Source organism: Cheilinus undulatus, linkage group 8, assembly GCF_018320785.1.
Source record: "Cheilinus undulatus linkage group 8, ASM1832078v1, whole genome shotgun sequence".
Classification (NCBI taxonomy): Eukaryota; Metazoa; Chordata; class Actinopteri; order Labriformes; family Labridae; genus Cheilinus; species Cheilinus undulatus.
In genome coordinates, this window is record NC_054872.1 from 17,125,804 (window position 1) to 17,197,478 (window position 71,675).

The 71,675-nt window shown below is 38.5% G+C and overlaps 4 protein-coding genes across 6 annotated transcripts; 1 reads left to right on the plus strand and 3 right to left on the minus strand.

Moving 5' to 3' along the window:
• Positions 1-222: 222 nt before the first annotated feature.
• On the minus strand, positions 223-8,886 carry elovl4a (ELOVL fatty acid elongase 4a). Its single transcript, XM_041794014.1, has 7 exons — positions 8,669-8,886; positions 7,665-7,747; positions 6,423-6,610; positions 6,183-6,263; positions 5,007-5,178; positions 2,343-2,470; positions 223-2,213 (listed from the first exon to the last, which is right to left on the minus strand). Exons 2-7 carry the CDS (start codon positions 7,729-7,731, stop codon positions 1,884-1,886), a joined length of 966 nt encoding a protein of 321 aa, XP_041649948.1. The 5' UTR covers positions 7,732-7,747; positions 8,669-8,886; the 3' UTR covers positions 223-1,883.
• Positions 8,887-13,525: 4,639 nt separating this feature from the next.
• On the plus strand, positions 13,526-22,574 carry prelid3a (PRELI domain containing 3A). Of its 2 annotated transcripts, XM_041792582.1 has the most exons (7): positions 13,526-13,856; positions 14,674-14,842; positions 14,988-15,077; positions 16,549-16,619; positions 16,859-16,961; positions 17,178-17,251; positions 17,386-22,574. In XM_041792582.1, the coding sequence occupies exons 1-6, from the start codon at positions 13,825-13,827 to the stop codon at positions 17,244-17,246; spliced, it is 534 nt and encodes a 177-aa protein (XP_041648516.1). In that variant the 5' UTR covers positions 13,526-13,824; the 3' UTR covers positions 17,247-17,251; positions 17,386-22,574. The 2 variants fall into 2 exon arrangements, with proteins under 2 accessions (XP_041648516.1, XP_041648517.1); XM_041792583.1 differs by lacking the exon at positions 17,178-17,251.
• Positions 22,575-26,144: 3,570 nt separating this feature from the next.
• fbxo32 (F-box protein 32) lies at positions 26,145-36,894 on the minus strand. The gene is made up of 9 exons (XM_041793192.1): positions 36,663-36,894; positions 36,020-36,141; positions 35,663-35,712; positions 35,443-35,535; positions 31,229-31,322; positions 30,407-30,591; positions 29,702-29,884; positions 27,547-27,690; positions 26,145-27,431 (listed from the first exon to the last, which is right to left on the minus strand). Exons 1-9 carry the CDS (start codon positions 36,773-36,775, stop codon positions 27,342-27,344), a joined length of 1,074 nt encoding a protein of 357 aa, XP_041649126.1. The 5' UTR covers positions 36,776-36,894; the 3' UTR covers positions 26,145-27,341.
• A 14,659-nt stretch (positions 36,895-51,553) lies between these two features.
• Positions 51,554-57,326, minus strand: klhl38b (kelch-like family member 38b). Of its 2 annotated transcripts, none has more exons than XM_041792464.1 (5): positions 57,075-57,322; positions 53,733-54,978; positions 53,509-53,650; positions 52,612-52,717; positions 51,554-52,468 (listed from the first exon to the last, which is right to left on the minus strand). In XM_041792464.1, the coding sequence occupies exons 2-5, from the start codon at positions 54,968-54,970 to the stop codon at positions 52,179-52,181; spliced, it is 1,776 nt and encodes a 591-aa protein (XP_041648398.1). In that variant the 5' UTR covers positions 54,971-54,978; positions 57,075-57,322; the 3' UTR covers positions 51,554-52,178. The 2 variants fall into 2 exon arrangements, with proteins under 2 accessions (XP_041648398.1, XP_041648400.1); XM_041792466.1 differs by having other exon boundaries at positions 52,358-52,490; positions 57,075-57,326.
• Between the last annotated feature and the right edge of the window lie 14,349 nt (positions 57,327-71,675).

Consider the following 71,675-nt stretch of genomic DNA (forward strand, 5'->3'; position numbering starts at 1 on the left):
GGACTGGATAGATTTAGATGCCCTTTATCCCTTAACAGTTGACATTATCATTTAAAAAAACTGCATTTTTTAAAAAATTTATCCAGGTTATCTTCATCTAATATTAAAATGTGTTTGATGATCTGAAACATTTAAGTGTGACAAATATGCAAAAAAGTAATGCAATGTTTACTGCATTATAAAATAGACCGTAAAATGAAGCATCACACAATTTTAGAGGCATTCATTTTAATTTAATTTGAAGAGTTCAAAGTTATGATACTTTAAAAAAACACAGAAGCAATGTGGACGTATAACTGTCCAAGCTAACAAGCTGGGAACATTCCCAAATGCGCAGTGTACAAAATATCACAATGTAATATGTACAACACAAAAAGAAACACAAATACACAGACAAGCACTCTCAGTTGATGAAAATTAGTATTTACAGTGAAATAAGTAGAAAGAAAGAACCAATAAATAACATCAAAATGCTGCAAATGTTGTTAATGGACAACATAAAGCTGGGTTTATGCTGTTACAAAGCTGACAACGTGTGTATTCTCTTTATGTACGCCAGGCAGAGCAGTTATTTTCATTCTGCTTAGACATAAAGTCACTTTGGAGGTCCACCTGCTCCACTAGTATGTATGTCATAAACTTCCTCTGTTTAAATCCTGATAAATTTACATTCATGCCAGCTCAGGACTCAAGATTCTGATAGATATTTGACTAAAAATGGAAAGACAGAGGCGCCTGAAGTTTAGTCAACTTGATGAAACTGGCTCTACTAAATCCTCCTTCATACTCTGAGCTGTGTATTGGTGTTTCTTTCTTCGGCAGCAACATTTTCACCAGCATGTAAGACAAACAACGACATCAGAGAGGAGAGGATATAAAAAGGTAAACATCTGCAAAGACAAAACTCCACCAGCCTCTCTGCCAAAACGGGGAAACATTGACATAATCCATCATTTCTCTGCATACTCATGAAATAGCATTGCATTACATACAAGTAGAGACATAAAACTATCTGTAACAGCTGTACACAGAAATAGAAATGTTCAATTTTAACCTTCTCTCAGCTATTGTTGATTTTTCCATCATAAACCAGCAGTGAAACTACCCCATCCAAGCCTCAAAGCGTTATGAATTGATGTTTTTCTATTTCTATGCACATCTTACATCTGAATATTGATTTATTTCCATCTTTAGAGTGTAACTGTGCCCTTAAAATAAAACAGTGAGTCCACAGCTTGAAATAAATAAGAATAAATAAGACAACTCCAAGATCTGTAATTCTCTCTCACATAACATCAATAAGAGGACAAAATAAGATATGATACTGTACATTATCATCAGCTTTTTTATTTGTAAAGGTGAACAACTAAAAATATCACGCTCAAGTATAAATTGACACATTTTTGCGTGTGTTATGATGTGTATTCCTGTCTCAGCAGTGGTTGCTAATAATAATATTCTTTGTAAGCAGCTCAGACACATTTAATGTAACTTTTCCAGCATGCCAAATGAGCCTGGAAACCTCTGTATCATTTCAGGTTGTTTTTACAAGCTGAAAGTCACTTTGTGGACCAGATCTACAGTACTTGGCACCACAATAAAGACAAGGAATACTAAGATCTATCCTGCACCGTACACTCTTGTATTTTGGGTTATTTCTGTCTGACTTCTGACACTTCCTAACAGAATGATCATCTCTTAACACACACCTGTCTCATGTTTTATCTACAACAACTCAGATCATGGCTTAAATAAACACACCTCAACGCATCCATCCGTTTAAATCTTCCTCAAATTAAGTCTTTTATATTTCAACATTATAAACCTAGAACCCAAATAAAGGCCCTACCTCATCTCCACCTCCCTCTCTCACTCCTCTGACTCTAATCTCTTTTAGCTCTTCCTTTCCTCTTCCTCCTCCCAGAGTTCTCCTGGGGCTTCTCCTCTTTGCTCCCCGTCACAACGGCACCGTTGGCGGCCTTGCTGAGCCCATTGAGGGACCCGTTTGAGACAGCCTTGCCCGCTTTAGAGGAAGAGGAGGAGGAGGCGTCGCGTCTGGGCTGCTGGCGGCGGTAGGTCTGGTAGTAGAAGTTGCCAAAGAGGATGATGAAGGTGATGGCATAGCAGATGAGGGAGTAGTGCATCCAGTGGGGGAAGTCGCAGTTGACGTAGAGGGACAGGGCTGTGTGGCCGATGGTGACGTGGAACTGGATCTGAAACAAAAGAGAGACAAAAACACATTTTAAAATTCAATTTCAAACCTTTTCATGGAGTGTTTCAGCCTGAGATTCATTGGGATTTCTATTTTTTTTTTAAATAAAGGAAGATTGGTTTTATCTTACCATCTGGATGATGGTCAAGTACTTCTTCCACCACAGATACTTTTGGATTTTTGGTCCACAGGAGGCCAGGCCATAATACAAATACATCAAGACATGGATGGCTGCGTTCATGTGAGCGCCAAAAAATGCTGAAAATAACACAAAACATTAACATTATGCTATTTTCATTGTTGAAATACAAGTTTTTACAAGCCAAAACACAATATGATTTCTATGAAGCACTTTTTCTATATTAAAGGACGATGACACAAGCTCTTTTCTTGCAAGTAAAAGAAAAAATATATAGAATATCTTTAACTGCAAATTCCAATGGTCATGCTAACTTCAAGGCTCTAAACAGGATTCAAGCACAGTCTATATTCTGTATGGTACCTGCTGCCATTTAATCCTTTAAAGCCTGAAGCCTCTAATAAAAGCCAGAAAATTCACATTTTCTGGAACTGAGATGTTTATCTAATTTTCTACCAAAACCTGAAAAAAGAAAAACTGCCATAAAATTCCACATATTTTTTTGTATCACATTTAATGTATTAAATATTTCTGGCAATTGATAATCCACTGGAAGACATTTTTCCATTCATTGTGTATTTCCAATAGTAAATTTTGAATACCTTTAAGGAAATGACATCACTGACAGATTTTCCCATTTTATTAACAAAGTGCTTGTTATGTTTAACTAAATAAATATGTTCAGCACTTTAATACAAAAAAAACTTCTCTACAGGTACAGAGAGCAGAGAGTGTATCATCATAACGTTTTTCCTAACCTATTACATCATAACATAAATTATGGTATGGTATCACACCTTATGGTAATGTACCGTCTTATTCCATTCTGTATTATGACATTAACTGTTGTATCTTACTGTATGGTAGTGTCCCATATAATTTATCACATCACATCATATCATATGGTAACATAAGCTAACTAGAAAAGCACTCGGAGAGCTCAGACCTCCGCCATTAGCCCTATCTCCCAATAGTAAAGTATCCTTTAAAAAATTCCTGATCCAGATCACTCCCAAAATCTAATCAGTTCTTCCTTATGCCATTTCTGACATTTCCTGAAAATTTCATCAAAATCCGTCCACAACTTTTTGAGTTATGTTGCTAACTAACTAACAAACAAATTAACAAACTAACAAACAGACTAACTAACAAACCCTGCCGATTACATAACCTCCTTGGCGGAGGTAACAAATCATGACAAATGGTTTTGTAAAATGCCATAGGTTATGGAATTGTATCATACCATATTGTATTGTATCATATTGTACCATATCAAATTGTATTGTATCACATCATGTTGTATCGTATTTTATCACATTGAATTGCATCTTGTCGCATCATACTGGATCGTATCGCATCATACTAAAAATGGTATCAAATTGTTTTGTATCACATCGTATCATATTGGATCATATCAATTCATATTGTATTGCCAGTTTTAATAAACGTCATATTGTAATGAATCAAGTTGGTTTTTTTTGCATTTTGTCAGCTCATATTGTATAGTATTGTATCCAATTGTATCATATTTAAAATTGTATTGTATCATTGAATATTATATTACTGAGTCTGATCATATTTTATCCCATTGTAACATATTGGGTTGTATCATACCACATCATATTGTATCAAAATGTATTGCTTCACATTGTGTCATATGGTATTGTATCCCATTATAACATATCATATCATATCACACTTCATCTTATCATATTGGAAATTATAACACATTATATTGGATCTGATCGCACTCTATCGTGTGGTATCATATCTTTTTTATATGGTATTGTATCAAATCGTATGTATCACATTTGATTGTACTGGACTGTATTGCATTGTATCGTATTGGATTGTATCGTATTGTAGTGTTCGCATTGTGTTGTATCACATTGTATCGCATTTTATCATATTGTTTTGTATCTCACTGTATCGTAACATATTGTAGCGTAACATATCATGTCGCATCATATCGTCTTGTATCTTAGAGTATTATATGGTATTGAATTGGACTGTACCATATTGGAGGGTATCATGTTGCATCGTGTTATATTGTATCATATCTCAACATTGACCGACCAATCAGGATGTATGGTACTGTATCATATCATATGGTATTGTAACATGAAGCACCAACGTGGCATGATATAATGTAAAATATTATGACGTAGCGTTACATCATTTCACGTAACATAACTTCTGTTAATCTATGATATCATATGGTATTGTAGCATTCCACAATGTGTCAAAACACATCATATCACACCGTATCTTATCGTGCCTTATTGTGGTCTACCACCATATCAGCACTTGAATGTGCATAAGAGTGTTCTTGGGTGTTCTTAGAGTTTTTTACACACTTGTCCTAGATTAGAAAATCCTGGTGAATCATCTTAAAAAACAGCATGGCTGGATTTTAGGAACCATTTTCTTCTGATAAACGATCAGTGAATGGGTTACATTGTTACAAGTAACATAATACTTTTAAAGTTTGCCTATTAATGATAAATTGTACTCTGGGTAAAACAATTCAAAACTGGCACTTCATATGTAGACAACTAAAGTTATTTTATCCAAGGTCTAATAACGTGGCTTTATGAGTAGGACAATGCATGTGGAATAAAACAAAGAGCTGCTCTTGGAGCATGAAATACTCACACTGTCCTCCTGCCACCCATTTGATGCCGATCCACCAGAGCGTAAACATGGTGCAGTGGTGGTAGACGTGCAGGAAAGTAACCTGGTTGAATTTTTTCCTCAGGATGAAAAACACTGTGTCAAGATACTCAATGCCCTTTGAGACAAAATACCACCATAGAGCTCCTGCCACCTGTGTCAGACAGAACAAGAGAAGTGGAAGAAGCAGACAGGTGCAGGTGGAGGAGTGAAGAAGAAAAAAATCAGACAGTTAGAGGTACGGAAAAAAAGTTCCTCTAGTATTTAAACTTTTCATACAGCTGTCATCCATATTAGCACTTCATTTACAGTCAAAAATAACTATCTTTTCTGATCCTTTCTACAGAATTGTGTCCTCAAGGGACACCTGAGACCTGAGTGACTGAGTTAGATGTGTAACTACGTCATGGAGCAGGAGGAAGGAAGGGGAAACTGGACACCCTTCACTATGCCTCGTCCAACTTGCACTTTTTCTGATAACAATACAGGCTTCATATAATGGAGGACGATCATGTTACTGAAACACTCACGGTAAAGCTTCCAGTGCATACTGGCAAAGGTGTAAGGAGTCATTGTTAGTGAAGTCAAGCAAATAAGTCAGTTATCTGTCAAACTTGTGACTCTCTAGCAAACTGGAAAAATACTGCACACAGATGAATCATTCCAATGTCAGTTACATAATAAGGCATGGGATTTTTGCTCCACAGTGAAACACTTTATATTTTTATTTAATCAAAGTTTGTATAAGTATCTTTGTTAGAGACATCCTCATTGACAATCCATCGAGTTTCATTAAAAATAAATGATCAGTAGAACAGACTTAATGCTTCCAGTTACCGATCCTCAAAACCGACCAGCTGTGGTTAACACTCTGGTGTCTGTGGCTGAAAGAAGCACTGTGCATGGTGCAGTGTAATTCTTTAGACTTGCTGAACTCTAAGTATTCTGCACATCGACACTGGGAATCAAATTAAACTGAAACGCAGCTCCTTCAACTGACAGCTCCAAAAACAATCAAACCTGCCAACCTGAGTCACTTATCCTCCTCCTCCTCTACTTAAAGTAGCCATGGTAAAATCCCTCAAACTGTAGTTAGGACTCCAAGTTAGAAATATCCCACATTGAGTTATTTAGTTGTCCTCAACCTCAAACACTCACCCTGACTTCATTGGGGTCATCTGAATAGTCCACAGGCTGACAAATGTAACTGTAGCTCGCTGCCCGTGCTGCCATAAACAGCTAAAATACAAAAGAATATTTGGGTTAAATTACTGACAAGAAAGAGAAGAAAGGATAAATAGTCACATGAATGGCTGTGGTTGGGATAAGGCATTTACAGATTTACTATTATATCATGTGCAAGCCAACGAGAATAAATTATCTGTAAGTGTAACCTGCCTCCTTAAAAATGAAGAAGTTAAGGAAGACCATGCTGAAGTTGTAGACGATGAGTGTTTTGCGGAGCTGGAAGGGCTCTCTGTTCTTCATGTATTTGGGTCCCAGCCAGAGGAACAGCAGGTAGGAGGTGCTGATGGCCAGTGTGGGCAGGGGGTTGTCCATCAGGGGCCATTTCTCCACCCGTTTGTCTGCAGGAGGGACAGATGTTCTCAGAGCATTACATAACCAGTCTTAATGTTGCCCAGTGTCAGTGTATTTAAAGAAGAGTGCATGTGGAACAGATGCTCAAAGACTGCTGATTTCTGTTCTGTGGTGACCTGTGTGGAGGAAGGTTTTTATATAGAGCTGTGTTTAATGAGACACAGGGAATTTTGGTTCTCTTCACAGGACAAAAGATGCAGTACTCCGCTCTACTCATTCTCAATAACAGTGGTTTAGCAAGCTGAATCAGCATAGAGATCAATTATACGTACTGAATCCAGTTCAGTTTTTAAACAGATTAAACATAGGACTTGTTATCAACTGGCCTCTGCACAATAGTAAAGACACAGTACATAAAGTGTTTCCATCAAAGCTCCTTACATGGATTCAAAGTATGAGGTGCATAACAACTCTAAAATTACTAGATAAATAGATACATTTTCTATTAGCAGAGATCAGAAAAATGTACAACCTCAACACTCACAGAACAGTAAATAAGTGGGCCTTTAGCAGGGATGCATTACATTATTGGCACAATATCATTATCATCAGATTTTAGCTTTAAAGTTGATAATCACGATCAATAGTTATTAAAATTTTACAACTGATGTATCGACTGTAAATATTGGCTGTATGTACAAACAGTATTAACATAAAATGATCGATCGGGATTTTTTTTTTTATTTTGAAGCATCCTCTGTAGGATACGGGTGTGTGATGCAGGGGGGTACGTCCTCTCTCTAATAGTATGTGTCATCTGAAGAAATGCTGGGGCTTCTTGAACAACCACACTCTATTTTGATTCTATTTTATTCACTCCAAGCACATTATTTACATTCTAAAGACTCATTTTAAGAAATTAATTATTTTTGTTGATATATACTTCACATTTGATGCACACCCTTGCCTAACCATGGGCCCTTGGATGCACAAGGCCACTGCCTAACGATAAAGCTGCCTATTAGTTTAACACACTTTCTATAAAAAAAAGCTCTCTTACACTGACTATATGGCATGGCAGAAACCACATACTGTATTTACCTGCAATGGTTAAGGTCCACTTGTAGAACTCTATGGTGTCGTTAATTAAATGTGTGACAATCTCCATGGTTGCAGCTGATGACCTGAAAGTAAAGAGAAATGTTAGAATGTGAGTTACAACACTCAATTAATGCTAAAGCTTTAACAGTGCTGAGTTATAGTGAAGAGGTGATCAGCAATGCCTCCATAACTGTAAACATGACAGTCTTTCATCTTTATACATGATTTAAATCGTATAAATCCATAAAAATAAACGACCCCACGCAAACAGAAGGCTCATCTAAGCTTATATGAATTCGTAGCCCCATGAGGCCGTGATAGATGAGCTATAGGCTTCACTGCGCACAAAAGCAGGGAGCACCGGCCGGCACAGCGCATGTGTCAGCAGATTTTTGGCACGAGCACGATCACCAGGATCACCAACCTGGTGGCCGTCGCTAGAGAGGGGGGATGCCTAATGCCCCACTTTCACGTTGAAATGGGTCAAAAAGGGGCCAGACGGACGCATAGCCTGATAAGTAGCGCAGTGAGACCCCCAGTATGATTTAATGATCCTGTGAGGATGGATGACGCCCCCCTCCTCCCTCTCTCCAGCTCGGAGGATCAGGCTGCTGCAGCATCTGCCTCCTCTGCTGCTCCTGCAAAAACCACTCCAGCCATTGACTATAGAGTGTATTTGAATAAAAATTTAAGCCCAGTTGTCTCGTCTCAGAAATAATCACTCTAATATTAACGGCATGGGTGTTAAATTTTGAAAGCAAATTTGCATTCTGCGGCATACAGTCCGGCCTTCATCCAGGCTGCACGAGCTCTCCTGTCAATATGAATTTCCAAAAAACGCCACAGCCATTATCGCCTTACATTTTGAAACCAAAATACAACTGACATTAGACGACGGCCATGTTCTCAACATCTGTACAGAGCAAACGAGACGAACATGAGCCCAGCATATCTGCATTTATCTAGCCTGTGCTGCGTGCGGATGTAGATGCTTATTACCTTACCGTGTCGGTGCTTTAAAAAATCCGTCTATAATGACATTCAATGCAAGGTCAAGCGTTGTGCGTTATTCCGGCTCGTTTTGGCTGAGAGTGTAATTTCTTCATATATTTAATGTTCTGTATCCAGCGTGAAAAAACAAGGCCGCTGAATCAACGGTGATGGCATGAATTTGTCGTTAAGGGAGCTCACTAGCCTCCACCGCGCGTCTGCTTCTCCAAATTCCTCCTCTGATCCTCACAACACCAGCGGCACGGTACGGAGAAAACACACCGCACTTCCTGTCACACTTTCAAAATACACCTCGATCGATTTCATTTATGGAGCATCTGAAAAAAAATGTATACAATAGTGCAGCATTGGGGGTTGAAATTGGATATAAAACACAAAAATACGGAAAAGACTTATCCTGTAAAATTAAGTTAAACATATAAACAACAACAAACAATGCATATGCCATCCATTAAAAACATTAAAATACAATAAAATAAAAAAGCAAAATCTACATGTTAAAACACAGCACAGACATAAGTTATAGCTACTGGGTTCAAAGACAACAAATATAATTTATATATTAAACTATCACTGCGCAATGTCCTAAATTATTTCTATAGTGATAATGACTCCTCTATTTAGCATGGATTATCTTTCTCTACCAAATTCAGGAATATAAATGTAACATTTAAAGAATATCTGTATAAGATAAAGTTATATTTACATGTGTACTAACTGCTCGTGTTTCGCGTGGAGACGCAGCGCCCTCTTCTGGCTTTGAAGAGAAGAAGGAACCCCATTTTACAGCACCTGTTATTACCAGGCTGTCTCTAATCTCATTCAAAGTAGTAACCATTAAAACTAGCATTGCATTAGTTTATCACAAACATCTTAAGTTAAGAATTGGTGCATCATCAGTTAAAGATTAATCTACCACTAATTTACCATTAGTCAATCATTATTTTAAATTTAGTTGTTTAGATTATTTTGACTTTATCAGTTTATGCTAAAATGAGAGTATTTCACACAGGACAGCAATATTATAGGAATGTGCTGCTTTTTAAAGTCACACATAAGGATCACCATTTTTTATTTAACCTGTCCACTCAGTGCTACGGTCTACACACAGATATCACTTAGATTCAGCTTCCAACTTGGTATTAAGGGTTTTTTGTGCTGATTTGTTCTTTGTATTGTTCCGGTGGCAATGTTATTATTTTGGAGGTCATGGACTGAAAATTTTGGGAACCTTTACATTTGTGCTCCACCATTTTTCTATCACACCATCAGTTTCCCATCAAATTATTATCAGGTCAGGTGAAAAGCAACTATTTACATTTACTCAAATTACTGTAATTGAGCAGTTTTAACCAGGTTAAAAAAAAAAAAACTTTCACTTGAGTACAATGCTCTTGTACTTTGTCCACTTCTGTTTTCTACAGAGAAGCATATAGTGATAGAATGATTCAACATCACATCCCAAAACAGCTGCTGAACACAGCAAGAGCAAGTGTTGAAATCCCAGGGTTAAACATTTAAGAGTTTCTTTAAACTCAAATTGTAATTTTAACTCCATTCTGAGTTAAATGGTCTTCAATGTTGGAGACCATTGATCTAAGCTCCGCCCACTGAGCGTTCAAATCTAGGGGATGTGTGGGCGGAGTTTCCCATCATGCCCTTGGGCAGAGTGTTTAGGTGTGTTTTTTAATGTTTTTAGTTGTGTTTGGATGTTGCCTGTTGAACGGGGATCCCTGCTGGGGTTCTTATGGTTATGTTTATTGTGGTTCGATGTTTTTACCTCCGCCAAGGAGGTTATGTGATCGGCAGGGTTTGTTAGTTAGTTAGTTTGTTAGTTGTTAGCAACATAACTCAAAAAGTTATGGACGGATTTTGATGAAATTTTCAGGAAATGTCAGACATGGCATAAGGAAGAACTGATTAGATTTTGGGAGTGATCTGGATCACTGTCTGAATCCAGGAATTTTTTAAAGGATTCTTTAGGGCTAATGGCGGAGGGCTGCGCTCTCTGAGTGCTTTTCTAGTTTTTGATATGCAACACATTTGCAAGAGCGAAGTTGCTCTATTAAAGAAAGGTGAATTTACCTGAACAACCTGGTTGTCAGTTTGTTCTCTTGTTTTTTATTGTCAATAAGGAAAGACCACAACCTTACAAAGCAGATGGATGCACCCATTTCCGTGTTTCTCACTGACGAATCCATCTTGCAAAGCTCCCGTCTGAACTGTTTGGGCCCGGTTAGAAAGTGACAGGACCAATCAGCAGAGGGGCAGCGTGGCGGAGTAGTGACGTAAGCAAGCAGCAACAAGGGGCAGTTACCCTTATTGCGAAAGACATTAACGTGGATGCTGCTAAAGCGCCAGTTTTATCAGAACTTGACGACATTTCTTCTTTTAACGAAGAAAAAACTTTTGTTGTTTTTTTTTTTTTTTAAAAACGACAAAAGTCATGTACATGTCTACAGTCGCCATGGTTCGCTTTATGCAGTTATCGGTAGTTGTGCATGCACACCTCGGTAACGGCAACGACGTCACGTGTTTTGTTGTTTTGATTGGCCCGTAAAGATGTGACAGACAGAACGTTCATCTAATCACCCTCCAAGTTTTTTTTTTCAAAGGCTCTGCCCTTTCCCAAACACTGTATATCAAAGGTTTTTTTCAAATGTCATGTTAGAAACACCATAGTTCACTGTGCAACTCTTCAGTAGCTACTCAGGAATTTAAATTAGATACTTTATACTTTCACTTGAGTAAATTAAAAGGATACAGTACTTTTACTTAAGTAAATTGTAACCAGAATAACTGTACTTTTACTTCAGTACAATAGTTGTGTACTTTTTCCACCTCTGTTAGGTTATCAAAGTCATTAGTTTACCTCTGATTCACCAGTAGTTTAACCATTTAACCACTACAAGATTTCCATTAGCATATCATTATGTCATCACAAGTTTGACGTTAATACTTATAGCAGGGATGCCAAACTCAATCACCGCAGGGGCCGGATTCTGGATTCAGGTCTAACAGGGTCACCTTCTTAACCATAAACTGTCAACCTCATTTCACTAGTAATTAAATATGAAAAAAACTTAGCAACTTATGTAAACGATTTTGATATTTAAAAAGTTTAAAAGGTAAGTTTAAAGGCTCACAATTTAAGAAAAGTAAATTTATTGGTTCAAAAAGGTCAAATCATGAAATTGGAATGAAAAAATCATGTTTTTTTTAAAGGCAAATATATCAGAAAGAAAGTCAAAATCATGAGTTAAAAAGGTTCAAATAAGAGATAAAATTTGTAATCATGAAATTAAAAGTCAAAATATGATTCAAAATTTTAAGTTGTTAGTCTTAAAGGTCAAACTATGGGATTATGAAGTCAAAGTTTGGAGTTGAAAATATGAGGTATATACAAAATATTGGTTAAAAAGGTCAAAATATCACTTAAAAATTAGAATTATGAATCTTAAAACTCATATTATACGAGAAGTCAAAATTATGAGTTGAAATGCTCAAAGTATGGAATAAAAAGTCAGAATCCTAAGTTTGAGTCCTAACTGTGAGATGCTTAATTGAAAATTTGAAATTAAAACACAAACTGATTTCTTTCCCCACATTCCTGACTTCTTATCTAAATATTTTTACTCCTTACTTTTTCAGATTTTGTGACTTAACAATTATATCTTAAGTCATCAAGGATAAATTCACATTTTTATACTAGAGGAAATCTGCAGACCTCATACTGATGGGCCAGTTAAAATAGAAACATGAGATCATCTTGCGGGCCGGATTTGGCCCCCGGACACTGAGTTTGACACCTGTGACTTATAGTTTCATTTCTTTACGATGAGTATAACATCGGTTTACCGTTTGTTTACCATAATTTCGAAACTTGTTAACCACTGGTTAATAGGGTACATTAGCAGCACCCGGTAGTCACCCATTCAAGGTTCTGGCTGGATTTATCAGTGCCTTTTCATAATAAAACTCTAAAGATGAAATTTAAACCACCAGGGTTGGTTGAAAACGAGTTTGCAGTACTTTTTATAAAGTATTTCAGCACTTTAGTATCATTAACTTAGTTTGTATTGATTGTACTTTAGCTCTCCCAGCTTAAACCTTTATTTGATGAAAGCGTCACTGTACTTCCGCCTTCCTCCTCGCTCTTTGTGTCCAGCTGGATAAAGCTCGCGCTCCTCTGCTCACACTTGACAGGGTGATGGAAAGATGCTCCGCGCACGCGCAGAAATGGAGGCGGATGCAGCATCTGCGCTACCGCTGTTTCTTTGTCAAGTTACCCAGAAATAACAAGAGCGGGGCAGGAAACGCGGAGCACTGAATTTTAAAATAAAACTACAAGAATATATGATAAATAGAGCAAACTCTATCAACAACACAGAACAACTTCCTTGTGGGAGTGAGTTTCGTCTTTGAAAACCTACAGGATAAAAAACATAAGCTATTTGATGGTGATAGACTTCACTTAGACTAGTTTACTGAAAAAGTGGCACACGGATAAACTATCAAATATGTAGATAACGCACGCAGCGATGATTTAATGTTTGCTACTGTGGTCCTTAAGCCCGTGGTTACTTTAGTCTCTCGTTTTTAATTTCACAATAAACCAAATGGCTACAATGTCTGCTTGCAAATTAGAGAAACCTATTTCTCCACAATATAAAAAGCATACCTGCTACTGTAAAAAATCTCCAAAAGTTAGGGACCGGTGATATTTTCATATAGCCTATTTCAAAGACTATGGATGTTTGTGAAAGATAATGTAGGGCTTTTATTTTGAAGCTCCCGCTATAAACCACTGTCTCACTCTGTCTGACTTGATACTTTCGCTATTGGGCCGGCTTCTCTCTCGTCCTTTACTGTACGAGCTAAATGTTATAATCTATAAATTGTCTTCTAAGCCTGTTGGTTCCTGTTGTTATCAGCAGAGCACGTTCCGTTGTCTTTACGTAAGGCTGCGATGTGATCAAAATCGGAGATGCCCTCTGTGGACTCACTTCATTGATGGCTGTGAGCCTCCATCCTAAAGGCCTTACTTGTTACTGGAGCTTCTTCCTCATATGACAATGGTACGGTGAAATACAGTTTTGGCTCACGGAGGAGTTATTTCAGCGATTAGGTCGAGGCTGTGTTTGAAAAAATGAAGATTTGGAGCACGGAGCATGTTTTCAGGTTGGTCACAGTGGGGTTTATTGTTGTTAGTATTCACGGAGCAGAATAAGCTCGTCTGTCATTGTGGGGGAACTAGAGGACCTTCAGCCTCATTAAGAAAATTAAAACAAATCATTATGTGATGAAAGTCTGAGCTCATGGCTGTGGTCAGTAAATCCACCTGCGTTTTTATTATAGCCAGTGTAGTGATGGTGAGTCACCATGAGCAATAAGGGAGTCAGGCACTAAAACAGCCTGCATTGTCCCTGTTTGTCCCAGAGTATCATTTAAAAGAATGGCTTTTGTTGTGAAGCATTGTCTTAATTACTACTATGCTGCTAAAGTAATACAAACATCATGACACATAAGTATTTACACTGTTGTTTTGATAGTTTAAAACTCATATGAGGAGTTTTTCTCTGAATATGCAACCATGTGAAATTACTGATGGTCCTTTATTATCTACAGATGAAAAAGAAACTATCAGCAACAAAGACTGATTACTCCTATATAGTTTTTGAAATGCCAATAACTGCTAATGCCAGATAAGTGCCAGGCAAAATTATCAGCTGTTTACTACAGAAACAGCCTCTTTTTAGCATTTCTACTGCAGATATTTACAGTGACTTTCAAAAGAGAGTAATGTGAGATACAATATGTGTCACAGTTAAACATATACAGGACAAGATGAGCAGAGAGAGATATCACTTTGTCTGAAGGTGGTGCCAAAGTAAACACAAACCAGTACTTCCATATAGGAGCTTTAAAACAAGACTCCACGCATGTTTAAGCCAGCGTTTCTTCTGCGTCATGTTATTCTGTGCTCTTTTAATTGCAGTTACCCATGGGAGACGGTGATCAAAGCCGCCATGAGGAAGTACCCGAACCCTATGAACCCTAACGTGGTTGGCGTGGACGTGCTGGAGCGCAGTCTGGATGAAGAGGGACGCCTGCACAGCCACAGACTTCTTAGCACAGAGTGGGGCCTACCAGGAATCGTACGAGCGGTCAGTATCTCCTCAACCACTGTGCTGGAGATGGGAAAGTCTCCTAAAATCACTTTGCTGCACAACACTGCTTAACACTCTTCGTGTTTGGTGGCTCAAAAGAAATCAGAAATACCAACATTTAAATCTGTTGTTTTGTTTGTAGATTTTGGGAACCAGTCAGACGCAGACGTACGTAAAGGAGCACTCCATAGTGGACCCAGAGGAGAAAAAGATGGAGCTGTGCTCAACAAATGTAAGTTTACGCTGAGTAAATCTACTGCTAGTGTTCAATTAGTGCTCTGAAATCTACCACTGCTAAAGGAAAACTTTTTCTTTGCCTGTGGGAATGCTATCTAGAGAAAAGTCAATGTTATCATAGTTAAACAAAACTAAAGGTCTCCTTTTTTGCTGAGGTTATGCATTCTAAGCATTGGCTCAGACATTTTGGGACTCTAAAGATTAACTATGAGAGTTAAGAGTTGTGTATCTTACAAGCTAAATAATAAAAAGATACTAGATACACCAAAAAACCATGTTTACATAGACTATTTTTTGTCTTAATCTCTGCCTGTAAGCTTTTTTATGCTTTTCGGCTTATTTGAATTGATGTATGTGTAGTTTTTCTGCCATTCTAGACTCACCACTACAACAGTTACTCTGAGGGTAGCTGATAGTTAACTTTATTTTCATCTGACAACATGGATGTGGTCTGAAAATGTGTAAAGTGTGCTTGCATTCAGTATCTTTTTTCTTGATTGTGATATAATCAGACTTGGCGGTTTGTTTACTGCTAAAAATCAGATTATGCAAGCACTGAAATGAGGATTTATTGTGCATACATGCATAAACACATTTATGAATGTTAACTTTATTCAGTAGTCTATGTTGAATAAATATTATGTGCATACACAGGTCCATATATGTAAATATTCTCCAATAGGGCTATGTGCAAATCTACTACCACTGTACATAAACAGGCAATAAGGCAAACAAGTAGTTTTCAGCAGCCCTGCACAGTTGCACTAGTTTAACATCTGTATTGGTCAGTATCAGCTCTGTTTACGTCATCGGCTAAATTAAGTGTCATGAATAGATATCATAATCAGGGTTAATCTGTTGTCTTCACTCAGTTTCATGCTGGCATCTGGTGTATCTTGCTGCTGAATCAAATAAAAGATTTTTACAGGGCAGAAAAGGTCACCTGCTAGGCAAACTGATCTGTTTTCTAGGTCAAATGTGAGAGAAAGTCTTGAAATACTTGGAGTGTTACACCAAAGGAGGATTAAAATCATGGATATCAGCTAAATTGGTGATTTAAAATCAGTATCTGTATTGGCCCTAATTTTCACAACCAGTGCATCCTTTATTGACGTGTACTGCTGCTACTCTTTAGCACTTTACCTTCCACCTCCTTAGCACCTAATGCATTTTAACTCTGACACTAACTTTATTTCTGAATTCTTTTACTTAAAATTACACAGCCACTTTTTGTATGTGCGTCTTTTCTTGTTTGTTTATTTAGATATTTTTCTGTTTTGATATTGTTTTCTAAGACTTCATAATGATTAAAAACAAACATAATGTAAATAGCTTTTCTTTTGAAATCTGATATGATATTTTGAGTTAATTCATCTAAATCCAAAACAATAGCCTACACTGCTTTTTCACCATCATATTCCGTGTAAATATGCCATAATTTACTCCAAATGTATTTTATCTTCCAGATCACTCTCACAAACCTGATCTCAGTAGACGAGAGGCTTCTTTACAGACCACACCCGGACAACCCTGACGTGTAAGTACATTCTTCACTTATTAAGCTGTATATTTCATCTTCTCTGACAACATTTCAGGGAACACTGCATGTGTTGACCTGTTGACATAATATAACAGTGCACAGAAAGATAAGAACATGAATGAGAGGTAGTGTGTTTATACAGGCACACATTGTTTAATCCTCACTCTATATCATCATGCTCTCTCTCTCTCTCTCTCTCTCTCTCTCTCTCTCTCTCTCTCCCCCCCCCTCCTCAGCACTGTCCTGACCCAGGAGGCCATCATTACTGTAAAGGGAGTGAGTCTAAGCAGTTACCTCGAGGGAATGATGGCGAGGAGAATGTCAGCCAATGCCAGGAAGGTAAAAACAAACAAACAAAAAAAAAACACATTCCTTACATTTATATCAGTTTCTTTGCATGTCTTCATTTCCGGAGCTGGACTTTCTATGAGTTTATCTTCCCTTTAAGGTAGAGAATTGGACATAAAAATCAAAAGTTCCTACTTCCACTGATGTTTGCCTGTCTATCTCTGTGTTTTCCTCTTTAATCCTCTGTTTCTCCTCATGAATCTGTAGGGCTGGGATGCTATTGAGTGGATTATTCAGAACTCTGAAAGAGAAAATCCTCTCTGTGACATTTACTAACTCTGGTAACTCTCCTCTCTGCTTTACAACTTTTCCTGCAGTCTTACCAGATGATAAAAAGCATGGCAGGCCTCTTTTAATACTTCTTAATTTAGTCTTTTTTACATTTTAAATATTGTCAATATGTATCTGCACGCAGGACTGAAGATTTACAGGAGTGACCACTCTCCTGACTACACCTCATAAACCAGCGGGGGAGTTCTTGGCATTCCAGGATCCTCTGCTGTTGGTTGTTTTACCGTCTGAGAGGTTTTGGTTGGGCTCCACCCTGCTCCGCCTCTCTCACCTCTGGAGTCCATGCACTGCAAGCTCAGAGACAATGTGTGCTGCTGCCAAAGCTGAATGGATCTATTAGAGATGGATTTAAGGGCAGTAGGTGAGGCTGAATGCTAACTCAGTAGCCTAGAAATAACATTTGACCTTTAAATGAGTCATAAGTAAGGAGAGATTCTGTTTGTTGAAATGTGACTAATGCCGAAGGCTCTAAAGGACTTTCACACATTTGCGAGACTCTAGTGGTCTGATTCTAACATTACTGCCTCATGTTTCCTTTGCTCTCATTGCATATCTCAGCATACTTTTGAAGGGATAAATAGGAGGGATGAAGGACTTAAACGCACATTATTTTACGAAAAACAATGTTCTGTATAACAACAATATGCAACAGATTTTATAACTTTATGTGAGTCTTCTGACAGTGTCCTACACTGGCGGCTCCTGCAGCAGGAGCTCATTTAAAAAGTTGCTTCTGGTGCTTTTATGTTTCAAGAGGCACAAACTGTAGATGCTATGTTTGCATGATAGTAGTAAAAAAACCTCAGATGGGTAGGAGGGGATATTCAATTTTATGGATGTGTCCCACATCAATCACTGTTCACTATGTAGTCCACTTCATGTTGAGTTTGCCAATTTGTTGTGCAGCTGTTGATTAGGAGTTGCGATTAGAGAAGCACAGATGCATAGGTTTAGCACCAGCGGTATCTTGCTGTTTTCCACCCTTTTGATCAGATCATCAGAAAATAATTTGAGCAGTGGCAGGTGGATATCTGTTGCATCATATCAATTTTAACAGCTCATTCAGGGTAGAGATTTATTAATGAGAAGAGATGAGCTGTTGGACAAACTCTGATATGTTTCATGGTCAAACATGAGAGAAAGTGTTGGTATTGTGGGAGGGTTACACCAAAAGAAGTACTGAAAAATAATAGGGATGCACGATATTATCAGCATGATATCGATATCAGCAGATATAAAAGTTTCTGCAGATATTTATAATAGATATTTTGGCTGTAAAAATCTGCTTATAGGTTCTCTGCAGATGACACCATACAGCAGCAGAGAACTTTCATTGGGGAGCCAAGATTTCTACATAGAGAAGCTCTACTAAAAAGCCATTTTTTGAGCTGTTAACGACTATTCTAAGTGTTCAAAGTGTGAAAATATAAACATTCTTAATTCTTAAGCTACTGTTGTATCCTGAAAGTAGTGAAATATTCAGGCAAAAACAAACAAACAAATAAAGTCACAGAGAAACAGCAGCAGGCAGGAGTAAAAAAAATTAAACTCCATCTAAAGCCTGGACGTGTATGGTCCATTTCCACAAAGGCAGATGATGCTAGGAGGTCTTTAGGACTGTTTTTTTAGTGATATTGATCACCTCCACATCAGGTAAATCTGTTAAACTATGGCAAAAATCACTGTTTTGTTAAGTGTAGGAATCATACTTAATGTATATAAATGCTCTGTTGATAAAAGTAGTGTAGAAGACCATTAAGAGCTTTAAAGTTCTAACTTTCCTCTGTTCCCATTCTTTCCTGGGCTGCCCCCCACTTCCTGACCCCCAACAGACATTCCTGACCACGTGATTGCAAACAACCCATATCAGCTGTAAATATTGGTCGAACAACAAATAATGGTTCTCTGCCAGAAAACGGTGGATGCTCTCTCCAGGTGGGGAGTGGGTCTCTGCCTCAGGTGAAGGAGTTCAAGTATTCTGCGGTCTTGTTCATGAGAGAGGGTAAAAGGGAGCATGAGATTGACAGGTGGATTGGTGCGGCATGAGCGGTACTACGGGCGGTGTGCCCCATTGTTGTAGTGAGGAGAGAGCTGAGCCAAAAGGCAAAGCTCTCCATTTACCGTTCGATCTACCTCCCAACCCTCACCTATGGTCATGAACTCTGGGCAATGACAGACAGAATGAGATTGCGGATACAAGCGAGGAGAGGGATGTCTAGGTTGACTTGCCTGCTACCACCGCAGCCCAGCCCAGGATAAACAGGAGAAAAAGGATAGATGGACAAACAAATAAGTTTGTACATATTAGGCTGAACCAATAGACCTACCTCAGCTAAAGTTTTTGTCTTTATTCATTTCTTAGACTTTAAAGTGTGTTTAAAGTAGTGAAGTGTTAGGTCTGAGCTACATTTAAATATCTGTATCGGTATTGGTATCAGCTAAAAATAATTTGTAAATGTTGGCATATCAGATATCAGCAAAAATACTTTATCGTGCATCCCTAAAAAACATAATATTGGCAATGGAATAAACCATCATCTAAATTGTTATTTAAAACATTGATAATGGCATCAGCCCTGACTTTTACAATTAGTGTATCTGTAGTTATAATACTCTTTATAGTAGACTAATAGTGTCCCATAATGCACCATGACAAGTAGTGTACAACCAAAAATCTGCAGGTCTATGAGTGTCCACTTGAGGCTAGTTACAGAAGCCTCTGAAGTCACATACAAACCCATTCAAAAATACCTGTTTTTAACAGCAAAATAAACATGTTTACAGCCTCAAGACACAGATTTGGTGGACATAACTAGTCTTTATTTGCACACCCTCTTCAGGGGTTGATTATTTCATTTACAACTCATCTGTTTTGAATTTTCTAAAGGATAAGAATATTCTTATCAGGGCATGTGGCTGACCTGACCTCAGCGCCTGCTTTTTGCTTGTAGTTAGGTTAAGTCCACTTTTTCAGTATGGCCACTAGCATCATTAGGCTTCAAAAGTCCCCTTAAATAACTAAATACCACAAAGGGCACACTCACTACGACCAGTTTTTCTGCACCATGCTGAAGCACACCTGTCCTCCTTTTCCCCAGCTCCTCTGCTAGCCTTCATTCATATTTCTCTAAGCCCGACCAGGCCTGAGCACGGACACATCATCATGTTGTAATGTGGTACAGGCACTTTACAAGATGCATGCGCTCACAGAGTCAGCACAATATACAGACAACATGACGATACCTTCACTCACTTTGCAGCATATTTTGAGTAATTTTGGTCAGATACACTCTCAAACACTAAGTAAATACATTACTGTTGCATGCACTCGAAAAAGAAATTTGTTGAACTACTTTGAAAAATTGTTCCAATTTCTAACAAGTAAATGAATTAAGTTCATTCAACCCAATTTAACAAGTTGCAAGAAGGTAACTAGAGTTCCAACTTAAAGTTAAATAAACTTGATTTAATTGCTTGTTATACCAATTGAAGCAATTTTTAGTAGGTCAATAATTTTCTTTCTGTAGTGTGAGCAATTGTACCGTTTTTAAGCCCACGTCTTCCACCCAAGACTGCCCATAAGGGGGGAAAAAGGGAGAAGCTTTCTGAGGCCAAATTTGGGGCACAAATCATTGTCCATGATAAAGTTAAGCTGTGATAACCAAATTTTATTTTTAACCTGAATAATAACCACTCTTATCAAAGCAAGAAAAATGAATTTTATTTATGCTGTAGTACAAATAAAGCCCTTTTCAAAATATAAAAAACATTTTTTAACAGAATTACCTCTTTGTTGGTGATGAAATTTAAAAGTGCTATAACAGTGGCGAAACAGGATAAAAGTGGTGAAAATCTGTGTTAAGTGACAAAACAGTGGCAAATATGGGCATGAAGTTGCAAGAAAGGGTTAAAAGAGGCAAAAAAAATATGGCACTAAAGGGCTACATACAGCAAAAATAGGTAAAAAGTGCCAAAAAGAAGTAGCAAAAACTGTCAGAAAAAGGTTAAATCATTGCACAAATAAACATTTCCAACATCAGAACCCAGTCATAGTTTGACACACTTTTCACGTCCAAAATGAGGCAAGTGTTGTCAAGGATGCTAGCACCAATGCTAAAGATCCAAAACGCATGTATTGACATCATCAATGAATCATAAATGGGGAAAGCCCAATCTCTTGGTTTTTCAGGGGCCCAGCCAACTTGGTGGGCAGCCCTGCTTCCGACTGTGCAAAGGAAGTGTACCGTTCCTGAGCATGGTATGGACCACTCACAGTGGTCAAGAAAACTGGAATTTAGAGCTCAAGTGGTATAGATTACCTAAAATGAGTGTGCCCTAAAACTTTGTCTATTCACTATCTGATTACAACCCAAACACTATCTATTAGTCTTAGATACAGAAGATAGTAAACAGTCACAATCAAGTAGCCATCACAACATACTACTACAAGTATTGATATATAAACAGAAAGAAGTCAAAATAATAGAATGAGCTTCATGGTAAAATAAAGAATGTAAATGTACCAGAGAGAGCAAAATTACCTCTTTAAATCTCTAGTCTATTTATGCGTAGAGCATGAATAGACACATTACGGTGTCACATAGTGAGACAAAAACAAGGTAAAGGTATAGAAATAGGAAAAAAGCATTGCACTATATTAAAAAATACAGACATTTTTTGCTCTCTTAGCATCTGAGTAGGATGTAGTGAATAATGATTGATATCAGACATAGCCAATGAGTAGTGTGGTCGCTGGCCAGCAATGTGTTCAGCTTTAAAATTTCAAATCCAGCTCTAGGTAGATAAAAATTCAAAGAATTTATGTTTATATCAGACAAAAAAGATGGGAATGTACCTTTAACATTGCCTTCTTTTTCTGTTGTCAAGGCAACAATACATGGGGATCTTTTTGATGGAAATGAGAGTTAATACTCTCCCAGTCATAGCCACTTTGATAAGGAGGATGAGGATGGAAAAAGCCCCTTTTGAGAACAGATGGAAGAGATGCTTTGGTATTATTGCTTTGACAGCTGTATCATTCATGCCTATGCCAGTCACACTCACGCTTTCAAACGTTGAATTTTTCTGTAAAGCTACCTAAACACTGTTTGTACTGTATGTGCCAGGCTGAAGTGGGAGATGCACACAATTACCATGACATGTTTCTTTGTGACATTAATATTTACATACATTTGTATGAATTTATTTATTAATGAACATTGTGTAACCAGCAGTGAATTGTTTCATTGTTTATGTTGTCTTGAGTGTCATGCAGAAATTCATTGCCTTTCTAATTTATGTTTGTACTTCAACTATTGTCTGACTGCAACAATAAAATCGATTGTTGGAGAAAAGTTTAATTTGATACTTGAGTATACTGCGTTTGTGTTTGATCACACACAGAGCTCATTGTTTAACAGACATGGTGCTGTTACACAAGAAGCCTAACATTGTTGAGATCTCTTTGTTTGATACACTTGTATAACTAAAGTTAGTGATTCACATTAAAGTAAAATTAAAAATTCAATTCAAAAACAAATTAAACTGAAAAAAGTATAAAAAACAAGATTTAAATGTATACACATAATTTATTTATAGGTAAGTAGATTTGTTTAATCTAATATTTACTTCCTCATCTCTTTAAATGTTTGCCTTACAATCATGACTTTGATACTGAAATAACTTGAAACTTACAAAAGTAATAATGAATAACGATTTACTGTAAATTAACCAATGACAATCAGACATTGCTTTTGAATTGTGGTTCAACAGAATCATTAAAAACCCAAACTAATTAAACTGGCCTTTGCAAAATTGATGGTAAAAAAAGATGTAAAATAATTTGACCCTAGGGACATGTTAAGTAGAAAAGTAGTCACTGTGTTGTTTGATATCATGGTGTGTAACACACTGAACACAGACCACAGAAAGCTAAGGAGGCAGTTGTCCTAGTAGATTAGAAGGAAAATGATAGACAAGCATGTTAAAGGTAAAGGCTATAAGACCATCTCCAAGCAGTGTGATGTTCCTGTGACTACAGTTGCACATATTATTCAGACGTTTAAGGTCGTTTATAGGACTATTCTGAAATGGCCTTCTATGAGCCCTGATCTAAGTACCTGTGGACAGGTGCAGAAGTCTCATAGAAATTGCTCGATTGCAGTGATTGCCTCAGAATTTTGTGCAACAAAATATAAAGTTAAGGGTACCACCAATTTTGTCAAGGACAGTTTAGTTTGTTTCTCAAATCAATTATCTTGGACCACAATTCAAAAGCAATGTCTGATTTTCATCAGATAATTTTCAGTGAATCTTTATTTATTATTACTTTCGTCAGTTCCAAGTTATTTTAGTGACTGTTGTGGATTTTTTCCTTTAATGGAAGGGCGCCAACTATTTTGTCCATGTGTGTATCAGGAAGGTTGTGGGTTTGATTACAAGTTCCCGCAGCCACATGTCTATGTATCCTTGGTCAAGTACTTAATCCCAAATTTATCCCACTGCTCTGTCAGTGGTGTGTGATGCGGATTAGTTAATACTAGCAGACACTCTGCAGTGTGTGAATGGGTGTCACCTGTGGTGTAAAAATTTATTTTGTCACATATCTAAAAGTATGTCCACATAGAGAGCACTTAAGGGGGCATTGTTTTTTTTTGTGTGTGTTTTTTTTTTTTGTCTATTTAGAGGGTATCAGAGAAGGCTCTTTATCAATACGGGTAAAGAATTCTGATCTAAGATCAGGCACTTGCAAAAAGAAACTGTAGGAAGCAGAACAGAAGCATATGAAGAGAGCAGCGCTGCACACACTCAGATTTTCACTCACAGCAGAGTTTGTGTGAGAAAGTAAAGCCAATTTAACACATAAGCTAAAATTAACTGACAGAGGAGCACTATTTTTGACCTATACATGTCAAACTTTGATAACAATCTTCTGTGCTTCCTCTATTATTTTTTCGATCAGATAACTTTCAACTTTCAACTTTATTGTCCCCTAAGGGAAATTTGCTCTGCAGGCAGGTAAAAACATAGAACATAGGAAACACTGTCACATAAATTTAGAAACAACACTGAAATGGGTAATTACACAAATACCCTGAAGGACAACTGAGGACAGAATCATCATTACATTGTAGTGAGAATTGAGTGTATCAAAGCCACATGGACAGTAAAAAGACATAATTACCACCCTAAATTACAGAGATCCCAATCCTCATGGGATTAGAATTACTTGTGGACCTCTGTGTGTGCTCATATATGGTTGGTAATTTGCCCTGGAATTTTTCCTCTGCAAATTACAGACACGGTCGATTTGAATTAAAAACACAGATGTGTGATTATGACAAATTACCAGAGGTCTCTAGGTAATTCAGTCAAACGTCCACGTAAAGCAGAGGTGTCAAACTCAAGGCCTGGGGGCCAAATCCGGCCCGCGGTACTGTTGTACACAGCCCACAAGATCATATCATATTTCTATTTTAATTGGACCACTGGTATGAGGTCTACAGATTTACTACAGTATAAACATTTAAACTTAACCTTTGAAAGCTGAAAAAGTAAAGAGTGAAAATATTTAGATAGACTTTTAGAAAAGTCAGGAATGTGGAAAGGTAATCTATTTGTTTTCATTTGATATTTTTAATTTTGCATCTTACAATCAATTTATTGTTTGACTTTTAATTTCATATTTTGACCTTTTAAATTCACAATTTTGACTTTTCATATCAAAATTCAACCTTTTAAATTCACAGTTGTGAATTTAAAGTCATATTTGGACCTTTTCAAATCACTGCTTCAAATTTGATCTCACCTTTTGACCTCCTAACTTTGACTTTCAATCCCACATTTTGACCTTTCAGACACATTTCAAAATCTTAACTCATGTTTTTGTCTTTTAAACTCATAATTTTGAATTTTATGTAATATTTCCATTCTTAAAACTCCCAACTTTGACATTCTGTCTCATATATTTGCCCTTTTATATATATTTTGTGTTTTGACCTTTTGAACTATTAAGTTCGACTTTCATCTCAGATTTTGAGCCGTTAAACTTCAAATTTTGACTTTTTTAAATCTGAAAACCATTTATCATCAGTGCTCAGTTACTTTTCCTCATTTTTTACTGGTGCAAATGACAGTTTATGGTTAAATGTTCACCCTGTTAGGCTCTCAGAATAGACCCAAATTCAGTATCTAGCCCCTGCTGTGATTGAGTTTGACATCCCTGATGTAGAGGGCACCAAAGAGGGAACTTTGTCAAATTTTGTCCATTCAGAGGGCAAATGTAAAATTCTGTGTCCACAATAGGCATCAAAGAGGGCACTTGATTGTGTTTATCTACCATAGTGGCATACAAGATGGCAGTCTTGCAGTTTTTAGGGCTACAGAGGGGGCTGAGTCCACCAGTGCCACAGGTTCTGCAGAGGTCGCTGAGCTTAGGTATGACACTATACATTAATTTTTCCCATAAAAGACAGGATGATGACTTATTTAGGCCAGGCACTGATGTTAGGGAATAGCACATTATTCCAATAGGGAGCGATCAGATATTCGGTATTAATTAAGCAGAGGTCCATTACGTCCACTTAAACATCAATATTAAGGGTAAAAGCTCAAGATTCCATTTTAAATAACTTTTTGGGGGGTTCTGTAACTTTAGCAAAACTAGATAGCTGTTACCAACTATCACTTATGCAAAGTCTTGAACTATTCCTCTGTAGTTTATCAGTCATCCAGTAGAGGGCACAACTTTGTTGTCCAGGGCATTCAGAGCAGCTTCTGATCACAGAACCCAAACACATGCTGTTTTTTAAAGGGATTTTTTCGTTTCAGTCAGGCTTAGAAAAATAAAGTAAGATAGAATCATTGCATGGATCAGAGGCAGAGTTGAGTTAATTTTCTTTTATTTACTCAACAGAACATGAAACAGAACATATTGCATAGCATGTACATCAATCCTCAACATCTGAGCAGCGATAGAGGAAAGTCTGTGTCTAAATTGCACTGTTATTCATACATTCCCATTCCTTCAAGCTGAGACGCTCACAAAAATAGTCTCAATAAATAAATAAGTAATCCCAGCTGGGTGTTTAAAAAACCATGCAGGAGCTAGAGAAAATAATGCAAACAATTGATTTTGGTATCTAGTAAACACTCGTCTGTGAATGAGACATTTACTAATGATGTAGAAACAAAACAGCAACATAATCTGGAAAACAAAAACAAGGATTAAACTGTACCGGTTTCAAGTTTCATGAGAAGGCACACACACTGACATTATACTGACATGGATGTTTTTGGTAATACTGCACTCAGACGCTGCTGCTAAAGCAGCTACAGCTGAAAATTAACACACGATTTTAAAAAAGAACAAAACAGTCATATCAAATCTTTATTAAAGTGAAAAAAACAAGTAAAATAAAAAAACCCTGGTGCATCTACATATCAAAGAATCATCAGTCGGTCTAATGAGCAGTTTCTGACTCCCTCGCTTACATCCATTATCTCTTCAGGTGCTGCAGAAATTCAACATTTCCTTCTCTCCATCCCTGTCAAACTTCATCTGAGTATCAAACACATCACAATCCAGCCTTAGAAGAAATAAAACTATTTCAAACTTTAAAGAAAGTGTATTTTTCCTACTTTCTGTGGTGGAAAAAAAGAAGATCAAACAAAAAAATTACATAAAATTCGTAAAATTTGGGAAAAATAAGTGTCCACATCTAAAAAGGTGAAAAGTTGTGTTTTACTTTCAATGTGTCTGAAAAAAACTCCAGTAAACTAAGACTATTATCTGACAGCTGAGTATTCCCTTTGTACACTTTTCCTCCGTCCAGTCACCGACTGCTGCTACATCTCCTTTCCTCTCTGTCACACTTGCTCGCTCCTTCTGTGAACTCTCCCAGAAGCCTCTGTGCTCTATCAAAACAAACTCGATTGCATAATTGTCCCGCTGCCTCCAGTCATACCTCAACGAAACACACATCCAGCAATTCATTGTGCTACAAAAGAAAAACAACATTGTACATCTCTATGTACAGTATGTACATCAGTTCATCTGTATTTAAGAGCAGAGGAAGGGTGTCAGAAGTTGAAAAGGTTGATAAAGTCTTGTGGGGAGAGCGACGTGGTACAACTTTTTGGGTTGTTTGCTGTGCAGGGATGTTTTGTGTCCTGCAGAAACAAACAGAAGATCAATATTAGGTTATTTATTCTGTTTTATCTCCTGAGCCCAGCTTTGCATCAGCTTTGACGGAGAGGAAAGCGAGCTAAAAACAAAATACTCTACCTGCCAGAAAAGGATGTGGCAGTGTGTGCAGAAGTGCAGGGTGTCGCTGTATTGCTCTCTGTGAGGATAGCAGCGGCTCAGTTTGAAGTACATCTTCTTCCACTCCAGATGACCTTTATCTGACACCATGAGGCGCTTTCGGATCTAAAGGAGGAGGGAAAAACAGACTTTAGGACACGACTCAAGAAGACAAAAATACTTTGAAACATCTCCCTGAATGCCAGCTTTTGTGAGAATTTCTCTGACCTCAAATAACCTACATGAAAGCTTTAAAGTGGAAGTTTTACCTGCAAAGTTTTCAACTTACCTACGGAGCTGTGCAGAAGTCTGAGGCCATAACAAGATTTTATGTTTAAAATTTAAATACCCATCCATATCCTCACTTTTTCTCGTTTATCTACTACCAGAACACTCAAATCTTGGCAAGAGTATTTGACTGATTTATGGTAAAAAATATTTCAAAACACTAAATGTAAGTGACATTCAACTGACAAGCCCAGATATACATCCCCTTTAAAGATAAAAAAGCAAAAACAAGGCCTGCTTTGCATATAATATTTTTATAAATCTGTCAGTAGGCCAGGCTTTGATTGTCTTGAAATGAAACTGAGTAACTGATGTCTGGAGCACTGATGGTTAAAATATGAAAAAGTTTCATTGCCGTCTAAGGTTATAACAGTTCGGGATTTTTCATTAGTTTCTTTTTTTTTTGTTTTCACTTATTGTTCTCGATTTTATATAATTTTTTATTGTTTTTTTCTGCTGGTTTGTCAGTTTAGTTTTATTTTACAAAAATGCATCCTTTTGGTTTTCCAGTCATATGGGATATTTGTCAGTGATGAGTCCAAAAAGTGCCAGAAAAAGTAAATGTCATGCAATTTTAAAAAATGGTTTAGATAGGGGACTGTTCACTTTTCTATTTTTTTATTTACATTTGATGGTCAAAATTCAGGGCTTAAACTTACCATTGTTTGAAGTCTTGACCAATCAAATTAGGCCATTGTACACCCCCTAGTCTGGGTTGTGTGCTCATATCTAAGACTAAAACAAGAGGGCTTTTGCCCCCAATTTGTTTTAGTTAGTTTTGTAGGCCCACAATTAAGGTTTTGTCTATTTGTAAGGCTTCATTTTGATTTTGTTGCAGTTACCTAAAACAATTTTTATATTTCAGTGATTAAGTACATTTTAGTTAACTATAATAATGTTGGTGCCATCACCCATTGGTTTCTGAAGCAGAGTTTTGAAGCTCAGTGATGGTTAGTGGAAATGCTGTCAGAAATTTTTGGCCAACCAAGCAACAAGCAAAAACTGGGGAGCTGATTCAGGCCTTAACCTCAATGATAACAGATAGAACACACAAACCAGACAGCCAGTCTAACCAGATGGATAATAGCGCATAACTCCTGACCTTAATCAATCAAAACAGATGAGATTAGAAAAATGTCCCCCATAGATTGTGTGCTTATGAAGACATGAGCTCTTCAAACTGTTTGATGTACCAGGCTGTAAATATTTTCATGTCTATTGTAAAAAGTGCCATTCTAACATGGATATGTATGGGACTTTAGGGGCTTTTACAGCCAGCCTCCAGTGGACACTACAGGAACAGCAGTTTTTTCACAGCACTGGGGTTGTCGTTCGGATTCTGTGGAGGTCAGTCAATGATCATCTGTGTTTATCTACAGTTTTTCTCACTAAAAAAGATTTCAGTGCATTAGAACTGCACTTGTTATGCTGAGAGGAATATCGCTAAAATAGTAACTCTTATGGTGGCTTTAGACTTCTGCACAGATTTGTAACTAAGATATAAATAACTTCTAGAACTTGTGAAAAGTTTGAATTCAACCCATTTTAGCTTTAAACTAAACTCTACATAACACTCCTCTACGAAGTGCATGGTTCTGAGCCCTGTTCTAGGTTACTGTAGGGTCACTATTCACTCACTTCAGCCTTTTACTTTCCAGCAGCCAGGCTTATTATCAGAGGTGCTTGACCTCCTTGTCCAGTGACTTAAATGACGTTTGTCTGTTCTGTTATCTGGCTAAACTGTCACAAGCCTGTAACCTGCAGGTCAGCTGAGGCAGTGACACAGTTTAACGGACAATGAGGACGACAGCTAAGCCGTATGTATGGATGGAAACTTGTTTCTACGTGCCTGTCTGTCCGTGAAGTGGTACTGGCAGAGTTTCTTCCACAGCAGCCGGTCCTCAGTGAGGGCCCCCAGCTCAGGACACACCTGCCCCAGGCTGACCAGGTCTCTGCCATCAGACAGACGCTGCATGATGTTCAGCTGCAGACTGGCAGGCAGGTCGGTCAGGGCCATGCCTGTAGATGCAGGCTGGAGGAAAAAGGATGAAGAGTCATAAACGAAGAAGAAATGTGCACTGAAATAGTTTATGCACAAAACTAGCAAGAATTGTCAGGAAGAGCATGTGTGAATGCAAAGAGACTACATTTTCAACCCCACTCGAACCCAGACTTTTTCCTACCAGCTTCCTAGATCCTCATGAAGTTTGACTGAGTCAAGTTTGAGTGCAGCAGGTAGAAAATGTCATTATCCCTGCTCAATCATTGATGGGATGATGGTGTTTTAATCACTTTTGTTATGGATAGGTTCTCTTCTACTCTGTGGTGATTCTATGAATACTTTCAGCAACTAATGGCATTGTTACAATGCAACAACTGTCATCATAGTGTTAGACTATCGCTAGGTGTGACATCTTGGATATCTGCAGCATCTTTTTACACACATCTTGCCTCCAAAGATGCCATTAAGTCAAGAAAAACTCAAAAGTTCATGGGTGAGAAGCTCAGGACTGTGATCATCTGACATAGTCTTAATTTTTTGCACATATTATACCCTGTTGATCTGGATGTTGTCAAGCTGCTGCTGCCACTGCATGATGTTCTCCATACGATGCACCCAGATGTTGATGTTCCCCACCAGCACTGACTTGCCCATGTCCTGGACCAGGACGCATAGCGACACGTAGAGCGTCTGCAGCAGCTCCTTGATTGGACGAACATTCTGCTGGTCATCCAGAACTAGAGTAGAAACCATAAAGTAATCATTAAATTTAGTTTATTAATCTAATTACAACTTTACAGAGTGAAGTTTTACAGCCTGGAGGCTACAGAGAGATTAGTCTCCACTAGGCAGACATCCAAACAGTGAAATATTTATTGTGGTTCATCTAAAAACCTATTATTAAATCAAATGTTTTTGGGCAGTTGTACTCTCCTTCTGTGACGCTCATAATATTTGGCCTGCAGGTTTCATAACATGACCTAAACAACCTGAATGTGTGTTTAGCAGAGGGAACATTTGGTTTACACTGTGGGTTTACAGAGGAGCCTGGAGACTGTCAGTGTTTTCTAATGTGTCATTAAAGAATTAAATTCACTCCAAGGCCTTCTTTAGATCTGATCTAGGCTCGTTTCCTCATTTATGGGTGCAAAAAACAGACTTGCTTACAACTACATTCTTGTGTTTTTAATACTTTAGGTCACTTGTATAAAGAAATAGGCTCCCATCCTTTAAAAAAAGACTGAATAAACTACCTGCCTCTCTTTTTTTAACATATTTGTGTGTGAAAAACAATCATCTCACAGCAGAAAGATAAAGCCACATAAAGGAAAGAAACTGAGAGGAAAAGTAGCTTTAAAGAGCAGCGGGGTTCACCTTTCTGTACCACCCTTTCCAGAATATTCATGTAGTTTTTCTGCGCCACTCCGCTGAGCGAGGGGAGCTGGGACTTGGCGATAAGCTCCAGGAGCTAGTGGCAGAGAGAAAGAGACAGAAAAAAAGGAAACAACATAAATTTTATCCCGAGACTCTCTGCTCCATCACCTCTTTACTTCATGTTTGTTATGCTGCATTCTTACAAAAAGGACACGTCCAATCCTAAGAACAAATAACGTCTGGAACAAAGTCTGGAGCTCCACCATGTGGTCATTAACAACGGTATGACAGCTTTCTTGGCTCTTGATAGGAAGAAACTACTGGAAAGGTGTTGGACAGCAGCCTGGCCTGTCAACAGTGTCAGCCTCCACAAACAAGCTTTTAATCATTTGACTCCTGAGCCTCCCGTCATGTGAATTAGCTGAATCATTTGACAGACTGTGTGTGAGTGCACATGTAGGAGTCGGCGTTTGCGTCTGCTAGGTTGTTGGCATTGGCAAGCGGACAGCAGCAAGTTCTAGGGTGGCATGTCTGGCATGTAACAGATGCTGTGACATCATGGAGAAACTCAAGTCCCTTCTTGCTCAATTCTGACCCGAGCATGTGACGACTGTCATCATAACATGAACAGATTGTGGGGTACTTTCTGCTAAACTGGAGGGGCCATTAGCCCTGCAAGTAGGTCACTTATGAAGGCAGTAAATTAATATCTTAAAACCTATAAATCTAGCCAATTATCTTTGAAAAAATGGCAACCACATGAGTAAACATTTAGCTAAAAAGTAGACAAAATGTGTGTTTTGAGGTGTAACTTCTGCCTGCTTCCAGTGCAAGTTCTCTTTCTTTAACACCCCAAACCTTCTTGTTATTTTTAACAATTTTAAGCTCCTTTGCCCCTTCCTGGCTTCGTTTTTTCCATTCTTTCCATCTCCACTCCTGAAACATAATCCCCCTGCCCTTCTTTTAGCGGCCCATCAAGTGTTCCTCTCTTTGTAGAGCAGCCGGGCAGAACAATGTGCGTTTCCGTATCTACTTTTAGCTCCTGCTGTTAACTACACTGCACCTCTTAGCTTGGCATGCAGCATGAACTTTTCCACTGTTATGAGCAGCACTTCATCATGTTGTGTTTTTATGATTGCACTGTAAAACAAGTTCATTTTAAGGTTTCTGTCTCCTTGAGCTATTCTCTATTTGTCCTCTTTGAGCAGAGAGGACCACTTGTTGTGTCTTTGTGGGAGAGAACCTGATCTGTGTAACTGAGATGGAGTTAAATGAGCCCGCAAATGCCATCGAACACAAGCAGTGAAGAGCAGTGACCTGGGACACTGTGTGCAGACTGGACGCTTGTGTTACACAGCCGTATTGTTCTTTGGGCTTTCAACACTACATTGCACTTGTTAGCTGGAGCCTGCGCTAAAAAGGTCAAATCCAAAACTTCAGCAGAGTCAAAAACAAACAGCCAGAAATATCTGTAGAAAGTTGGACGCAAGAAACTTAGCTTAGAAACTTAAAACTTAGCTCACTGTTTTTTACATTTTTATTTATGTATACTGCGTGTATTTATGCAAATATATGGATGTAAAGATACTAAGGCTGACATTTAGCAGTTTTACATTGGTTGCACCACCTGACATGGAAAATGTCAGTTTGAGATAAAGGGATTATAAATTATGCTACAATCTGTTTTTATCAGTTAATCTTAAAATAAAAGTCCTATGATTATAGCTGCACCACTCTGACATTTAAGAACCTGCAGATTCAGGGAAAAAGGTTTTTGATGAGCTGACAAGTTTGAAAATGACAGATTTTAATAACATTTCTTTAACTGAAAGATTCCTACCATAAAATCCTAATGTGAATCGTAATTTGAATTTCTCACATTCAAAATGCTAATTTTAACAGTGTCAATAATCGGTTCAATTACTTAGACGGTTGCACCACCTGACCATTTTAGGGATTGAGATGCAAAACTATCAAATTAATTATCATTCATCTATTCGAAAAATAAATTCAAACTAGAGAAGCACTCAGAGAGCGCAGACCTCTGCCATTAGCCCTATCTCCCACTAGTAAAGAATCCTTTAAAAAATTCCTGGATCCAGATGGTGATCCAGATCACTCCCAAAATCTAATCAGTTCTTCCTTATGCCATTTCTGACATTTCCTGAAAATTTCATCAAAATCCATCTATAACTTTTTGAGTTATGTTGCTAACAAACTAACTAACTAACCTCGCCGATCACTTAACCACCTTGGCGGAGGTAACAAAGGGGGTTTAATATAACAAACTGATAAATGCCATGAACTGATTTTTTTTCCCCAAAAGGAAATAACAGACTAACAAACAGACATATGCATGTCATTTCAACGACACATAAACAGTTCTTCATTTGTTTTTTAATCTCAGTATAGAGGATGTCAAGATTCCAGAATTTTAAACTTTGATAAGATACTAGTAAAAAAGAAAAAATAGCAACGTCTATTGCAAAAAAGAAGTCCTATGCACCAAATAAAGGACCAGTTCTTGTTTTCAAGTTGCATACCATATTTTTGTGCAATTAAGACAATGTGCTTGTCTGCAACTATTGATTGCTTAGTTCTTCTCCTACTGACCTGTCTTTCTGAACTGATGTAGGCTCCTAAGTTTTAGTACTTAAATACAACTTTTTATTGACATAAGAGAAGCTGTATAATACGGAAGAGTATTAGGGCCACTGAAAAAAAAAAAAAATTTGAGACGAATTTTTTTTTTTTTACTTGTAAGAAAAAAGTCAGAATTCTGAGATTAAAGTCAGAATTCTGAGAAAAAAGTCAGAATTCTGAGTTTAATCTCAGAATTCTGAAAAAAAAATTCTAAACTTTTTTTTCATTTGAAGAATAAAGTCAGAGTTCTGACTTTTTTTCTCAGAATTCTGACTTTAATCTCAGAATTCTGACTTTTTTCTCAGAATTCTGACTTTTATCTCAGAATTCTGACTTTAATCTCAGAATTCTGACTTTAATCTCAGAATTCTGACTTTTTTCTCACAAGTGAAAAAAAAATTTTCGTCTCAAATTTTTTTTTTCAGTGGCCCCAATACTCTTCTGTAGTATAAATATAAAACACAAAGAAAAGAAAAAGCATCCATGTAATGAAAATTCTGGCATCAGTAACTCAGTAAACAAAGTATTAACAATTTCAGTATTCCCTTTTTTTCTAGTTATGTCGAACAGTAATAGCCTTGAGTAAAACAGATTGTTTTGCTACTTGAAGCCTCAGGATTTCAAGGATGCTGACGCCCTACACTTGTGTTTATGACTGTGGATTAAAGTGACAAAACAACCATAAAACATGATCACCCTGCTATCTCACTGTCCTGACAGAATTAGAAATTGGTTTGTCTGCTCTTGGATGAACCTGAATAGTTACGTTCCAAAACTTTTATCAGGATGGCATTTAAATAGCACAGAAATGTTCAAAAGTTGGATGAGAAAAGAGAGTAGGAGGCAGCACAATAGAAGGCAGTCTGAGGTGAGCAGAGATAAGTGTATGTCTGCGTGTGTCAGTGTGTTTTGAGGGTCTGAATCACCTGACAACCACAGGGTCTGGTTTCATCAACCCCTGTCGGGCTGTTGCACCTCACCGCACAGCTGTCACCCCCCTCATCCCTCCCTCACCCCCACTAGCTCAGGAGAACAGGACCACATGCAGTCCTCGGCTCACATGGGAGCACATGTGGGAGTGCTGGTGTTTGGTTCAGTGTGGTAAAGCTTTGATGTGGCCTGGGGAAAGCTATGTCAAGTGACTCCTGGTTGATACGCCATAATTACATTTCTGATAATGATATAATAATGTTGCTGGGGTCACAAACTTCTCATGAGGAGATTTCCCACAGCCATTTGGCATCTCAATGTGTATTTGATGGAAAATATGTTAAAGCTCATACTTACATTCATAAGTAGAGAGGTAGCATCAAATATGGGCCTTAAATGAGAGATGGCTTTGGTGCAGGGATGCCAAATGGCTCTGGCAATCGCTTTACAACAAAATGTCACACTCCTACCCAACCAGAACCACACAGATACCCTCCCTGGGAGTGCATCTGTACTCTGCAGAGTATTGATAAGAGCCAGACAGAAGTCTACACACCCTCCTAAAATTAACCCTTTCTCTCCCACAACAAAAACATCTACCAGGACAGAGAAACAAAAGTGTTAGGAAAAGTTGAACTCACTCTGACAACGTAATTAAATCTCCTGGTGTCCTTGATGGCGCTGCAGAAATCTAAGCGGTTGAAGGCCTCTCCAAGTGTACAATATCCGTGGCGCTGGGAGAATTTAATTATCAGGGTATTAGATTGCAATGCTCTCAAGGAGTATAGGCTTTTCTCTGCATGTTGACATTAGCAATGATGATATAAAAAGTTGATGAAATGTAATGAGTTTGTTTGTTACCTCTTTGGTGCTTCCTTTATGAACATAAATCCACTTTTCCCTGTGGAAATCTGGGAGAAAGCACAATGTTTATATGAGCAGCCCGCCCTCATTAAGCTCCTGGTAAGCATTGTGACAAATGCATGCACACACACCTCAAATATGATGTACATTCAGAGTAATTTAAGAAGTTTTGAAAGATGGAAATTAATCCTAAGCAGTGTTATTAGAAAAGAGCGCTTCTGGTGAAAGTTACATAACATCCTCATGAGTGCTTCCTTCTTCATTTTTGCCAAGAACTTTGTAAAAAAAAGTGGAAAGTTATCCTTCACATATTTTAGCACTAAGTCAGACTGTGTGGCTTTCGTGGAGACTCACATGGGACTTTGGTGTTGTTGTTCATTAGGTTTTTTTTCCTCTTCTTGGCAGCCATGTCATAGCTGAGAGAGAGCAGCAGGTTCTCCTTGTTGAAACACTCCTCCTCCTCGGTTTTGCAGAAGCTGGAAAAAAACACAAGGAGCCATGTTTCATTAAAGGCATCATTCACTATTTTATCCCAGTACACAGTACAGACTTATCAGCTGCAATTTTAGTCTCCTTAGAGAAATATACACTGTTCTGGACACTCTGGCATCACAATAGAACTATTTCTTATTCCAGCTCCCTTTGGTGCTCATGTACATGAACCTAAGGCCATGTTACTGTAAGTACTACTTCAGGGAAGTGGACTCATCTGACGTTTGTTAATCCACTCAGTTGTTTTGAGGTTATTAATAGCTTAGTGATTAGCCTGAAAAAGGAACATGGCCCCAGAAAAAGACGCAGAAGTTAATGAGATAGAAACAACACGAAGGTCCAGGCCTGCTCCTTTTAACCCTTCAAAAAACATGTTCGAGTTCAAAACTTAAAAATAAACACTTTTCCTCCTTCCATTCGTACTGACTAGCTTTAAAGTGATGGCGCATTAAGAAAAACAAGCATTGTCATGAAATAACACAATTTCTCGCGTTTTTTGACCAACCTCTCCACAGACACATTGTTGTTTTTGTCCTCTGTTGATGTCTTTTTCCATCCCTCTTCGGTTTTAACCCAACTCTGACCCGGGGACCTCCAGTCCTGTCCGAGGAAAGGCATCGCGTTTCACTCAACTAAAAGTAAAATTATGATGAAATAGTCCCTGCTTGTGTTAGGATGATCCACTCCTTCTTGAACTCGATCTCTCTCTCACGTTTTTCTGCTCTACTGTTGACATTGCGAAGCTGCTTTTATATCCTCAAGTCAGAACCCGGAAATACAGAAGCTCCACCCACTTTGGAAACTTCCCTGCAACACGTGGCTTTGTTTATCAACTTAAAGGGTTGCAAAATCTCTTGGAGAGGACAGCAGAGGTAACAAAACGCTTCAAGTCAGGGAAAGAACACCAAGGGCTCTAATTTTGGTGGTTTTTCACGTGATGAATCCCCGTCAGAAAACGCGTTTAATATGTTGAACGACTTTAGACACGATTATGTAACCGACTTCTCTGGGACCAGGGGAGGAGACAGCAGAAAGCTGTTGTGCTAAATTTTGAGATTTTTGCATGTTTAGGCTACTTAAGATGTTCAAATTAACACATCTTTATCCTCCAGCTTTCCAGAGGGGAATACTGTGCGTCTTTATCTGACTATATTTACTAGAGCTATTCTCATGGATGGATTATCAGACATGTAATCCCCCTTACACACATCTGTGAGAAAAGACCATCACATTCAGTCAGACACGAAATGATTACATAAGTGCTGCTGTGATTAGGCTATCTTTGTGGCCCTTTTGCACTGGTATTATTTTTAGTCTTTTTAAAATACCTTTAAATCTCCTTGTACCCAATTGGCCTAATTTTTTTCTAGTTTCCCTGTCCTTATGGGCAAGTGTAGTATTTTATCACTTATTTTTTGTCTCTTTGTAGTATTTTGGCCTTCTCTGTATTCAGATATCTTGTATCAATAGAAAACCTGGTGAAACAGCCCGTTGAAAACTTGAAAACTGCCCTCTAAATTGTCTGGATTGCATGGGTGCTAGTGTCCTGGCTAACTGTTACTTCATTTGGGAGCTGAAAAGTGCTATTTTTGGTTCTAATATTAAAATTACTTACTCATTCCACTTTTAACCCATTTTCATCACTACTTTTCCCTATTTTTTCCACATTTGACCCATTTTTGTCTCTTTTTTTAAAAATGAGGGGTCTTTTTGCATTTATTAGAGAGGGATAGGACAGTGGATAGAGTCGAAAGAGGGATGAGAGAGTGGGGAATGACATTCGCTGACCTTTTCACTACCTCAGCCACTACCTCACTTTCCCCATTTTTTTCTGCCAATTTGTGTCACTTCACACATTTTGCCAACTTTTTAGCCACGTTTCACAATCTTCTCACAGTTTTGACCCTCTTTGGCCTCTCTTAACCCATTTTGGCAACTTTTTATTGCCTTTTTGTTTCTTTAAACCCAATTTTGCCTCTTTTAATCAATTTTTGCCACTCTTTAACCCTTTTCACATTATTTTTTTCTGTTGATTTTTGTCATTTTTAACCATTTTTTTGCCCGTTTTCACTTTTTTTGTTTCTTTTTGCAATTATGTAAGTATTTTTTCCCTTAATGTTATTTCAGTCTCTTCTACTTTATTTTCTGACATTATGTTGCAATGAGTTTAGTTCAGTGTACTGACATTGTGAACATTACTAAAAAGGTACTTCTGTTTTAAGAAAGGTTTCCATTTTGAAAGAGACTATGTTGTTCTCTGTCATGAATAAATAAAATAAATGTTTTGACGCTTTGATAAGAGTGGTTATTACTCAGGTTAAAGATTAGTGTGGTTATCACAGATTGACTTTATAATGGACCATGATTTTCCTCACCTACATGGGCCCCTCTTTTGGCTGTGCCTCAGAAAGCTCTCCCCTTTTGTCCTCCCTTATTGGCAGCCTTGATTACAAGCACTGTATGTCACAGGTGTTTTGAGTCGTATAGCTTATTAAATGTGTGAGGAAGATGGGGCTTGGCAAAGGCTCAGTTTTTCATACAGACATAGGCTGTTATTGAAACCCTCTACTTGTTGTCTTTTTTTCATTTTTTTAAAAATTATTATTGATTTTTTTATGAGTATGCTAACTTCAGCTCTTGGAAAATGAGTAGAACCAATAGCATAATGAATGAATCATTTGCATTGTCCTAATTTTCATAGGAATCTATCCTGTTAGAAGTGTAATGGCTTTAAAACAACTTGGAGAAAGTAAATCCACCACCATTTGATTCACATCACTGCACTGTAAGTGTGGACAAGTTACCTAATGTACATGCTAATACGCTAATGCTGTTGCCACAGATACACGCTATTGCTGTCTTCCATTCTCACCTTTGACCTGTTGGCAATTTGCATTGTGGGAACACAAGGTAGACTAGTTCAATGCATACTGTAGGTTTTTGTGGATTCAGTGCAACATCCAGGTATTTTTGGCATGCTGTGCATCTAGCATATTTTTGCACACTGCATTTTGAATAAATCAGCACAAAAGGCTACTAAGAAAGCAGTCATAATCTGTACTTTTAAAATATATATTTCATAAGGAAATAGGATGTTGAGAAATTTAACTCCCGTGTTAAAAAAAAATGTCAAAAGTTTTAAAAATTACAGAAAAAAATATTGGGATTTTTCCTTAACATACTAAACTTAGTATATTGTCAATCATGCCTTAATAAATGTTTTTACTTGATAATGTATGTGCATGTTATGTTTATGTGGCAATATTATAACCTTACATGATAAACAGACTGCTTCATTTATCCATTTCACAAAACAACGTTTCAAAAAATTCTCAGAAGATGATTAGGCAAACGCTCTGTCTGTCACATTTATGACTGGTCAATCAGAGCAGCTAGACAAATTGAGGTAGTAGGCATGCGCAGCTCTAGTGCTAACATCAATACAGGTTAGCACTGCCGTAGTGTTTGCACTTGCTGAGCTTATCAGTGGGTAAAATTCATGGTGTGCAAAACACCTCTGATAAGAGGAGCTATCAGTGTGGCTCATTGCTCTTGTTTTAATCAAAAAAATATGCCCAGTTCAAATAAAACTGCCAATTTTCTGAGCTTACATCCAAGCTAATGGCTATCAACTTACACTACAACTCAACCCCCCATAACAGTTGTGAAATTGTGCTGAAGCAGGCTGGCAGAAGAGAAAAAAACAGATTTTTCCATCATAAAAATCTTTCGATGTGGCTCTTTGCTCTTGTTTTTATAAAGAAATGTAGTCTTGTTTGATTAAACTTCTGCTTTTCTACAGCTCCATCCAAGCTAATCGCTACACCAGCAGCAACTGTGCACCAGCTTACAGTACAATTTAACCCCACCCCAAATGATTGAAAATACTGTAGCAGGTCAGGAGAAGAGCCAAAAAATTGTTTCCGTCATGAAAAGCTTTCAATGCTGTTTTTCTCTTTATTAAATAAAGACATGTGGTCTAGTTAGCTATGCTAGCGAAAGCTATGTCCAAGTTCCAAGCTTGGTTTGGCACAAATTATATGGATTGGAGCTTTTGAGGTGGATTTGCCTGATGACAGACAAGTCTGGCCACTCCAACTGCTTTGCCAGGTTAGTGATATTACGTCCTCAAGTGGAATTAGGAATGAATATACATGTAAAAAAATTCTCATACTTCTAGCCATACATGGGATGAATTGATTCCAATAAGAGTACTGATCGTTCTTACAAAGATCAATGTATTATCAAAATGTAATAAAGTACAAATGTATTATTCTGACTTAGCCTCTGAAAGCATTCAGGGCTTAACATTTGGAAGCTGATAACTAAATTGTGACTCAGTGCACTTCTTAACAGTTAATTCTCTGTTTTGGGGAAAAGTAATTAGCCTTCAAGAAGTGTTTTCCCTGAGCTTAAACAAGTCTCACAGAATTGTTACCATAAAGCCTCCTGGTTCTTAGTCTCTCCTTGTATATTAATAGCTGAATCTGTCCTCTGGATTCCTCCTGAGTATTTGGTTGCATTGTGGGTTGTGTGGGAGTATCTGCAGGGGGGTTTCCATTGTATTTTTATATAATCCCAAAACAGAAACAGACCCATGAAGACTGGATGAGGAGGTTTTGTTTATTTTGGTCAGTGCCATTAAAGATGATGTGTATCTAAGTCTGCACGGGTCACTGGGTCAGCTCTTATCAGCTCATTGAAACCCATGATATATTTACTCATTCATCAGGGGGCTTTAGGAATCAAGGGCAAAGTTTATATCAGTTTGTTTAAAGCTACATGAGACATTTTCATGTGATTTGACTGTGCGCATACTAACAGACAGTTGTCAGATATGTCCATTGTTGTTTCGTAGGATCAGGTGAAGATGTGTATCAACTCAGTCATTAGCACACAGTAGGGATGATACCAACACATCAATGAGGAAGTGCCGTAAAATGTCTCACCTAAACCACTGTGATCATTGATGTCATGTGAAAGAGCTACAGTTCACTTCCTGAAAACCTTGAGAACGCTCTGTTTGTGTGCTCTTTCTCAGTAAAAAGCCTCTGCTGTGTCTGTGTGTATACATGTGAGGGAACCAGTATACGTTTGAAAGAGAAGGGGGTTATTTTCTGGCTCCTCATAACTCATGGCACACTGTACAATCAGCACAACATGTCAGCAGCAGCAGCACATGGTGCACAACCAGCGTACACGTCTTCTAAGAAGCAGCAGGGCTGTATTTCAGCTCATGTAGAGCTTGTGTTGTGACACATCCTGTCTATGCAGCATGGTTAGACTTGCTGATGTGGCTAACAAGTTTTATGCGCTGCAGACCAATCACTGAAGGCTACTAAATTTGTCAGAATGTTTGATTCTGTTTAACATTTGTTAAAACAGTACAGTCTCAATTACTTTAATGATTGATTGAATCAAAAGTGCTTTAAAAAACTACATCTGGTGCCAGCTTAGACAGAGGAATGAGTCCATCAAAAACTGAAATGAAACCCCTGCACACTATCTAAACTGCAAAAACACTGACACAGTTTGAAGATACATTGCCAAAGTTTTTGTGCAACTTAGCCACGGTGCAAAAGTTAAGCAGCATTTTGTTGCAATAAAAAGTTAGAAATCACCCAATATTTGCAATCAGTAACTTCTTTTTTGTTTCTGTGGTATCAATAAAAATATTATCATTTGATTTTTACTAGAATTGACGTTTAAACTCTGGTATTGTTCCAGCCTTAATGGCCACAAACTATTTTTTAGAGCTGAAAACTTAATTTTACCAGAGCTTTTTACAATTCTTATTTCTTTTACTGAAGTTATTGCCTTTTTTACACTCACAACAAAGAAACCAGTATGCAAAGTGGATATCACATCAGCAGAACTAGTCTCAGTCATAGTCTATTCACATAACTGAATGCATGCAAACGTCAATGCAGTGTTTATTACCTTGCTGCTGAAGCTTTAGAAACAGGTGCATCTGTGGCTTCATGTCTGCGGTTTTAATGCAACAACTTGATATACTCAAGAGGTCAGAGAGTTTTGCACTCACTGTGTGTTAAAATATATCAACAAGAGGTCATGTGACAGCATATCAAAGCACATTAGACAGCTGTATCCTGGCTAAGTGACAATATTCAGTTATAAAATGAGGCCAGTGTGCAAGTGCTAAAAAACTGCAGTTCCCTCAAGTGTCCACTTGAGGCTGGAATCAAAAGCCCAACAAGTCCTGTTAACATCCGGCAGGGGTCTGGCTGTAGACTGCAGATATCAGAACACAGACTTTCACAGACCACTACTGTGAGATGCCACCTCCGTCAGGAAGGAAGTAGGCTATCGTAATTTGCTGGTACAACATTGAGAAGTTTTTTCTTTTTTTTTTTTTATAATAAACAATGTCTTGCTGTTACATTCATAACTACATTGCAAACATTGAAGACTAAGCAACATTTCATTTACAAAACAGAAAAAAGGTCAGAGATCTAAACCGGGATTCAATTATGTATAGAAGGACACAAACTGTGGCTTGCTTTAGCTTCATTTGCTTTGGGTAAGGCTAATGTAGCCACATTAGCTTGAGCAATAAGAGCTTAAGTAAATGTAACTAATGCTAACATTGCTACTTAGCTACATAGGTAACCTTGCTTTTATGGTAACATAAGTTAAGCTAAAATGGCTATATTAGCTTTAGCAAAAAACTGTCTTAAAAAGTATACTTTTGTTAGTATACTGTAACACTACACTCAAATGCAGTAAAATGCACTTAATCACAGCGGGTTATTACTTTCTTAAATTATGCACTGCTGTTTTGCACTAACAGGAAGTGACAACAATTTAACTGCTTTATTTCCTTTTTTTATTCTCAAGTAGCGAGTTTTAAACAGACATTAGCCAATCATAATCTAAATTTGATGGCTCTTGCCTCACAATATTGAAATTTTTTTGCCTTCAATACCTTTTTCTTGATTGAAATCTTCTTCTGTTTCTAATAACACATTAGCTAGATGGATACTAACGATAGCTAGCTTGCTAACAGTACAAAATCCGCAACATCAACAATATAGCATTCATTAAGGGTGCGACATGTCCATCACTCCACTCTCAAATCTTTGACGTTTTTGAGTGTGCTAGCACTACTGCATTTAAGTGTAGCCTACTTCTCGTTTTGAATGCACTCAAAATGTTTAGTATTAAGAACAGACACCACTCTGGCTGGGCTACTAAGATTTTTTGCTTGTTGAGAAGAGTAAGATTAATGTGTGCTTTCATGCCCAAAAGTCTCCAATGACACCAAAAAAAAGATTTGTCACTAGAAGTGTCTGAATACTCACTAAATATAGCAACAAAGTGGCTAGGTTGGCAACCCTGGGCTAGTGGTCCTTTGCAGGTTCACCTCTTAAACTTGTTGCCAGGTTGAGAAAGATGTGAGATAGCATTGCCAACATAGTGACCTCCTTCAAAAGGCTTAATAGCTCTGCTTCAGAACCAGTGGCTGACATCACTGAGACTACATCATATTTTATACAGTCTATTGTGCTGACTCAGTGTACTGATCATTTCTTGCTGCTACAGAAATAATCTAAACAGAAATCACCAGTTCATCAAGAGAGTACAGTGGTTTATGTAAAAAGTATAACTTGAAGACTGGAGTGTTACTGTTGAAAGAACATGTGTAACCTGCATGGTGTTGTTGTGAGTCCATAGAGTCTAATTAAATCTATTTTCAGAATAGGCTAAACTACAGGATGACATGGAAAGCCCCAGCAAGTGCTCAGTAAGTTGATGACTAAGAAGAAAGCTATCAGGCTTCTAGAGGATCTGTTTAGTTTGTTCAGTGAATCACAAACAAAGATTAATTAGACCTCGACTCTGTTTAGTGTTAGCTTGCAGGAAGGTAGAGAAGACTTTGGGGGATAGACTGAAAGATTTAAAATCCAGAACCACAGCCTGATGTTTATATGTGTTTGTCAGTGTATATTTGTGGAACAGTCAAAGAACAGTGGTGGAACAAGAGAGAGGCTGAAGTCTTCTTTGTAGCAGTGTTATTAAGAGAAATTGTATTTTTTAAAATCTACAAGGTGGTGCAAGGTTAGTAAAATATCTCAGTATGTAAGGTTGCAGTGACCCTTGACCTCCAAAACCTAACTAGAGTTCATGCCCAAGTCCAAGGGTAAGTGTGTGCCAAATTTGACTGAAATCCCTCCATGCATTCTTGGCCCAGAGGATTTGGGCTCACAATGACCTTTAACCTTGTACAGCCAAAGTGCACTCACTTCATCCTTGAGTCAGAGTGGATGATATGCAGAGTTTGAAGAAAATCCCTTGAAAGATTCCTAAGATATGTTCATAAGTATGGGATTAACAAGAGGCCCAGTGAGCTTGATCTTTGAATAATGACCTCTTAAAGTTCATTCTTGGATAAAAGTGGACATTTATGCAAAGATGAAAGAAATCCCTCAAAGCGATCTTGAGATGTCGCGCTTACAAGCATGACCTAGTCCAGTGGTTCCATCCAGTGTTCCTTTGAACCCCCCATTTGTATCTGAAAAGAGCGAAGCCTCCCACAAGACCCACAGGAAAAATAGTGACACATCATCGATATTGATTTAACTGTTTCAATATTTTAAAAAAAAGACCTGAGCAGCATAGGCCAATGCTTTTCTTACCAAAGTCTCTTGATACATACAGTTTTTTAAGTGATTTATCATGATTCTAGACAGTTTGTGTGTATCTAATTTGGATACACACCCCATAGATCTTTGGTACTCCCCCTTGGGGGTTCCGGACCCCAGTTTGGGAACCAGTGATGTAGACAACATATGTATGGACTGACAACCTGAAAACAATGCTTGGCTTGGCTTTTACTGACATGGAGTTATAAAAAATAATTGGATGGATTTTCTTGATTTGGACAGATATTCATAATGACAGAGTAACCATTATAATTTTGCAATTAATTTACAGTGTTTATCAAAGCAGCTGACAGCACAATATCCACACTGCTTGCTTAATGTGAGCTCCAATATGTGTGGTAAAATGGATGAATGTTAAATATGAGAGTGTTCTGATGGTTCCATTTACACTTCCTTTGTATTATCAATCATTCATTTCCTATTTTCTGCTATAAACTTTTTCACTCTCTAGTGACATTGCACTTTCCCTTGTTTTGCTTGCTTTTGTCTTCTGAGCTGGGTCATGACAGTGGACATTATTCCTTAACTACCATAAGTAGGTAATGACTTCAAGATAATCTCCAGTTGCTTTTTTCCGCTGCCAGATTGCCACACCACTATTCTTCTGAAAGGCAGCAATCCAAGATTAAAGGTTGTGGTGAATGCTGCACTTTAGGTCCTGAAAAATCAACTTGATTTGTTCTCTAAAACAGTGTCTCTCACAGCTATGATACAAATTATAGCTGCCTCATGTAAGTTCACTTCTAACAGAGGAGAATGCACTGTTAGAAAACTGTGAAACCTTGATAGCAGTCATAGTAATGCTGGCTGGGGAAATAAGACGAGTCCATCAGCAGGCAGTAGTTTTAGGACCATAATTTCAGGAAAAGGACCCTTAAACCTGTCCAAATGTGTGCTTATTTTTTTCTTTCGACATGGGAGTGCCTTACACAGCACAAATATTATGGAAACTTGACTTTGTGTTTTCTTAGTCTTTATTATACATTCAAGCAAGGCACAGTTTCCATTCAAGAACATAGCTATATGTTTATGTGCAGAACTTTTGGTGTGTTTGGTCCAAAAACTGAGGCTGAAATAAAGCCTGTAGTGGCAAGTAAGCCTGCCTGAGGGCAGTATTAGGCAGAAAGGAGGATTGACACATGGCCGGCTGTGCTCTGGATGTCCTTGCATTTACAACCAGGAGCATGGGAAAATAATAAAGTCCACACCTTTGGGGCGCAGTAAGGGGTGGATGTGGGGAATAAGCACCGCCTATGGTAGTGACCAGGTGGGCTGTAGGATTGCCACATGTCCCTGGTTGTGCTGTGGATGTGTCCAGGGCCCAAAAACCACTTGCAGTCAGTGGCCTGTGACCAGGGGCGAAAAAGTCCAGACAAAAGAAATACCGTTGAGATGGGCCTTAACCGCTGAGCGACACATGTATCCCTCCCTGTCTAGGTTGTGGCACAAGGCTCTGTGATGAATCCTTAGCGCCTCACATAATTAAAACGTATGCACATGGTTTTATATATGTATATATACATGTATACAATATGTATTTACACATATGTCTTGCAGAACTATATACCAAGCACTTTGTCCATTGCAAACAATATACTCTGAATTTTCTTTTTAGCTCACAGAGAAGCTATTTTTGAGGTACAGTATTTCCTCACTATAAATCTACCTCGTGTTTATCAACATTTTTGAGGCACATGGCAGCCTGAGGCTTCAAATGACAACAATCTAAAACCTTAGCAGTGACTCTTCCCCCTTCCTCCCTCTCATCTTTCCATCATCCCTGTTTTTGTTGTGATGTCGGGACCAGACGGGACAGCTGTCCTGCCAGCTCGACCCTTCTGAAACCTTCATCACAAACACACACAAACACATGATCACAGTCACTCACACCTGTTGCTGCTCCTCCTGGTAGAGTTTCATCACTCGTTTGGATTCTGTTGTGAAACTCCACTCATCAGTTTCTCTCACATCCACCAGCTTGCATGGCAACCAGAAGGACCACATGCCTCACGTGGTGTAACATTTGCCCTCCTGTTTGTTTCTCAAAATAACATCAGATCACCTATAGTTTTTCCAGTCCCTCCCACTCCTCCCTCTGTCCCCTGGACTCCATTCGCTGACAGGGAGTGACCAAAACATTTGACCCAGTGACTCCTGGTTTCAAAGAAATGCACATCCAGTCCCGTGTAATACATCCCGGTCACCTTCTGTTTACTCCACATGACATTTGTGTCTGAAAGTCATTGATGAATGAAATTATGTAACTACTTCAGCTGTTACTTCTCTTCAATCCGAATGAATCATGCCAAAATAGACTGTCTTTTCGTAAGGACTCACGTGACTCACATTTCTCCATATGCTAGAGCAAGAAATGAAAACTCAACCTGATGTAGGGTTGTCAAAATATTCCATACGTTGATTCTTTTTGATTCCACATCTCAAAACAATACAATTTTACTTATTTGAATAATTGAAATTAGATAGAAGAAAAGTGATTAAAAGCACCTTAAAAAAATACATTTTTTTCATAAATGTTGGCACTGTCTTGGCACCCAAACACTGTAAATGCATTTGTGAAATATAGGGTGATAGGGTGTTTTTACATTAAACAGATGTATGTAGGTACCATATCTTGGCACAAGTGCACCCCTCCTTCCCCCTCCCTGCTGCCCTGCTAATTGTCCCGTGCCTGGGTACACTTTCATAGTACACAGTCCAATACAGTAGGTGGCGATATGCATATGATTTGTTTGAAACTCTTCCAAGAAGAAAAAGAAGAGGAGAAAACCATGGAAACATCCAGAGGTACCCCCTTCCTACTTCCACATCCACCGTGCTGCTGAAGGAAGATACAGGCCCGTACTGCATGGATACTATGGTTCCTAAAAAGACTGGAGACATTTGCATCGCCATAATAACTCCAAGTGCCGACAAGCGCTCAGTACTTGGTCATGATTGTGTTCACATGTCCTGTATACTATGCCCAAGAACTGTGCCTGATACCACAGGACCAGCATAGGCCCAGAATGGACTCGGGCCTTGTGCCCAAGTATGATTGTTTGCATTCAACAAATGGAATTAGACTTTGGGCTTAAGGTACTCAGATCTGGGCCCAGGCCCCTAATGTGAATGCAACCTTAAGCCCAGTTCTGACCAAAGATTCCCTTTAAGATGAGTTAAAACTTATAACTATTTGTGACAACAACATAAAAGCTTGTGAGTTCACACTGCTGGGACCAGAGGAGATGATGTATTGTTTACTCCCAGTCTCTCAATTTAGGGTGATTTATTTCTCAATTTAAAGGACAATAAATCTGTCTCTATTAGAAGGATAGAACTGCATATTCACTGTGTTTTTTTTACTGAAACTTTATCATTGTTATAATTATATGAACTTAAGTGACATCCCATTCTTAATCCATAGGGTTTAATATGAGGTCGGTCCACCTTTTGCAGCTATAACAGCTTCAACTCTTCTGGGAAGGCTTTCCACAAGGTTTAGGAGTGTGTTTTTTGGAATTTTTGACCATTTTTGAGGTCACACACTGATGTTGGACAAGAAGGCCTGGCTCTTAGTCTCAGCTCTAATTATTCCCAAAGGTGTTCTATCGGGTTGAGGTCAGGACTCTGTGCAGGCCAGTCAAGTTCATCCACACCAAACTCTCTCATCCATGTCTTTATGGACCTTGCTTTGTGCACTGGTGCACAGTCATGTTGAAACAGGAAGGGGCCATCCCCAAACTGTTCCCACAAAGTTGGGAGCATGGAATTGTCCAAAATCTTTTGGTATGCTGAAGCATTCAGAGTTCCTTTCACTGGATCGAAAGAGCCAAGCCCAGCTCCTGAAAAACAACCCCACACCATAATCCTGCCCCCACCAAACTTTACACTTGGCACAATGCAGTCAGACAAGTACTGTTCTCCTGGCAACCGCCAAACCCAGACTCATCCATCAGATTGCCAGAAGGAGAAGCGCGATACGTCCCTCCAGAGAACACGTCTCCACTGCTCTAGAGTCCAGTGGCGGCGTGCTTTACACCACTGCATCGAACACTTTGCATTGCATTGATGTATGGCTCAGATGCAGCTGCTCGGCCATGCAAAACCATTCCATGAAGCTCTCTACGCACTGTTCTTGAGCTAATCTGAAGGCCACATGAAGTTTCGAGGTCTACAGCGATTGACTCTGATCAGAAAGTTGATGACCTCTGCGCCCTACGCGCCTAAGCATCTGCCGACCCCGCTTTGTCATTTTACATGGCCCACCACTTTGTGGCTCCCAGTCACTTCCACTTTGTTATAATACCACTGACAGTTGACTATTTAGGAGCGAGGAAATTTCACGACTGGACTTGTTGCACAGGTGGCATCCTATCACAATACCAAGCTGGAATTTACTGAGCTCCTGAGAGTGATCCAGGTGTTTTTATACACCTGTGGCCATGGAAGTGATTGGAACACCTGATTTCAATTATTTGGATGGGTGAGTGAATACTTTTGGCAATATAGTGTAAGCTGTGATTAATCATGATTAATCATACATTTAAAATACTACCATTTACTTGCATTTTGGTTTGAGATAAACAAAGTACAATTATGATATAATATAGTTTTTTAAAACATTAACATCTCAGCTTAGTTGTTAGGATTTGTAAGTCATAATATCTTAATTCACTGAGAAATAAAATCCACAAAGTGAAAACTTAATGAGCAGACAAACACAAAACTGCAAAGTGAATGTAAACTGCTTGCCCCTGGTCTTCAACAATATTGATGGTCTGCTGTCTTTGGTGACCCATTTAGTGATTGCATCAGCTAGCTTGGTTGTTGATAAGTCCAGATCTGGTGCACTCCACCAGTGTAGTTTGACGGCCAGCATGATCCCATGATGATGGTAGTGTTTTTGCTAACACACAACTTTGGTTTTATCTAAACTTCCATTCTGCAGATTCTTAAATTGAGATTTGCAATTGAGCAGAGGGTCTGTCTCACTCATCACTTTCACCTCTTCAGCCCTGGGCGTGTAAATATCCATGCTGAAGGACTATGGGAGGAAATGTAGTACAAACTTGGTGATTAGATTAATTTGAGTTAACTTTTAATTTAACACATTAATGTTTACAGATTAATTAGTGAGTGCTAACATGTTAACGTTGACGGTTAGCTACAAAGCTAATGTAGCTTCGTTCACTTAGGCCTTTGCTGCATTAGGGGCATTAGAGTGTTTTCATTGAGGCTTTTCCTGTAAGCAGACTGTTTAGTCAGCTTTATTAAATGTTTTGAAATCAGGATTTACTGGTCAGCTTAACCCTTAACCTTACCTTAACCCCTTAACCCCTGGATGTTTAGTGGTCTGCAAGAGAGAGCTGCAGTCTGCACCCAAACTGTATTGAAATTTCACATCACATATTGACTCAAAATGCTTTGCTAGCTATAACTAAGATATCTGCTGGAAAAAAAAAATCCACAAAGAAATTTAGCTACTACAGATTTGAATTTGTCATGTATAGTGTACGGTGCAGTATGTTCAGTGTGCACAACTGAGGGAGGGGGGGAAAGAAAAAAAAGAACAATATCCAAAATTCACAACATCAAAATACGTTGAAACATTCTAAAAATAAAAATTTAGATACTGGTTGGTGTTTATTGCCCATCAAAATTACATTTCCACTCCCATTTCACATTTATCTAATCAACACAATGATGGGATTGTGTGTGATTGTGGCAACATGATCAGACCCAACAACAATCTAAAATGGGTATGTTGCATTGTGAATTTTTGGTCTGAACTTGGCTACATATGCAGGAGTTTGCCTGTTTGATCACTCTGATCTATATTAATATTACTTGTTGCTGACTAAACCTGAATTCAAACCTATTGATGCATTTGACCTCTATTTCCACGTGTTTTCTACACAAGCAGAAACATGAACATTTATGTCTGTCAGCTGAGACTTCATTTCAAACCCCTGGCTTTAATTTTACCTGCAACAGGTGGCGCAGTTTCAACATGCTCACACTGGATGAAATATAAGGCTGCTATTTGTAAAAGGACACCTCTGTACCATCCTCTTGGCCCCTGTGACTGTGTGTATGTGTGTGGGGGGGTGTGTGGGTGGGTGTGTGGGTGTGTGTGTGGGGGTGTGTGTGTGTGTGGGGTTTGCAGGGATCTGTCTGGGCATGTTACAGCCATGTGTGGACAGGGGGAGCATGAGCTGGGGCAAATAGACACATGATGAGCCGTACAGGATGCATGCACGGCTTGGATTGTAAACAATGTAAAGTAACCACGACTGGAAAGTCATGCACTGATAGTAATATGAAGTGTATGCATTTACTTTTTATTGTAAAAATCAATGGTGAAAACCAAAGAACAAGTACGAAAAGCATTAGAAAAACATTTTTACAAGGTTAAAGTGATTCTTGCAGCAACAAAATTTGACGTTCTATCAATATGGTATTGGGTAATTTTCTTGTTCAAAATAAACAAAAAATCCAAAAGTCCAAAAAATCAAATTCATGGATAACAATAATAATTATATTTTAGCATTAAAAATATCATTTGGGCTAAAGAGCTTCTTCATATTGGTGTATTAACCATTGCAGAAACATAAAAAATGATTTTGGTAATTACCAATGCTGTAAATTTAGGGCAGCTAACCACCCTAACCCTTACTTTGGTTAGGGTTAGGGTGGTCTAATACATTTGTTAAGCACTGTATGTATATATATATATATATATATATATATATATATATATATATAAATTGCATTTTATCAAAGAGGAATATGTCAAAAGTATAGAAAAATTGTGCAAAATCTCAAAACAGCATTGTTGCATTATGTCAAAATGCAGTCTAAAGTGTTTGTTTGCTTAAAAGCCAGTAAATACCCATATTTTCACATTGATATCACCACTGCAAATAAAAATGGTAACAATGATACCGTCACAAACACTGACACAATAAACAGGTTCAACAAACACAACAGCAGAGTCAGACCAACAGCTGAGACCTGGCATACAGCCTCGGGATCTCATCGTGACAAGTGAAATCTCATGATTTAGAGCGGGCTCAAAATAGCAGCTTCAGCTTTTGTGAAGTCAAACAGGTTCAGAAGTGGTGGTGCAGCTGGATACTTTGTTTTTATAGGTGTTGTCCATGAAAAACAGAAAATACATGGCATATATAAGGCATTTAAAGTATCAAAACCCTTATTTCTATGAATATTTGATATCTAAATGCATTTTTGATTGTCTTTGAGTCCATTTTGATGGAGACTTTTCTGTCTGAGATAAATTAATAAGTACTAACATCCAGACATGAAAAAGATAGTAGCTATGATTTTGCCCATGTCTGTGACACGTGAGTGAGAGTCAGAGAGCCGTGGTCAAACAGTTTATACGGCAGAGTCCCCTTTGACGTCCAAGTGTCCGTCTTCGGGTCATAGCTCTCAAAACTATCTGAGTCCTCGATGACGTCATGGCTGTTGATGTGGCGTCCACCTGTGACGTAGAGTTTGTTGTTGAGGACGGCGGCTGAGTGATGCATCCTCCTCTCTTTCAGGTTGGCACACTTGATGAACCGGTTGGCCTTGGTGTCGTATGCGATCATTCTCCTCGTGTATCCTGTGGCAGAGGAGACATTAATCTGAGACAGACAGCACGTGTGACTAAGGACTCTTAGATCTGATTTATTAGCAATAATATTGATGTATAAATGGCATTTTTTCTTCTTTTATCTTTGATAGTTTTATTTATCTGTCCTGTACCTCCAATGATGTAGATTTTTTCATCCAAGACAGCAGCAGGAGCGGACACATTCTTCACTGTTCTGTTCTCCATTTTGGACCACATGTTCCTGGCAATGTGATATACCTGAAGAAGTGAAGGAAACAGGGTTAATCATAGAACAAAGGTAAATGTTTATAAAGGATAACCAAAAATAATTCAAAGACAACATGCACCCCATTTACACTTGGTATTTCAGCGTGATGTATTCAGACTTGCTCTCTGGAAACACGGTGATCATGCCTTTACATTTAGACTTGTATTCTTAATGCATTCTTTACTCTTCATATTCTAGTATTGATATAATCAATAACTTAGGGATTAAAACCTGCAGAAACAGGTCAGATTACTAACACTAAAAAAAACACTAAGGATAGTTTGTCTTTGGTTTGATATATATATTTATATATATATATATATTTTTATCACACAATACAGTTATAGATCATCTTCATTGTTGTAAAGCCTCAGCTGAAAAGATGTTTTAAGATAAGTTAGTTAATTATTTTGTTTCAGTTAACCTTGGTATGGATTGTGTTGACGCCTATAGAACCAAACCCCGTGTGAGCCAGTCTACCTGCAGATGTGGTCGGGTAGATATCCTAACACTCTAAACTCATCTCTTACATAATTACACTATTTATTATCCTGTTTTTTCAGCAAATTTTGCTCTCTTCACTTTAGACCTCTTATCTTATTTAGGCTTCTATATATTGGTTTAATAGTTTAATATTAGATGGAGATATTAGTAAAATTCCTTGTATAATCACACTTTCCAGACCAACAACACTGATTCTGATCACAACATTTCCATATGCAAATCATTTTGCAATACAAGATGTAAATGTGATCTTAGTGACTGGAGAACAGTGTCCCACCTGTATCATTCTGACCGGGTTCTGCATTGCATCCTCTCCTCCAAACACATAGATCCTCTGATTTGTTGCAGCCACTGCAGGGTGCAGCACTGCCTCTGGCATGGGTGCCATGGTCTCCCACTGGTTGAACATGCTGTTAAACCTGATAACAGAATTTACAGACGCTTGTTATTTGGCATAATTTTTATGTCTGATGCTGTTTGTGTTGTTTCTTATGAACTCACCTCTCTACGCTGGCTGTCAGTCGTTTGTCAGGGCCGAGGCCACCCAGAATGAATATGAAGTGGAGGTAGGAGACACTCTGGTGGGCAAAGCGAGGCTCCAACATAGGCTCTGCCGTCCTCCACTGGTTGGTCTTTAGTGAGAGGGTGTAGACGGTTGTACTTACTTGGCAGTGTTTCGTGTTTGTGGTGAGTCCTCCAATGACATACAACACGCTGTGGAGGGCGACATAGGAGGCTTTATACAGACGAACAGGCAGCTTGGCGAGCCATTGCCATTTCTCACTATTCTCATCAAAGACAAGGGCCTCCCTGGAGGTCTGCTCATTGTTCTTTCTCCCTCCCACCACCACCAGCATGTCATGGCAGGAGTATCGCCTCGGTGTTATCCATAGAGGCTTGAGGTCCACTGCTGTGTCGCCGATGCATTTTGTGCTGACAGCAAACATGAGCCGTCTGACAGATTCGATGAGCTCGGTGCAGAGGGTGGACGACTGGATCAGAGGGTCGTTGGCTATGAACTGGAAGAGGTAGGTGGGATGAATGTAGCGAAGACGAACTTTCTTGAAAAGGTCACTGATGGCACCACGCCTGGATAAAGGATCATGGTGGATCCAAGCAACAAGAGTCTCAAAGACCTGCTCCTCCTCAGCACAAAGACTGTCATCCTCCAGGTATCCCATGAGCTCCGGTAAGGAGAGCTCGCACAGATCCTCCGACACTGACACATCAGAGAAGCTCCTCATGGCCATCTCTTTTGCTTTGTCTCTCAGACTGTTACAGTTCATGATCTCAGACAGTCTTATCATACTCAGACAGTTTTCAGGGTTCAGCTGATCTTGCAGGAAGCTCGAGCAGGCCTCAAAGAGTCGGCCATATTGCAACATGGACGCCGCCTGCATCAGAGGAAGCACAATCTCCATGCTGATACTAATGAGTCCTGTGTAAACATAGTCAATAACACTGCTCAGTATGTTTGATGTGACACCTTTTATGTTAATCTTTGTCTGCTGTTTTTCCAGGAAATTGTTGCAGAACATGGCTCTGAAGTAAGGGCTGCTGGAGACCAGGACATTACGATGACATGGGATCTCTGTGTGTTCTGAACACAGGGAGACATCAGTGAGGATGTTCTCCTGTCTCAGTCTGTTCAGCTGCAGCAGCAGGCTGGACGATTGCTCCTGGTCTTTGTAGTGGAAGATCTCCACAGCTGGTTGGTCCATGTTGAGGAAAGAGACCATCAGGTGACCTGCAAATCAAGGGTTATTAGTTTTCGCTTATTTAAGCCCAAATATCTCCAAATGGTTGCTCATTTTTAGCCCTTTAAGGGCTTGTTGTAAAACATCACTATCAAGCAAAATTATTCTAAACAGCAATTATAATCAAACATGGGAATTTTTTTTAACTAGGGCTGCCAAGATTAATCAAATTGATCAAGATTAATAAAAGCCCACAGTTGGCACAGAGTTTTTTTAAAATTGCAATTAATTGCATGATTTATTGTCCCTTTCAACATGCTTTGGTTAATCCATGTCAGGGTCTCTCTGCAGCCACAGTGATGTAAAATAAGTCCACCCCTGCACCTCAGTGTGTCATTTCACCATAAAATTTCCCAGACAGCTATGTGGACAAGTCAAAAGTCATCTGCATCTAGTTTTATCAAAAATTATTCTTTTTAATGTTTCCTTTTTTTCTTAATCCATACCAAGTTCTTTTTTTCTGCAGTTTGTAAATCTTCGATCTACCCATGAAAGCAGATCTGTATCTAAACATCAAGGCAACTACCTTAAAGTTAAAATGGTAGAAAAATCCAAAATTACTCAAAACAGCTTTGAATGCAAAATAGTGGAATTAAAATGCAACAAAATTATGCAATTAATCATGATAAAGAAATCTATGATTAATCATGAAAAAAATTGTAATCTTTTGACAGCCCTAATTCTTAAATATCTACCACATATCTTGTCTTGTTTTTATTTTTATTTTTTAATATTACTACAGAAATAAAAGTTTAATCCAGGTTTAATAACCACACTACAACTGTCATTGATCAGTAAGGAAGCACTAACTAGACATACATTCATGCCATTAGAAATTATCAGTTTTTTTGAGATGTTGACTTATTTATGTTATTATTATGTTATGACGATGCTGGATTTCCCCTGATAACTGATTCGTTTTAAGATCTTAAGAAACACATTAAAATTAAACAATTCCCATCTTATTCAAATCTTCGTCACCAGGGCAACTGGACTTGCTTGAGGTCCTTAAAGACGTTTCGCTTCTCCTCCAAAAGGCTTCTTCTGTTCTGAAGATGATTTTAACATGTATAGATAAAAGTCAGTATTTTTATTTGTTTGATTATGAATGAGCCCAAGAGATTTTTCCAACTTATCAACAATTAACACTGTTATAAAACTGACTCCATTTCTGATGCTGTGCAAAAGTGGAGAGAGCAAAATATATAATTATTAATCATTTAATGCTTCAATGGAATTACTATTTTCCAACATTTCTAATTCATTCATATAAATTATATTTTCCATTTAAAATAGTGCAAAAATAAAAATGTGCACCTCAAATAAATCACTTCGATCACATTTTCTCAAATTAAAATGCACTGATTTATGAAGTCAAACAGCCAGTATTATTTACGTTTTACAAACTTTCTCAACTTTTAAAGGGTCTTTTTTTTTAAACTGAGTTGTATTATTGGCATATCAGGCCAGTCTTGCACAGTTGCACTCAGATACAGTATGATATGATCAGGGCTGAGAGTTTTACCGTGTGATTACTGTGGGGACGAGCTGTACAAGTAGATTACCACACAAACACCTCTGCTGCTATTTCAGTTGTGGCATTGTCTTTTTTATTTTATTGTCATGAAACAGTTGCTGCCTCTGTTATGTGATGCTGTTTAAGTCCCTCAAGATGGTTTTGCTTCAACTTTGAGTAAATCAGACAGATGCAAGAGGATTATTTCTTTCATTGGATGAATTAGATATGAGAGAAAGGAGCAATGATCTCCAATAAATGTAATCATCTGTGTTAACAGCAGCATAACACAAGATATGAAGTTTGATAGATGATTTTGCACATTTAAATTTGAAATTATCTTGCACATTTAAAAAAAATCACCATGGAATTTTCAGTTCTTTCCCACTCATCTTTCGGTTTTTGACATTTTAAACACCGATTTCACCAAAAAAGCACAGTATATGAATTTCTTTTGTTTGATGAGTTCCCTCATAAAGTTCATTCAGAGTCATGCAAACATCACGTATACAGAACAGCAGGTTAAATTCACTATCAGCTCATGAAACTGAGGTGAAATCCATCCCTTACCCGTCCCTCTCTTCTCTCTTTATATGTGTCTTTTTTTTTTTGTCGGTCCCTCTTCCTATGAAGTCAGATCTCAGCAGAAAATCTGTCGCCTTGACATTTTCCTGATCCTTCTTCCTCGTTTCTCTCGTGTTGATGTTGTGTGACTGTATGTTCTGACCGCCTCCGTCTCTGTCTTTGTAGCAGCGTGTTGCGTACTGTTTGTTGATGTGGTCTCTTTCCACGAGGCCTCTGTGTACATTCCTCCTCCAAAAATAGAGCCGCACTTTGGCAACATGGCTGCAGACTCACTTGTGATTTATTAGGGTTCTTTCTCAGTCTATGTCTGTCTCCCTCACTTCTATTTTTCTCTCTATTTTTGTTTTTTCCCCTTTTCTCTCTCATATCACCACTTCCCTATTTCTTGTCTATTTTGCATTCCTGTTCAGTCCATCATCTGTATTTGTGTCTGGCTCATGACTGCAGCAGAAAGAGCAGCTCTGATACTTGATAAGAGTTTTGGCTGCTCGCTCTGCTGTCTGCACTGGCTGAAGGCAAAGTCAGACAAAAACAGGATCAGCTTGCTTTATTAGCTAAAAGAGGTACGATAAAGCCTATGATGTAAAGGAGCAACATTAAAAACTTGCTGGCCATGAAGATCGATGTCACAACAAAACACCACGACTCTGGTTTGACTCTTGGCTTAATCAGTAGTATTTTGTCCACCTGAATCTGATTTTTGTATCATTTTACTTCAATCCTTAAAGTGTGCAGAAATATCCTGATTTACTAATCTAGCTTCTTTTACTTTCTCAAAAATCTCCACACATATCTGCTTTGGCCTCTTACCTGTGTCTCTTAAGTGGAGCTAGAAACGAATCAAAGCCTGCCGGGTTTTCTCATTACAGTCTAAAAACAACAAACCTTGAATGCATTTCCAGTCTTCATGATGTGATATGTTTTTCTTGTACTCAGGCTTGTTTTCAGAGCTCAGCAAATGAGACATAAATAGCTGCTTGAGATACCACGACCAGGAGAGGTCAGTTCAATGAGGATTACACAACAAAATCACCAGCTTAGGTCGTAATAACTGCTGCTCAATGGACAGCCATGTGGTCAAAATCCATGCTCTTGAAAAAAATCCCTCAAAGTGTTCTTGGGACATTATGTTTACAAGAATGGCCTGGATGAACAGACAGACAATTGGACAGACAACCCTGGAAATAAAATGCCGCTAAGGATTTAGCTGCTGTTCACTGTAGTAGACTGATACTCAGATGCTGTTTTTAGCTAAGTGCATGGATTTTGATGGAATAGTTCACTTCAGTTAACATTAACAGGTCATCCTGTACATTGTTGCTAAATGGCAAGCAAAGCAAGTGCACCAGAAATGTTCCTCAAAGTCATGATGGTCCTCACAACAATGCTGTGGATGGAGAACAGAACAGAAGTCAAATGGATCAACACAGAACAAGAAAGACTTTGTATTCAAATACATTTACTTTAATTTGGATTTTGTCCCCCTTTTGAAGCTGTAAAGGTCTCCACTCTTCTTCGAAGGCTTTCCACAAGATTTGGAGTGTTTCTGTTGAGCATTTATGAGGTCAGGCACCGATGTTAGACGGGAAGGCCTACCTCACAATCTCTGTTCCAGTTCATCCCAAAAGTGGGGTTGAGGTCACGGCTCTGTGTGGGCCAGTAAAGTTTTTCCACACTGAACTCATGAAACCCTGTCTTTGTCATGCTTTGTGCACTGCAGCACATCCCCAAACTGTTGCCACAAAGTTGGGAGCATTGCGTTGTCCAAAATGTCTTGGTATGCAGAAGTATTAAGATTGACCTTCACTGGAGATAAGTGGACTAGTCCAAACCCTGAAAAACAGCCCCATTATCCCTCCTCCACCAATCTTCATTTTCAGCATATTGCAGTCAGGCAGGTAATTCGCTTGGCATCTGCCAAACCCAGACTGACCTATGTGACTACCAAACAATGAAATGGGATTGGTCACTCCACAGTACATGTTTCCACTGCTCCACAGTTACTTTACACCACCCCATATGATGCTTGGCATTGGACTTGGTGATGTGAGGCTTGCATGCAGCTGCTCAGCCATGGAAACACAATCCATGTAACTCCTGCCACACAGTTTTTGTGCTTATATTAATGCCAGTGGAAGTTCAGACCACTCGCTGTGTTTTAACATGGTCTTCTGCTTTTTGGCTGAGTTGCTGTTGTTCCTTAATGCTGCCACTTCCAAATAATATCATTTACAGTTGACTGTAAAATATGGGATGAAATTCCACAAACAGTGTTATTGCCAAGGTGGCATCTATCACTGTACCACACATGAGTCACTGAGCTCTTCAGAATGATCTATTTTGTATCACAAATATTTGCAAAAGGAGACTGTATGGCTAGGTGTTTGATTTATACACCTGTGGCAACAGGTCTGACTGATTCATGTGAACTCATTAATTGACAGGTGTGGCTGTCTAGTGCATCAATGGGACATTAACATTTATGGACAGAAAAGCTTGTTAAACAAGAACTGGAAATGCGCTTTAAAATACCTTTAAAACATCCAACAAACGAATTACAAGAGCATTTGATTCATTACAGAAATAAAGTGAAAGGAAACCTTTCAGATATTTGTTAGATCTTGCAAAAATTAAACATTTACTGGAAATAAGATAAGAGAAAATTTGGCAGAAAACTCATATTAACAAACAGAAGATTGCTTGGAAAGAGAGCATTAGGTACAACCCAAATTTCAAAAAAGTTCGGGCACTGTGTAAAATGTAAATAGCGTAATGTAATGATTTGCAAATCCTGTAAGCCCATATTTTATTTACAATAGAATACAAGCAACATATATGTAGTTGAAACTGAGACGTTTTACCATTTCAGGAAAACGATTACCTCATTTTGAATTCGATGGCAGCAGCACGTCTCAAAAAAATGTAGGGACAGGGCCATATTTGGCATCGTGAAGCATCCCCTCTTCTTTTAATAAGTCTGTAAATGTCGGGGAAGAGACCAGTTGCTAAAGTTTTGGGAGAGGAACGTTATGTCATTGTTGTCTGATGTAGGACTCTAGCTGCCCAACAGACCTGGACTTCTTTGCTGGGTTTCTCTTTTTATAATGCACCAAATATTTTCTTAGGTGAGAGGTCTGGACTGCAGGCAGGCCAGTTCAGCACTTGGACTCTTCTACTGTGAAGCAATGCTGTTGTGATGGATGCAGCATGTGGTATGTGGTCTTGCTGAAATAGTCAAGGCCTTCCCTGAAAGAGATGTTCTCTGGATTGGAGCATATGTTGCTCTAAAACCTCCATATCAGTGGTTCCCAATGTTTTTTCGAATGAGCCCCTTACTTGTATTGTAGAGGAGCTAAGGACCCCGGAAACCCACACAAAAAATGGGTGTCAAAAAATTAGCATCAAATTTTAAAGTATTCATTATTCAAATCTATATAAAATAACCCCACACAAAGGTTTTCTTATCAAGAGACCCTTGCATGAACTATTCATAAGGGTTTTATGAATAGAATTTAGTGAATTTTTTATATACTTTTCAGCATTGATAGTGCCTTTCCAGATATGTAAGCTGCCCACGTCGCAGGCACTAACATAGCCTCATACCACCAGAAACGCAGGCTTTTATAACTGATAACAAGCTGGATGGTCCCTCTCCTCTTAAGTCTGCAGGACACAGTGCCCGACATGCTTTAAGGAGCCACAGACTGGTGCATGACTAACCACTAGGTCATCTGTGCCCCAAACAAACTTAGCACTGCGGTTAAAATGGGCATTTTCATATGGGTATGCATTATATGTTGCTCCCACTGCTTCAAAAGGACACTTGAGTAACTGTAGTGTTTTACACTTCCACATTAGCTTTATATTTGATATTTCTTCAACTGATGCTTGGTTGTTACATCAATATTGTGTTTCTGTGGAAAGAGCTTAAGCCCAAATATAAGAAAAAGCTCTCACAAAATATTTGATCTCCTATTAAACTCCTGCTGCTAGGCTGTTCTGGCAGCTTCAAGGCAAATATTGATTCTGTCCCTCCCAGTGGACAAACAACAAACTGAAAATGCGTTCCTTGAAAGAAAATGAATAATACTTTTTTTTTTTTAAATGCATGAAATTTGTTTGCACCATATTAGATAATGGCAATCTACTGAACATGGATAGAACTGTCTCAAGACAATGAAGCCTAACATAAACAAATACAACACAATGTTTGTAATAAGTTAAAAAGGCCCACATGCTGCACCTTGACTCAAAGGTTGCTCTCTAGTAATGCAGTCTAAACTAAACAGCACCATCTAGTGTGTGGGTGTGTGTGCAAATTATCATTGTTCTTACTCCAGAATATGCTCCCTGTCAGATCAACTCCTTGGTACTTTTAACTTTCCTTCCTTTTAAACATCAACAGAAGGGTCAGCTACTGTACATTTTAAGGCCAAAAGTCTTAACTGCAGGACAATCTTGATCGCATCATATAAGTAAATGTCACATTGCAAGTCTGCCATTTTTGCATCACTGACATTAAAAAGATCTCATCAATCTGTAAGATGAAGGGCAAGAAACCAACTTGTTTCCCCTGTGGACTTCAGCGTCATTGTACAGCCCTCCCTCTCACATTCAGAGCTGTGATTACATCCTTTAAAGTTTAGCACATTGCCTGCTATCTGCTGTTCCTTCACCTTGACAAAACAGACTCATTAATGTCTGCCTGTAGGCCAAACAACTTATATTAAAAGTTAAAGCTTTGGCACACAGCAGAGCATTTTCATGCAGCAGCATCACTGTTACCACCCAGCCCCCACTGCTGCGTCTTCATATCGCTAAATGATTATCTTCTCATAAGCACATGGTCTAATAGAGCCCATACCCCGGGGATTTAGATCTCACTGATTATGTTTGTGTGTGTGAAGGGCAGACTGCTCTCCTTGGTCAAATAAAAGACTGTTTAAAGGCAGCATGGTCATTGAGTTCACAATTGGCTTACAGTGCCCATAGAAAGTCTTCACCCCCTTGGATGTTTAACCTTTTTATTCATTCTATAAATTTGTCATGGTCAATTTAATTTGGCATTGTAGACTTTTTATTCGTAAGCCTCCTCTTAATAGTCAAAGTGATAACAAATTTCTATAATGTAATGCCAATCAAAAGTAAGCGACAGAATAAATATTCATCCCCTTCATGTCAGTATTTAGTAGATGCACCTCTGACTGCAATCACAGCTCTGAGTCTGTGTGGATAGGTCCCAATCAGGCTTGTACATCTGGACACTGCAATTATACTCCATTCTTCTCTGCAAAACTGCTCAAGCTTTGTCAGGTTGCACAGGGGTCATACCTGAACAGCCCATTTCAAGTGCAGCTACAAACTCTCCATGGGGTTGAGATCTGGGCTTTGACTCGGCGACTCCAGAACACATGCGTTTTGGTGAACTCTAGTCGAGATTTAATCTGAGTATTCTTAAACAGTGGTTTTCATGTCTTTGTCTGGTGAAGAACCTGGACAACAGTTGTTGAATGCAGAGTAGTCAAAGGTGTCTTGGTGGTCTCTCTCACCAGTTCCCTTCTTGCACGGTCACTGTTTGTGAGTTCAGCTTGATCTAGGCAGATTCATACATGTGCCTTATTCTTTCCATTTCTTGATGATGGATTTAACTAAACTCTGTGAGATTTTCTGTGCCTTGGAAACTTGTTGCATCCATCCCCTAACATACTTTTCAATAATCTTTCCTCTGAGTTACTTGGAGTGTTCTTTTGTCTTCATGGTGTAATGGTAGCCAGGAATACTGATTAACCAGTGACTGGACCTTCCAGACACAGGTGTCTTTATACTACAATCACTTGAGTCCATTCACTGCACTCATGTGATCCCCTTTTCACTAACTGTGGGACTACAAGCACCAGTTGGCTGGACCGCTGTTGAATTAGGTCAGTCACTTTAAAGAGGTCAATATTTATGCAGTCACTTAGTTTACATTACATAGTTTTTGTAAAATAAACATTAAATTGTACAAATCAGATTCACTCTGACATTTCAGAGTTTTCTGGTTTTTTTCTTTAGTCAAAAAGGCCAAACATCAAAGGGGGTGAGTACTTTTTATAGGCACTGTATTTTCTGTTCTGCTCTTCACTTAATTGATAACTGTGCATCACTGCAGGTAGTATCTCCTTTTACATATATGCATCCTTTTTGAGCCCATAGTTATAAGCAATATAGAAATTATTCTTCACAAATGGCTCATAGATACATGCACTAGAAGAAGCACAGAAGATTGAGTATACATAAGAGGAGGGTCAGCGCTCTTCCTTAAAAGCCCAGATAATGATTCCCTCATTTGCTCAATGAAAGCCCTTTTATATATAAAAATCGCAGAAAATGAAGAAGGCCCTATGTATCAGGGCTGCTTTGTGCTATCCCCCATCAGGGGAAAGTAATAACCAATGAGATATCCTGCAGAAGGACATTTTCTATTGAAATGCTCATCAGCCTTATATCCCACTCTGAAAACCAACAGTATTCTCTTTGGCTCATTACAAATCTCCATTCTATCTCCAATTTGTTCATTTTCCAGCTTGAATCTCAACCTTATTACATGATAAATGTACAGTTACCTGCTTGTAACATTTGTCTCTGTCATGTCTATTTATAGATTTGCCCTGGTTCTGCTATTCTGACTTTGTGCTTGACTTTGTTTGCTGAGGCTTACAGCAGTCTGTAAAGATTACACAGGTAGGGAAAGTGATACACTATTTCATTTCAAAAAGTTGTCAAAAACTTGTATCCAGCATCATTTCTTTATTTAAGTCATACCTTGGCTATGCCTGCAGACATTTCACTGACCACAAATAAAGGCCCATACCGTTTTAAGAAGCAGGCACCTGTGTCCATAGCTGGGGCTTTTTGTGCTGGAAGCACTCACAACCTCAGTCTCAAAGTGCTTCTCCAAGTTCAGAAAAGGCAGGACTTCTCAAAAAAATCTTGGAAGGTGATAGGACAAATGTTCTGTTTGTCACATTCATTGAGGGTAAATCAGAGCAACAAAACAAAGGCAGTTGGCAGCCATGTGCTGCTCCAGTTGTAACCTGAGCTTGACAGACAGCTGCTGTTGTTTATGAATGGTGGAGCTTTTCAGTGGATAAAACTCGAAAACATCGAACCAAAACATCTTTTTTACCATGAAAGCTTTCAGTGTGGCTCTTTGCTCTTGTTGAAATAAAAAGAATGTGTTTAAGTTCTGATAAAACTGCCGCTATAGCTACATTTGAGCTAACTGCTACACTGACGGCAGTCATTGCTATCAGTTTCCAATATAACTAAACTCTGCACCTCGTTCTCCTCAAACGACGCTGATCGTGCAGGTCCATTCTCACATGGGAAATAATTGTTTCAGGCTGGCGCTGTGCAAGCTGGAGCTGCCTGACGACAGTAATAGAATCTGGCCAATGCATCTGCTTTGCACGGTTACAAAGCTGTAGACCTGGAGTTTTAAGCCTTGAAAAGACAATAGGATTGGTTTCCTTTCCACCATTACCAGAAGTCCTGGTCCTTCTTGATCTGATTGGTCAGTGAACGAGGCTTGACATCAACAAGCACAGTGATGCTCCAAAAGATGTACTTTTGGCAATGGAGAAGACTGTGAGTGTGGCGGCTAAAACAGCTGACAACAACGGCGTTTTTCCTGCCCAAGGTGCTGAGTACTGAAAATGCTAGCAACAATAGATAAAATATATATGTTTTGGTTCTTTAAGAAGTTTTGAGGAGCGTTAAAATTGAGAAAAGACATTTGACGCCATTGTTAAAATTTACAATGGCCCTCTCCATGAGGCTTGAGCAGATCCTTTCTTTCTCCAAACTTTAGCTTTTCCATCTCTTTGGTAAAGGTCCATCTTTGTCTCATCAGTCCATAAAACTTTGTTCCAGAACATTAGAGGGTGGTCTCTGTACTTTTTTTTTGCAAATTCCAGCCTGGCCTTCCTGTTCATCTTGCTAATGAATGGTTTGCATCTTCTGGTGTAGCCTACTGTATAAACTTTTGTTCATGAAGTCCTCTGTGAGCAGTAGCTGGTGATATCTTCAATCCTGCCCTCTGTAGGTTGTTGCTGATGTCACTAACAGTTGTTTTAGAGTCTTTCTTTACAGCTCCTTTCCTTGATCTACTCATTTCATATCTGTTACTGAGTACACCAGCGGTGTCTTTCTTCTTCAGGACGTTCCAAATGGTTGTACTGTCTTTTTCCTCCACATTGCAGTGTTTTCACTTTGTGTGCATAGTGGCAACTTAAATAGAAGTTTCCTTTACCAGTATGTCAGGACTTGAAGTGTCTGACTTGCCTTTAAAAATGCCGGTGCTGCAGGTACAGGAACTTTACACCATCCACTTCAAGAGAAAGCATTAAACATCTTTCATGACTCAGCTCATCCCACACACTGTTTCCGTACTGTTCTTCAGGTAAATGTTTACAGTGCATCTTAGCAGGGACAGTTTTTATGCCCACACAATCAGGCTACTAAAGGGTATCACTCAAACGCTTTTGTGTCTCTAAGATATAAATACTCCATATATAGTTTAGCATGTTTTACTATAATGATTCTTATTTTTAAAATAGTTTTTTTTTGCTATTAATCATTAGAAAAAAAGCCTTTTTATTGCATTGACTGTATACCAACATTAATGTTTTTTACAAATAGACTAAATTGAATTGCAATGCAAAATAAAAACATTAAAATTGTCTCAACAAAGAAAAAAGGCAGATTTGAAATTAAACAATCAGAAAATTTGTTCCACAAAACCTGTTATAAAATTTAAAAAAAAAAAAAAAAACTTTTTGTCACTTTTTCACAAATAGAAAGAAGACGTAAAAGCTGGTTTTAAGGAGTTTGTTTTTTTTTTTTGCTGTAAACAAATAAACAACAGACTGAAACAGATTAAGTTATGTCCATCATTAAATTAGCAGCATAAAACACTTGAACATTCTGGCTTTAAACTATTCCAGAGTAATTCTAGGCAAGCATTCAATTCACTGTTCAACAGCAGGATCAATCTGTGACAACAATGAAACAATAAAGGAAATGTAGACATTGATCTCAATCTGCTAGATAAAAAAAAATCATCTTTATAAGATAAATATCATCAAGACTATCACTCAATCATTTATACTTTGGATTGTCGAGGAACCATATATAGTAACCTATCTGACCTCAATTTAGGCCTGTCCACCGATTAGGCTGGGCCCCTAACAAACAGAGAATGGGCCCTCCCCATTGTGAAGACAGTATCAATGCAAACACGTTGAAACGATAGCATTGAGTTTTGAGGTTTAAATTATGTGTTTGTGCCACTTTTTAACCCTGTTTAACTCACTTTTTTCACCCATTTTTGCTACTTTAACCTGCAACTTTTCTTATATTTTGTGATTTTTTTTTGCCAATTTTTGCCTATTTTTTACCCAGTGATTCCACTTTTAACAAGTTTTTACCACATTTTGACCTCTTTTCATCACTTTCTCAGCCCATTTTCACCACATTAAGCATTTGGCTACTTTGAACCCATTTTTGATCGTTTTTAATACAATTTTACCACCTTTTCACCACTTTAAACCCATTTCTGGACCCTTTTATCCAATTTAGCTTTATTATCCACCTTTATTTTTTTACCCAAATTTTTTGCCACTTTCAGACTATTTTTGGCTCTGTTGACTAACTTAGCCACTACTAACTTGTTCATAACTATCCGACCCATTTTTGACCATTTTAACTACAGCTCACTGTTTATTAAGCCCATTTTTGCCACTTACACCCCTATTTCCCATTTCTCTGCCAGTTTTTGCCACTTTTGACCCATGTCTGTTATTTTCCACCAATTTTTCCCACTTTAAACTCATTTAGGCCCCTTGTAATCCCAATAAGGCTCAATTTCCACCTTTTCTGCCACTTCTAACCCATTTGTGACACTTTCAGACTATTCTTACTTCTGTTGACAAATTTCTGCCACTATCAACCTCTTTTCCCCCCTTTCCATCCCCCCTTTGACCATTTGAACCACATTGAGCAACTTTAAACCCATTTTCACCATCTATTCTACCAGTTTTTGCCACATTGAACCCATTTTTGTCACTCTTTGCCTGATTTTTTTCCCCTCTGTGAACCCATTTTCGCCATTTAAGACACATTTTTGCCACTTTAAATCCATATCTGCTAACCCATTTCACCACCTTTTCCACCATTTTTGTCTCTAATTCTGTTTTAAGGACAGGGGTTTACATTTTTCTGGAGGGCATACTATGGCATAAATACATGTTGCTTTAATAAGAGTGGTTGTTATTCAGGTAAGAAACAACTTAACTTTACAATGGACCATGATTTTGCTGCCCTCTATTGACCTCCTGGGCCCAGAAAGCTCCCCTCTTTATCTCCTCTTATGAGCAGCCATGCCCACAATAAAAGATAAATTCTATATTACAGGTATTTCAATGAGTGTCCTTCAAAGGACAGAAAAGAACAATTCTTATGTACTTAAATTAAGTTTAATGCTTTTTTATTTAATTAATTAAACACAGACGGAGAGGAAATCTTCATGTTTTCTGCAAACATCCCTTTCCTAGCAACCTCCTTGTATCCACTAGGTGTCAGGCCAGCGTTATGCAGATCCCACAGTGATGGAGAGCTGACTGTGTCTCCTGTGACTTCTAGGAAAGTATCAAGGCTAAACTCACATTCAGTGAATAAACGCCACGCACAAACAGTTGAGGCAACAATTTCACACCTGTTATTGCAGCTATTTCAAACCAACCTGACAGAACATTTTCTCCAAATAAGAAAGAAAACAAAGCAATCACTCCATCCAGATATCTGGAGACAGCTTTTATACTGCTGCAAATGCTCTCTGATGGCATGAAATTCAAAACAACCATTTACTTATGCACATATGGAGAAAACAATTGAAAGACGGTTAGAGTGATGCTATAACCTCTCGAGTCAATCAGCCGTGGGGCTAAACTCCCAGGCGTCCACGCCGTCAGCTCTGAGAGAAGTGATCTAGCTTTGAAGGAGAGACGTCCAGGAGTAAATCAACAAAGGAGTAGAGAGGGAGGTTTGAGAAGCAGTCTACAGAGACAAAGAGGGAGAGGGGGGTGGGTTGTATGTGTGTGTTTCTGTACATATGCACACTCTGGCAGGGATGGGGTCTTAAAGGGCTTACAGTTAGCTGCTTAAAATTCCTCTGATGTAACCAACACATGCAGGACATGTTATTTAGGAGAAAAAAGTGCTTTCTTTCAACAAAAGATGGTGGAGGGAGAGTGGGAACGCTGTATGTTTACTTATTGTGCCCTCTGTAGCTCACCCAAGGTTCCTCCCTTGTTTGTATGGCCACCGCTGTGCAACACGTCAAGTAGAGTCAGAGGCACTGTGTCCAATTGTGGGTGGTGTTTGTGTGTCTCTATAATGCTACATGTGCAGCAGGGAGGGGCGAGTGTGTGAGCAGCAGATATTGATATTCCAGCAGCAGCAGAAGCTGAAGCCAGTGTCTTTAAAGTGTCAGCCCTCAGCAGCCAGCCAGGTGTACACGAGGTACAGGAGAGAGAGGGCAAGTGAGAGAAAAGAGGGAGATAGAAATGTAGAGAGAAAGAGAGGGAGGCCATGAAAGACAGCAGAAATACAAAAGCACAGGAGATGAAGAGGCAGACACATACAGACAGAGGCAAAATATGGAGATAGGAGGAAGAACACTTTGGCGGGTTTTCTGGAGGTGAAATTACTCCGAAGTCTTTGAAGGCCTTGTCACCGTCTGCCCTCGCCCTCTATGCGTGTTCAGCAGACAGACAAAGAAACAGATGGGCACAGAGGGAGTGGTGGATGCAGGGACAGGCGTTGGAAATGTCAAAACACAGCAAATTATAGACGGTCAATGAGTCATGCAAACACAAAAGAATGATTCAAAAAGACATCATATCTGCCCTTACACAGAGCTTATAGATGCTCTTTAACACGCAGTAAGACAAATGCTTATAGGGATTCTTTAGATGAATCTATTTACCTTCTTCTGTTGTATTTCTTGTTGTCTTTGGTTCTGCTGTTTCTATTGTCAGACAGTTTTCCTCTAACACTCTTAATTTAAAGGTAAACAAAAGGTACTTGAAGAGAAAGAACGAATAGCACTCAACACCACAAAGATAATAACATGCTGCTGTTCACAGAAGAATTAGTTTTATCATCTCAAGAATGTGCATGTAACCTCTGTTACCCAGGTGAGTGTTTTTAGAACCTAGTCTAGTCTTTTGGAACCAAATGGTCATATCTGGATGATGGGGGATATGCAGTTTGATGTCCTTACGCTTTGGAAAGGAGCAAGCTTTGAGATGTAAAAAGCTGCAGTTCCATAAGTGTCCACTTGAGGCAGACTCAAAGGCATCCCTACTACTGTAGAACATTAGTTCCCAACCTGGGGTCTGGGACCTCCGGGGGGGCACCAGAGATCTTAGGGGGGCGCAAGGCTTTGTCTATCTGAGACTGCCAAAATTAGATTTGCAAATATTGACTAAAACCATGATAAAGCAGTTATTAAGTAGTTTATACAAAGGTCTTTTGATAAGAAAAGCACGCATAGGCCTTTTTAGGGTTTTATCAGTGAAACAGTAACAATCTGTGTTGATTTTTGACAGCTTGTGTCACTTTTCTTCCCTCTTGGATCCCTCGGGGGGCTCTGCTTTTCTTAGGTACATGTAGGGGGGGGGCTCCAAGGAAAAATGGTTGGGAAACACAGAACACAGAGTATAATATTCATTATAACAGTACAAATAAACATGTTTAAAGCCTAGAACCTAAATGGTTTTGAGGTCTATACTTAATTGATGATGGTGCTAAAATCCCAACACGATGATTCCTACTGAGCCAAATCACAACACAGATTTTGGTGCTTCATTTAAGTATTGTTGAAATGAAGCATCGAAATGAGGACAGCCAAATGACAGATGGCACCACTGATGCTTCTCTGCTCAGTGAGCGGCCAAATTTTGCCCTTCAGCTCTCAAAAATGGACATTAAAGGCAACGGAAGTAAATCACATTGACCATGATAGAGCATATGTCCTATACACTTCCTGCTAACATGCTAAAAAGGTTCAAGACAGTCTGGCTGCAGACATTCATCTCTGAAGGCCACTCTCATAGACTGTTTATCTAAAACTTAAGGAACAGAATTGGATTTAACTTCCGTCTAGGGTCAGGGTAAGGGTTAAAATAACGGCTAGGACACCAAAAATTAAAAGTCAAAAACCTGGTTACAAAATATTTAATAAAAAGCCTGCCTACAGGTGACTGACATTTTTTGGGCTGTTTAGAAACCAGTGAGTGATTTCAAACGTAGCACGTGTGCATGGTCTATGACCATAAGCAACAGGTTTCAGGTAGATTTTGATGGGGGGAAAAAAACAACACCAACAGTACAAGCACAGAGTGTACTGTTAATCAGGGTTGGCTACATATCACCAATCAGTGTAAACAACCAAACATATCTCCTTTTTTAATCCTGCTGCCTCTGCTGTATTCTCCGAGGAATACTCAGTAACACCACATATGCAAATCTAGGTAGATGGATTACAATTATGTAGCACTTCTTCTCTGCATGTCACATTCACACATTCATGCATTGATTGCAGAGGATGCTATAGTAAGTGCACTATAATAGTGCACCTGACATGCATTAATAAGCTGATGGCTTGGCCTGTAAAGCACTGAAAGGTGCACAGTCTTGCCCAAGGACACTTCAACATGCAGAAGTGTGGATTTAGCAACTATTCCTTCAACTGTGAAACAATCCACTCAGATGCTTTATTGTCAATAGCTCATTTCTTTATTCGTAAAACTGTGTTGTGGGAAAGGGGTGGAGGGCTTTATAACTCATTTGTTTTGATGAACTGAACACAAGTCTGAAAATTTAATGGGGTGGTTGAGATAACAAATTAATGGGTTGTTTGACTGTTTGCCTTAACTCTACCTTATTGCCAGCTAAAATCTAAAGTGACTGAAACAAAAGCCTGGTTTAAGCGTATGTGTTCAAACTAGCCTTGGTGGCCAATGCTTTCATAGGCACCACATACTTGCCTGTTGGTATGTCTGCAATACACCATGATGCTAGTTAGCATTGTGATTACTATGCTAGTTTTACCGTCAGTTTCCTGTCAGACATCGGAAAAGTTGGACCGTATGGTGACCAGTGTTGGGGATAACACGTAACAAAGTAATCCGTTAGAGCATTGGTTCCCAACCTTTTTTCCTCAGGGCCCCACCTACTCATATCTAAGGAACACTAAGCACCCCAGGGACCCATTTGAAAAAAAAAAAAACAACGTGAAACCACTAATTTTAGTCTGGTCTCTTTCAGTCTTTCTCTTTAAAATGCTGTGAAATTAAGGTTTTAATAACTTTTCTTGAGTGTTTGATGTCAAAATGGAACGTTTCTTAAACTTGGTGAGTTCAAGTTTTTTTCTCATAAATGTATGACTTTTATTCTAAAAACAAAAGAAAAACACTTTTTTGCTAAAAAAAATAAATAAATAAAATAAAAAATAAAAAACATAAAGTGGCCTTCACACTA

Bases quoted from the DNA above. Each gene is read 5' to 3' on its own strand.
- prelid3a (XM_041792582.1), top strand. From the start codon at position 13,825: ATGAAGATTTGGAGCACGGAGCATGTTTTCAG. The intron at 16,620-16,858 runs GTAAGTACATTC...CCCCCTCCTCAG, and splicing joins CACCCGGACAACCCTGACGT to CACTGTCCTGACCCAGGAGG. The intron at 16,962-17,177 runs GTAAAAACAAAC...ATGAATCTGTAG, and splicing joins TGTCAGCCAATGCCAGGAAG to GGCTGGGATGCTATTGAGTG.
- klhl38b (XM_041792464.1), bottom strand. From the start codon at position 54,970: ATGGTCTCTTTCCTCAACATGGACCAACCAGCTGTGGAGATCTTCCAC. The intron at 53,651-53,732 runs GTGAGTTCATAA...TTCTGTTATCAG, and splicing joins CTGACAGCCAGCGTAGAGAG to GTTTAACAGCATGTTCAACC. The intron at 52,469-52,611 runs GTACAGGACAGA...CCTCTGCCACAG, and splicing joins AAAAATCTACATCATTGGAG to GATACACGAGGAGAATGATC.
- fbxo32 (XM_041793192.1), bottom strand. From the start codon at position 36,775: ATGCCTTTCCTCGGACAGGACTGGAGGTCCCCGGGTCAGAGTTGGGTT. The intron at 35,713-36,019 runs GTGAGTCTCCAC...GCTTTCTCCCAG, and splicing joins CAACAACACCAAAGTCCCAT to ATTTCCACAGGGAAAAGTGG. The intron at 29,885-30,406 runs GTATAATATGTG...TTTTTCCTCCAG, and splicing joins ACAACATCCAGATCAACAGG to CCTGCATCTACAGGCATGGC.
- elovl4a (XM_041794014.1), bottom strand. From the start codon at position 7,731: ATGGAGATTGTCACACATTTAATTAACGACACCATAGAGTTCTACAAG. The intron at 6,264-6,422 runs GCAGGTTACACT...TTTGTATTTTAG, and splicing joins ACTTCTTCATTTTTAAGGAG to CTGTTTATGGCAGCACGGGC. The intron at 2,471-5,006 runs GTGAGTATTTCA...TGTTATTTTCAG, and splicing joins ATGGGTGGCAGGAGGACAGT to CATTTTTTGGCGCTCACATG.